The 60,948-nt window shown below is 53.8% G+C and overlaps 2 protein-coding genes and 1 long non-coding RNA gene across 4 annotated transcripts; 2 read left to right on the top strand and 1 right to left on the bottom strand.

Annotated features, from left to right (window-relative positions):
* The first annotated feature begins 8,418 nt into the window (after nucleotides 1-8,418).
* CA14 (carbonic anhydrase 14) lies at nucleotides 8,419-30,846 on the top strand. 2 transcript variants are annotated; one of them, XM_054010919.1, is made up of 12 exons: nucleotides 8,419-8,599; nucleotides 13,789-13,809; nucleotides 17,104-17,283; nucleotides 20,110-20,252; nucleotides 22,315-22,410; nucleotides 23,407-23,473; nucleotides 26,538-26,695; nucleotides 27,033-27,159; nucleotides 27,282-27,383; nucleotides 27,814-27,834; nucleotides 28,323-28,407; nucleotides 29,106-30,846. In XM_054010919.1, exons 1-12 carry the CDS (start codon nucleotides 8,542-8,544, stop codon nucleotides 29,188-29,190), a joined length of 1,143 nt encoding a protein of 380 aa, XP_053866894.1. In that variant the 5' UTR covers nucleotides 8,419-8,541; the 3' UTR covers nucleotides 29,191-30,846. The 2 variants fall into 2 exon arrangements, with proteins under 2 accessions (XP_053866894.1, XP_053866895.1); XM_054010920.1 differs by lacking the exon at nucleotides 27,282-27,383.
* A 4,948-nt stretch (nucleotides 30,847-35,794) lies between these two features.
* On the bottom strand, nucleotides 35,795-43,137 carry APH1A (aph-1 homolog A, gamma-secretase subunit). Its single transcript, XM_054011120.1, has 7 exons — nucleotides 42,966-43,137; nucleotides 41,001-41,171; nucleotides 40,607-40,680; nucleotides 39,997-40,119; nucleotides 38,987-39,114; nucleotides 38,282-38,405; nucleotides 35,795-37,480 (listed from the first exon to the last, which is right to left on the bottom strand). Exons 1-7 carry the CDS (start codon nucleotides 43,076-43,078, stop codon nucleotides 37,416-37,418), a joined length of 798 nt encoding a protein of 265 aa, XP_053867095.1. The 5' UTR covers nucleotides 43,079-43,137; the 3' UTR covers nucleotides 35,795-37,415.
* Nucleotides 43,138-49,870: 6,733 nt separating this feature from the next.
* LOC128826814 (uncharacterized) lies at nucleotides 49,871-54,987 on the top strand. The gene is made up of 5 exons (XR_008442894.1): nucleotides 49,871-49,940; nucleotides 50,550-50,850; nucleotides 52,284-52,394; nucleotides 53,828-53,874; nucleotides 54,704-54,987. It is a non-coding gene; the product is annotated as an uncharacterized LOC128826814 (long non-coding RNA).
* Nucleotides 54,988-60,948: the final 5,961 nt, after the last annotated feature.

Genomic DNA, 60,948 nt, shown 5'->3' with positions numbered 1-60,948 from the left:
GCGACTGGGCTCGCCGCCCTCCCCGTGGCGCTCCGGCAGCCGGGGAGAGTGGAGCCGCAGCGGGCTCGCCGCCCTCCCCCCAGCACTCTGGCCACCGGGGGCTCTCCGCCCTCCCCCCGGCGCTCTGGCCGCCGGGGAGAGCGGAGAGCCCCGGCCGGGCTCTCCGCCCTGCTCCCAGCGCTTCGGCGCAGTCGGGGATTGCGGGCCTGCGGCTGGGCTCGGCACCCTCCCCTGCCGCGTGGGGGGTGTGTGTGTGTGTGTGTGTGTGTGCGGCGGGTGGTTTTTTTGCCTAGGGCGGCAAAAAAGCCAGAGCCGGCCCTGGGTGGAACCCAGGCAGTTGTTCAACCGCTCAGAGCAATGTCCCACAACAGTTTAGGACAGGAAGTGAAGAAGAATCCTGCATCTGATTGAAGGTGAAAAGGCAGCAGGATCTGCCCTACTGGAGCAGACCTTTGGTCCATTAAGCCCAACACCTTGGCTTTGACAGTGGTCAGTACCTGATACTTCCTTATTATGTGTATTACCAGAGCACCTAGGAGTCCCAGTTACGGACCAGAACCCCATGTGCTAGGCGCTGCACAAACACAGAGCAAAAAGATGGTGTCTGCCCCCAAAGAACATAGAATCCCACTCCCTCCAGCCATGGCGTGCCACAAGGAGAGGAGATTCCTTCCTGACCCCTTTAGGCCCTGAAGCATGGCATTGGCTTACCTGCAGTGTCTTCCAGGAGGCCCCCATCCCAGACACAGAGTAGTAGTGTCCCCATCCCTTGGCTGGAAGCTGCGGTACGCCCACTAGGGTGGAACATGGGGACTAGATGACTGGGGAGAGAGTGGACAGGTGGGCAGGAGACAGCATGGTCTAGTCACGTGGCTAGGACGCTGGACTAGGAGCTGGGAAACCTGGGTTCTGCTACTGACCCACTGGGGGACCTTGGGCACTTCCCCTCTGCCTCCCCTTCTTTGTCTATTTCAATTGTGAGCTCTCTGGGGGCAGGGCAGTCGCTTGCTATGTGGGGGCTCTGGGCCCAGCGCATTGTGGCCCCAGCCCTGGGTGAAGCCTCTGGTAGCTTTGGTGAATATAAACAAGACGGATGCCGGGTGCGCAGCTCACACCCAAGGTCCTGTCGGTAGCAGCGGGTTGGTGATCTGTCTGGAATGAGTTTAGTAGGTCTCGACCCAGTTCTTAATGATGCCACCACAATTAGCTCTAATTGGCAGCCTCAGAAAAGAGGCCGATGAGATAGAGCTCTCCTCCTCACCCCTAGAGGGCATCTCTCCAGAGGCGGGTTGAGTCCCATTGGGAAGGGGCAGTGGATAGGGGATTCTTGCCTGGCCACAGCTGCATCAGTACCTGCTGGCTGGCTAAGCTGTCAGGCACCGGGGATCTTAACCAGCGGCTTTCTCCAGCACTAAATTCACAGGGGTGGAAACCAAATTAAAAATCAGCATCTCTGAGCAGGCAGGAGACTGCGGCTTGTGCTAGTGAAAGTGCCACCTCTGCAGGAGGGAGGAGGGAATGCTCGGAGCATGAGCCAGGCGGTGGGGAATCTAGGTTTACATTTGGGCGTGTAATGACGTCAATGCAGGGCGGACAGGTGAGTAAATCCCGGAAGCTGAGGGAGGTGATGGCCCACTTTGTGCACATGTGTTGTAACGCCACCTCTTTGCATCAGCAGATCTCAAAGTGCTTGACAAAGGAGGTCAGTATCATCACCCCCATTTTGCAGATGGGGAAACTGAGGCAGAGGAAGTGACTTGCCCGACGTCACCTAGCAGGCTAGTGTCAGAGCTGGAGATAGAACCTAAGTGTTCTGAGGCCCATTCCAGCGCTCTAAACACTAGGCCCCATTGCTCCCTGAGGTAGTGCTAACTGGGGTTAGACCCACCCAGTGGGGGCTGGTAGAGAGTGGGAAGGAAGTCCCCTCCCCCAACAGGGAACCTACAGCTTCCCATTCTTTCCAGAGAAGGGATTTGTCACGACTCAAAAAGCAAAGCGGGGTTGAGCCTGGCCAGCGCTAGCAGGAGATGGCCTATTAATGCTCTTATAATGATTGTGCTGACCCTTCAAAGCCCCGACTGAGACTGGTTCTGCCAGGCGCCGCACAGTCACGGAGTGCGAGACAGGCCCTGCCCCAGAGTGCTGCCAGCCTGAATAGACAGGACAGGCAAAGAGTGGGAGGGGAAACTGGAACATGGAGAGGAAGTGACGTGCCCAAGTCGCTCAGCAGGTCAGTGGCAGAGCTGGAGTCGACTCATAGATTCCAAGGCCAGAGGATTGCTCCAAAGGAATTCCTAGAGCAGATCTTGTAGAAAAACATCCAGTCTTGATTTAAAAATGGCCCGGGATGGAGAAACCGCTGGGACTCTTCGGAAATTGTTCCAGTGTCAATTACCCTGTGTGTGAAAAACGTGCGCCTCATTTCCAGCCTGAGTTTGTCAAGCGTCAGCGTCTGGCCACTGGTTCGTGTCAGACCTTTCTCTGCTAGATTGAAGAGCCATTACTAAATATCTGGTCCTCATGTGGATTCTTCTGACTGTGATCAACTCGCCCCTTAACGGTCTCTTTGTTAAGGTTGATAGATTGAGCTCTTTAAGGCAGGATTTCTAATGCTGTAATCAGTCTCATGGGTCTTTTCTGACCCCTCTCCAATTTATCAGCATTCTCCTTGAACTGCGGGCGCCAGAACTGGACACAGGATCCCAGCTGCGGTCGCACCAGTGCCCAATACAGCGGTAAAATAACCTCTCTGCTCCTACTCAAGATTCCGCCGTTTATACATCCCAGGATTGCATTAGTCCTTTGGCCACAGTGTCTCACTGGGAGCTCATGGTCAGCTGATTATCCCCCACAACCCCTAAATCCTTTTCAGAGTCCTGGCTACCCAGGACAGAGTCCCCCAGCCTCTAAGTATGGGGTGCATTCTTTGTTCCCACATGCACACGTTGACACTTAGCTGAATTCAAATGCGTATTGTTTACTTGCGCCCAGTTTACCAAGCAATCCCGATCGCTCTGAATCAATGACCTGTCCTATCCTCCTCATTATACCCCGCTCCTCAATTTTGGTGTCATTTGCAAACTTTATAAGGGAGGATTTTATGTTTCCGTCTATGTCAATAATAAAAATGTGAAGTAGCGGCGGGCCAAGAACCCCAGGGACCGGTCCCTGGGGGACCCCACTAGACACACACCCATTCAATGGCAATGTCACGTTTACAAGCAGTACCCAGGTGGCCTGGTGTATGACTAGTCATGCTTTATGGCACCTCTAGCCCCTTCCAAATGGAGAGCTCAGTGCACTTTGCAAGCAACTGAGCAGGGCAGTGGGTATTACCCCGCCCCCCTTCTGCAGCAGGGGCAACTGGGGAGCAACGCCTGCCCTGCAGGGAAGCTAAGCAATCACAGTTCTGTTGATCTCACAGCTCCTTGGAAGTGCAGGCCAGCATGGCCTCATCCACATTGTGCCCGTGGTCGAACTTCCAGGCCCGCTCTTCTGCCTCCTCCGCCTGTAGTTTGGCCACAAGACCGTATTCTCCCCCCTTAATAAGCCATGGAAAGGAATTTGGTCCCTGTTGTTTTTAGACTCCAAATCCCATTTCTCCCCCTACATCTTTTATTATTTCGACGTCCAGTCCGCTGACCAACAGGGGGCAGTACAACCCAATTGAAATCAAAACACAGCTGTTGCAATCAACGTGGGATTGGGAAAGTTCCTTCCCTAAGACACAGTTGGTGAGGAGAGCCAGGGTGACTCCTTGGCTATTTTACATATAATTTAAAAATGGTTCCCCGTGATTTCATGACATATCAGTAGCCATCGTGCCGATTATCCACCACGGCTACCCACGTGTTCTTTTCTACTCTATTATTATTATTTTAAATCCTTAAGGGCAACTGCTCCTTAGCACTGATTGAAACATCTGATCTTCTTTTCTAGATGGAAAGTGCCTCCTATGTGTTGGAATGAAACAGGCTGAGGAGGGTCCACGTGGCAGTGAATAGAATCGGAGACAGGTTCTCGGAAAGGAAGGATGGTCCAGTGGTTAGAGCACTAGGCATGGCTATGGGAGTTGGAGACGCTGGTTCAGCTCCTGCTTCTCTCCCCCCACCCCCACCCCGCCAAAAGATCCCATGTGACCTTGGGGCACTAGCTGCCGGACTACGTGCCCAGGGGGTTGGGCAGGGGTTGAACGTGGCCCATGATGCCGTGGCAACGCCGCTATTTTTAGGCACGTAGCCATCTACCCGTGCTGGGAATTACACTCCCGTGCAGGGTCTCTCCGGGGCTTTGTTGCCTGTCTGTACAGTGGGGATAACAACCCTGCCCCGCCTCCCAGAGGGGTTGTGACGATAAATGCATTATGAGGGGCTCAGGTGGGGCCCAAATGAGTGTCTAAAAAAAGACCAATGGGGTGGAAAGTGGAGTCATGTGATGGCCAGTGGGAAGGCTCACCCCATCAGGGTGCCTTCCTGTGACTGATCATAGCAGTCCATTCAAGTTCTGCCTCAGTTTCCCCTACATCCCCTCTAGGCCGAGTTGCCCACCTTCTCCACCGCAGATCAGACCAACGGTCATCCCCATCCCCCGCCCTCGCAGAGTCTAATTCAAGCCCTTCCAGGCATAATTACTGCAGTTTTGACCTTCAGGAAGCCAATTCTCCAACCCCTCAGGAATAAGGCAGGTTAGGATGGAGCAGTCCTCCAGGGCCTATCTCCAGGCTGCCCACCCGAGAGTCCATAATCCCTCTTCTCCCGCTCCGGTGCCCCTACTCCAAGGTCTCCACGCCTCTGGCAATTCTCCGGGATTCTTGCCCTCTGCCTGCAGGTCACGGGAACCTCTCTCTAGAGTCAACCCTCTTGTTCGTGAGCTCAGCCTGCGCTGGTTCCCCCTTTGCACCAGCCATCTCCTTGCCAGGGCTGCCTTGCTCTGGACAGCTCTCCAGAAACTCTCTTCTGGTGCCACAGCACTCTCTCATCAGCTGTCTGGGCTAGGTCTCTTCTCCAGCAGCTCCTAGCTCTCTCTCGGGACTCCGGCAGCCCTCATCAACTCCTGGTTGCTCCTTCCTGCTCCCATTCTCATCTACTGCCCGGGTCTTACCGGGTGCCTTCTCTCAGACTCCAACAAGAGGCAACTAACTAGTCCCAGGTGAATTGGTCCCCTTCCTTCTCGAAGGGGTCTGTCTCCTGGTGGCAGATGGCCAGCGAGAGTGCCCAACAGATAATCTTGCTATTCAAATATGGTCCATGTTATGAAAAGGTTTGAAAACCCTACGTCTGTTGTATCCACCCATCCGCTCTCCTGAGCGCCAGTCACCGTGGCTTAGAGTGACCAGATGTCCCGATTTTATACGGACAGTCCCGATTTTTGGGTCCTTTTCTTATATAGGCTCCTATTACCCCCCCACCCCCTGTCCTGATTTTTCACACTTGCTGTCTGGTCACCCTACCGTGGCTCCTAGGGGCTGGATGGCTGTGTCCGCACATTCCAGCGCTAAATCGTTCAGAGGACTGCACGTACCCAAGCCAGTTTTACCTGGCGAACTCTTTACTGGTCTGCTTAGCGAGGCAGCACTCCCCCTGCTGCCCAGCGAGTGGGGCCCAATGGCTCCCCAAGGAACCGCACAGTCGATCTGAAGCCAAGTTGGCACGGTGCTCCAGGAGCAAGCACTGCGCCAGCATTACGCATGAGCATGACGCCCTCGCTTCTGTCGTCTTGCAACGGCCTGAGAAAATATCAGCTACCCAGCAGCTTCTGCAGGCCGGAGTTTCTATGAGCTGCAGCCATGCCGAGCGCTCAGCAGGAAGGGAACAGGAGCATAAAGCCGGGCAGTAATAGCACGCGCTGTGTCCTTTGCTTTGGGTCTAGGGACGTCATCTTGATTCCCTGGAGCGAAGGGTTTAGTTACTAAAATAGCCTCACCTTACCCGGAAGCTGCAGTTACCCACGGCTGTAATAGCGGTTGGCAAAGGTGAATTCATTGAGATGCCCTGCAGTCCTAGTATTGTGAGTGGACCCATTCAGCAGATCAGTCCACTGAGGCACAGAAAAGTGAGGCTGCCATGGGGTTACCCTGGGAAGAGACCCCAGCAGTCCTGGCTCCCAGTTTCCTTCTCTGACCCCTGACAGCAGTTGGTGAGAGGCGGGTCCCAATCCAGCAGGAAACTGGAGTGGGCCCAATGAACCATTTCCGGTGAGCCACATAACAGAGATCAGACAATATCGACTTTCTGTCACTCACAGGCAGAATTGGTTTCAGTGAACAAGCTTCAATCCCGCTAGCCAGCCAGCTCCTTCCTTTATCCTGACTTGCAGCGCCCCCTGCTGGTCTGCCTGGGCAGTGGCTGGGGATAGAACCAACACTTCTGTGTGCTCGCCTTATTTTTTTTAGTGTGAATCCACTGGGGACCAGAGTCAGAAGTGAAAGGCTGGGCCCTTGCCTTAGCCCCCTGACCTATTGCTCAGTAACAGGCATGTTCCAGGGCATCAGTGGCTGGGCTCCCTTCTATCGTCCTCTCCTGTCCCCTCTTCCTCACTGCAGATCTGAGTGCGGAAGGAGAACTCAAAATTCACTGCCAAAAGGAGTCATTAATGCAGAGTTAAGGCTGCCCCTTGCTGCACTGTGTCCTTCTAGCATGCCGAGTTCACCTACCACTCAAACCTCTGAAATCAGGAAATTCAGAAGTAAGGTTCACCTCACCCCACGCCCTTAACTCTGCCCCTCTTTGAGCACTGTCACAACCCACCCCCCACAGCCATCACAGCACCCTCCCCTTCCAGATGATACTGAGCCCCACAGGAGTGTGCAGCTTCCCACACAGACAGTCCAACCTGCTCAGTCTGCATTGATTTAAACGACCTAGAATTTTGTCCTAGTCTAACTCCGGTCATTCCACCCTGCCCACTTGAAACTCCCCTCAGGCAACTTCTTACAGATAATCTTTACCTCCTGAGCTGCTGTGTCCTGTTGCTGTGTCCTGTTAAACTATAACACTCCACCCCAGAGGAGGCTGCATTTCAGTGATGGGTAAAGTAAATGATCTGTCTGTTTGGTACTTTATATGGTCCTGCATTGAGTGTACTCACTACTAGTGCACCCCCTTGTGGTTGGGCATCACATGGCAGGCTCTCCGCACCTAGCACCCCCCAGCCAGTCCAGGCCTGTGGTGTTCTGCCTCTTCTTGCGACTCTGCCCTCCAGCCCGGTCTCTCTAAAGTCTCACCCCTTGCAGAGTGTTGATGTCTCGTACAAACAGTGTCCCACACAACTCCAGTTATCAACACTGCACCTTCCCAGCCTCAGCTCCTCTGCAGTTCCACCCTTCTCTCAGAGCAGCGGGTTCCCCACGTCAAAACCCCAAACAAAACAAACCAACCTCCGACCATCCAGGCTTGAGCACTGGGTCCTGCTGGGCTCTCCTCAGCTCCCTGCTCCGGTTACAGGATAACGGCCTTGGAGCCTGGGCCCTTTCCCAGGGCCTGTCTTCTCTCATCCAGCTACCCTATTGTCCCTTTCCCAGAGCGAGGGAACCCTAATCCCTTCGGAGTCCTGGCTCCTTCCTCTGTAGCTTTCACTCTCTTCCATCCTGAAGAAGGCCCAGCTGGCTGCAATAACAAATTCAGCCTTACCACACACCCTCCCGGGATAGCCAGGTGGGCTAACGGAGCTTGAAGACTCTTGTTAACCCTTTGTTTACACGGGTGGGGCTTACACCCCATCACTGTAAGATCTGAGCCCATCACAGTCTTTATAAGGCTGTTAGCCACCTGGGAGGCAGGGCAGGGCTGCTACCCCCCTTGTACAGGTGGGGAAACCGAGGCACAGCATGACTCTGTGACTTGCTCTAGGTCACCCAGGGAGAATGCAGCGGACTAGGGAATTGGGCCTGGGTTTTCCAAGTCCCTAAACTAGCATCCTAATCACCGCTCCAGCTTTCCTTTCTAGAGAGGAGCACATTCTTGTCCCTATGTGACCACTGACACTAGGACGCTGGGTGCTGTAGAATGGACAACTGAGCCCGTTGGCTGCGGGATGCTCTGTAAAGATCCTTCCTAGCTGGGATCTTTTACGTAGGAGCCACTTGTATCCAAACGCTGCATGTGCCCTTCCTGCCTTGATAAATCTGCCTCTGAATTCTTGGGGGGGGGGGTTGTTTTGTTTTGTTTTTAATCCAGCTGAAAGAAAACAAATTCGCAAAGCGATTTGACTGGCCTGGGCTCGGAGCCTGGCCAGATTCCTCGTGTGAAGTCCCACAACACAAACATTGTTGGGACAAAGTATTTAAGGAGCTGAGAACATCATCCAGGGCTGGACTGGAGCCGCCTCCCGGAGCCACCTTAAAAACTGCTCGCCCCTGTCGCACTGGCAATCGTGAGTGGCATGAGGTCTGTGTTCTGAAGTCAAGTGGAAAGTCTGCGCCTTTCCCCTCCAGCTGAGGAAGAGAAGGGTGGGAACCTCTCTGGGGCATATTTATTATCCCCCCCCAAATCAACTTTTTTCCTCCCCCTCAAAATCACCTGCCACAACTCTGTGCTTTGGAAGATGCTTCTCGCTTTAATCCTCCTGCAGGGTTTTTCCCATGCCCTGGCTGCAAATCATGGTAAGTTGCATTGCTTATAAAGACATGGATGTCGGGCTCAACTCAGCCTTGCCACAGCTCTGGGTGCTACTGGCTGGCTCTGGGTGCTACAGCGGAGGGTGTGTGTGTGTGGGGGGGGGGTGGCTGGATTTTTTTTGTGGAACCCCCCAAGAGTGCAGCACTCTGTTCCTTTCTTGTGTCCATAATGGAGCTACTGTTCCAACTCCCATGGGCCACTCAGCCTTTTCTTTTGTCTGCTTTAGAAACCAATTTCCTAAACAAATGGCACACCAAATGCTTTGTGATGCTTTCCAGCCAGTCACAGACGTGAACAAACTCCGCTTACAAGTACCCCGTAGAATTTCTGCAAAGAGCCTGGGTTACTAGTTATTCCCTCCAGGCCTGATCCTGCATCATCAACATCAGTGGGTGCAGGATCGAGCCCTCAGGTCCCTGCTCCAAAGACATTACGCTGGGATCAGGGGCGCTGGAGCAATTTTTATAGTAGGGGTGCTGAGAGCCCTTGAACCAAACTGTAAATCCTGCATATATTGGAAACCCCTGCAAGCCAGGGGGTGCGACAGCACCCCTAGTTTCAGCACCTATGCTGGGATCCCCGACTGAGCTGTGTGCTAAATTGAAGCGCGTATCCTTCAGAGCAGGGGTTAAAGCCGAGAAGGTGTTGAGAGAAAGTGTTCAACAAGCAGGCTAACCGTTGGCATGCCAAAGCTCTCTTTAAAGGCAGAATTTGAGGCCTCCCCTTAATCCTAATGCATTTCGCAGGGGCATTTCTTCCGAGGTTATTTATTACGGATTTCTTCGCTGGCTGTCGACAGCTCTGAATCTCCTTCAGTATTTGTGCCCGACTCCTGTTGACTTACACGGACACTGCAGGAGCCGGTTGATTTATCCCCGGTGATTGTGCTTTAAAAATATAACCCAGACTCGGTGAGCTGTCAAATGCCACCAAAAATGTCAATATCGGCCACAGGTTTATCTCTACACCCCATGGCCCTTTAGGAAATCGCAGTCCCTTATTCCAGCAGCCATATCCCCATCATGCTAAGAGCTGAGCCTTCTGGACACAGCACTTTCCAGGATTGGGGCCGGTGGCCGATACCAAGACCTAAATGTCATGGAGGTTGCTGCGTGGGCTTGCGTGACTGAAGTTCTGCATGATCAAGGGGATGTTCGCTGTAATGAATATGCATCCAGGGCTGTGACCCTTTTTGGTGTCAGTGAGGTTGAGTGTGTCCTGTATGTGTAATTCACCCGGATTTATGGGCTTTCGGGGGCTGCTCTATGATGCTTGAAACGTTGGAGTCATTAGAAAACTGACCCTAAAGGGAAGTTGTGCGAATCCAAAATTGCTGTGATATGGTCATTTCCTGGGCTCCGCAATTCACCTTTCAATCCGCAATCCGGATGATTCATTTATTGAGCAAAGCGGGCCGTAAAGAAAGGTAACCGGACATTGTGCAGATGTCCTGACTCAGGCAAAGCTCCACGGGCTGCGTAAAGATTTTAAGATATTATTTCAAAACATAAGGCCGTTGGGGGTGTCAATGCTGAAATCTCTTTGTATCAATGGATTAAGATCCTGAGGGTTTTTCGCTGCTGGGTGGAGCTAACCCTGGGATTATGTCATAGAGAGTAGACGTGATATGTCGGGTAGATGAATTCTATTCTTTGCTCAACAGTGATCAGTAGCTAAAACAGTGCCAGGGCAGATGCAGCAAGCGGGCAGAAGAGTAGACTTTATGAAAACAGGTAATAAGGACAGCTGGACAGAAAATGCTTGGGATTTTCCCATGGAAAGTTTTGACTTTTCGTTGAAAAATTGCAGCTGAAAATTGCCCCCAAAGTAAGTGTGTGTGTGTTGTGTGGGGGGAGTGTTGAGGAAAAAAAACCCCCAACAGGTTTTGGCCAAATATTTTCAGTTTTCTGAAGAAAAATAAAAAAAATGTCAAGGGAAAGCAGACATGCGCGACAATCATTTTCATTGATTCAAACCCCAATTTTCAGCCAGACCTTTAAATAAACCTGATTTTAGCATGAAAAGGAACTCGCCAAGTCCCAGAGGACGGGACTGTTCCCAGCGACTGTGGCCTGGGACTCTCTGGTTTTCATTTGCACAGTTTCCCCTGGAATCTTTTCATCGAGAGCCTGATCCAAAACTTGCTGCAAGCCAATGGAAAGATTTCCATGGGCTTCGGATGAGGCCCCAGATCCGTTTCATTAGCCCAAGCCTGGGAATCCCTTTTCCTAATGGCCTGACTTTTCACAAGCCTTGGAGCGTTGGGTTTGTGCAGGGGAACGCTCCTGACAGGTCTGTAGCAAAACAGTACTAAGGCAAATAAATGCCACATATCGAGCCACATAGGGCCCGAGCCTGCTCTCACTGACGTTACAGGCAAAACACCTAACAGAGCAGAGATGTATTGTTTGTTTCATTTGACTGCTTTAAAACTTAGGCCAGATTCTGCTCTAAATTACCCCCGGTTAAATCTGGAGTTGCTCCACCATCTTCAGTAGCATTACTCTGGATTTACACCTGTGTAAACAGGAGCAGAATTTAACCCATCATGCACAAAAGGAGACGCAACAAACAAAAGTAATAGACTTGCGAAGCATTCCCACCTCTCGTCCCAGAGCTGGGCTCTGCAAACTCTGCAAACAAGCCGTTCTACTACTGAGCACTGCTGGAGACGCACATGAACATCAACACTGTACCGTCACGGCTGGGCCCGAAAGGGCTGCGACGCGCTAATTTCTGCGAAGAAATGTCATCTCATCAGCTCGCATGCTAGTACCAGGCCAGCCGGTGCCCCTCTTACCCCGCAAGCGAGCCCACTGAAATCAGCCAGGCTGCTTGGGGTGTAAGGCAGTAGGCAATGTTAGTCACGATGGGAGAAGGAGAGGGGATTGTACTGCTTTACGCCGCCCTGGTGAGACCGACGCTGGAACGCTGCGTCCAGTTCTGGGGTCTGCACTTTCGAAAGGATGTTGAAACATTGGAGCAGGGGCAGAGAAGAGCAACACACAAAAAAAAATCGAGGGCTGGAAAAAAATGTCTGACAGTGAGAGACTCCAGCAGCTCAATCGGTTGAGTGTCTCAGAAAGGAAATCGAGAGGTGACTTGATGATGGTGTAGAAGTACTTTCACGGGGAGAAAACACTGGATACTCTTAATGTAGCTGAGAAACGCAGCTCAAGAACCAATGGCGGGAAGCCAAAGTCAGACCAATTCCCATTCGAAGCAGGGCAGACTTATTTTTTACCAGAGAGGGGGATTAACAAACCCCCCGGGGAAGTGGTGGATTCTCCAGGTCTTGAGGTCTTTATAGCACAACGGGAGGCCTCTCTGGAAGACCTTGAGTCAAACACAAGTTACTGGGCTCCACACAGGGGAACTGGGAGGAATTCTCCTGCCTGGCTTACACAGGACGTCAGACCAGGTGATCTAATGGGCCTTTCTGCCTTCACAGTTTCTGACTCTGATCCTTATAATTTACGTGGGTATTTCTGGGGGAGGCCTCTGTCTGGGAGGTGAAGATTCACCCCAACGAGAAGACACGCGTGTGGTTTGACTGGGCGGCAAAGGGGTCCAGCTGTCCCTGGTTAGCATTAAGAGAGGATTAGGAATTGAATCAGCCCCATAAAGTTTGTTTCCAACAGCGGCCAGTACAAGCAGCTTAGAGAGCGGAGCGCAGACGCTGAGCCTGGTTCTCTACTGCCCTGCCCCTCGTGGTGGCCTTTGCACCAGTGCAAAGCGCTAGTGAATTAGAATGAGCAGCTGGGGGTTGCTGGCAGAGACTGTCCCAAGGTGCAGGGCAGGCAGAGAATGGGTCCCTTTGAATCTTTGGCCCTGGGGTGGGAAAGCACAAAGGAGCCCATGGTTCTCTCTGCCCCCAAATGTCTCTTCAAATGTGTTTGCCAAGCTGGGGGTTTAATTTTAGCTCAAGTCTCTGCCACCGGGACCTGCTGCCCTTTTAACAAGACAGCCGCTAATCTCGCCCAGCCCCTGGTTCCGCTTCAGCTTCAGTTTCTCCTTTTCTGCCCATGTCCTTTTTGTTTGGGCGCAAGAGTTTTAAGGGTAGTGGGAGAAAGCGGCTCAGGGATGGGGCTGAAGGCAAGTGCCACCCCCAGGTGAATGTGTCTTACGAAAGCCCGGAATTATAGCCCCAGCTAGGAAAGGTTGGGGTTTTGCGCTCATGCTTGTAGCTCCAGAGGTGCCCCGTTCCAGGGGCGCCGACTTCCCCTCTGCCCGGTGGGTGCTCGATCCCCTCCTGCCCCTGGCCCCGCCCCGGCATCACCCTCGCCCCGCCCCCATTCCACCCCTTCCTCAAAGTCCCCGCCCCCATTCCACCCCCTTCCCCCAAGTCCCCGCCCCTGCCCTGCCTCTTCTCCGACCCTCTTCTGAGTGCGCCGCGTCCCCGATCCTCCCCTTCCCTCCTGGGAAGTCCTAAGCGCCACCAAGCAGCTGCTAGGCAGCAGGGGGCGGGAAGCGCTGGGAGGAGCAGGGATGCGGCGCGCTGCAGGGGGCAAGGAGGCGAGGATGGGGAGAGCTTGGCTGCCGGTGGGTGCGGAGCACCTGCTGATTTTTCCCCATGGGTGCTCCAGGGCTGCACCCACAGAGTCGGCGCCTATGCCCCGTTCGATCCCTAGCGTGTTGGCCAAAAAGAGCAGCCGTCACAGGAGCAGGGCCGAACGTGCTAGCCAGGGTTTGACTGTTTGCTCATCCTGCACCGGGAGCAGGGTGACCTCTTCCCAGCCTGCTGTTAGAGGAGCAGTTAAGCAAGGCAGGGCACTTCAAAGAGAAAAGGAGAACAAAACCTGGGCAACAATAGGGTCTGGTCCATCGCCCCATTGAAAGCCACCCTCTTTTGACTTCAATGGATGTTGGCGCAACACGTTTGATCCCAAAGCTCTATGGGGGAATTATTTCCCCACACGGAAAGGCAGCCACTTCTGGGGTGGAACCTGGCAGTTCTTTAACAGCCGCATGGAATCTCATTCAGAAGAGGGAGTGAAGGAGGATACTCACTGAGACCGCACGGGTGGCAGGATGTAAAGGCAAGGGGTTGGATTTGTCCTGGACCCTGGGGGAAATGCTCAGGGGTCTTTAAGGCTTACAGGTGGGAGGGGATATTGAGGCAGACTCAGTGTTAGTTATGCTGACGAAGCGCTTTTGTTTGCTTGCTTTGCAGGGTCCCACTGGACATATAAAGGTAAGGTTGGAAGAGGATTTTATTCTGGGCTTTCTCCCATTCAGTTCCTCCTCTTCCAGGCCCCAGTTCCCTTCTGCTAGCTCAGCGAGGCAGGCTGCAACGCCTTCCTGCCAACACCATGCCCACGCTGGCTAGCAGGTGGCAATGGATGGTGATTGATGTTGCCCCTCTTCCTACTGGGGGTTGAGTGCACTATTTGTGCTGCCAGCCTGGCAGAGAGCTGGGGTCTCCCCACAGACGCCGCCTGCTCATGAGATGCTCAGAGCAAGGAGGCCTGGCCAATCAGGGGGCACTGCAGAGCGTCTCTTGGCCTGTCCCTGGTCCTTTCCAGCCAAGGAGCTTCGAGTGCTTTGCAAAGCCTCAGTGATTAAACCCAGCACCCCATGCGGGGGGGTGGGGGGGACACACATTACTTCCATTTACACAGGGGGAAAGGGAATGACTTAGCGGTAGACCCAGGAATAGAACCCAGAGATCCTTGCTCCCAGCCTCCTCCTCTAACCACTGTACACCACCCTCTTCCAGAGCGGAGACGAAAACTCAGGAGTCCTGGCTCACTGTGTGCTCTAACCACGAGACCCCACCCCCCTTCCACAGCTGAGAAAAGAACTCAGGAGTCCTGGCTCACTGTGTGCTCTAACCACGAGATCCCACCCCCCTTCCACAGCTGAGAAAAGAACTCAGGAGTCCTGGCTCCTAGATCCTGCTCTAACCAATAGGCATCACCATTTCCCAGACCCAGGAACAGAACTCAGCGGTCTGATGCCTACTGGCCTCTGTGGGTGTTGTGCGTATCCTGCAGAGGGAGAACTGGATGCCTGGTTCTGTCCCCCGTTCTGAGAGCACAATGTGGTCTAGTGGTTAGAGCAGGGTGGCTGGGAGTCAAGATTCCTTGTTTTTTTTTCTCAGCATTGGGAAGGGGAGGGTTGGAGCAGGGAGGCCTGGGGCTTCAGGACTCCGGGGTTCTGTCCCCAGCTCTGGGAGGACTATGTGGTCTAGTGGTTAGAGCAGGCGCACAATGACTCAGAACTCCTGGACTCTATCCCAGGCTTTAGAAGGAAACATGGCCTTGTAGTTACAGCAGGGGAGTGATTCATCTCTTCCACAGCAGGACAGGTCTCCAGGGGTTCTGACTCCCAGTCCCCTGCTCTAACCACTGTACCCCAAACCCCAGTCCTTACCCAGTGCTTTAGCCCTTGGCTTTGTTGGAGTGTTAGGCCTCCTAGATTCTCCCCCAACTAGTTCCTATGCTAGAATGGCCCCATTGTGTTCCCGGGGCCCTTATGTAACAGTGCTAGATCCACCATCCAGATCGCCAGCTAACTGCCTACAAGCCTAACAAATCCAATTAGCACAGAGCCAGCACCTATCTGAAAGTGCAGCCCAGAGCCAGCTGGGCACGGCTGATCCCATCGTACGTAATCCCCACCTAAGCTCGGGCCCTGAAAGCACAGCTTTGTGCAGGAACCTGGAAAGGGCAGCAGCAGGAACTCGTTTGAACCCACGCTCGGAGGCCTGCCTGTTACCCGGCGGTGGAGGGGAGGGGGGCAGGGAGGGGACTTTGGCTGAGCCAGCAAGCCCATTTGCCCCAGCAGACCCAAGCCACGTATGAGACGCCTGTGCGTTTTTTACGTGGCAGGCATGGATGTCGAGCGCCCTAGGCCCAGAGGCTTCTGGGAGCTCCTAGCAACAGCCAGACGGGGCACCGAGAATGCCTGTATTTTGTGGGTATAGCTGATTTGGAGGTTCTTTGTTTTCTGGGTAACTTCAGGTCCAGGGCCAGTGGAAGAACAATGGCGCAGTGGCAGGAAAAGCAAACAGCTTTATCTGTGCTTCCCCGGTTGGAAAATGTTTCCAGCAAACTAATTACCATAGCAGAGATTACATTCAGATGCAAATAACTGTGGGGCTCTGGCCTCCCTTCCCAAGCTGGGTCCTTCATACAAAAGCCTCCTCATTCAGCCAGTGCTGGAGAAAACCCGATTTGCCTTGTAGTGGCCTGGGTGAGGCAGAGCCGCCTTTTAAAAGCGGCATAATTAGGCTGGGTCCAGCCCTGCCAGATCGGGACACTCAGGGGAAAAGTGAAACAGGCATAGCCTAGACAGTGACGTGCGTTATTATAATCACTTATTCACGGTTATTTTGATTTTTGGCATTTTCCTGAACAGAAAGGGAACTTCTAACCAGGGCTCTCGCGTCCAGCTCCTCAAAGGTCTTTAGGCACCTAATTCCCCTGGTAGATAGCGGAGTCCAGGTGACTTTGCCACACAGGCCAGAATTTGTAAGTGCTCTGCACCCATAATGAGACCAGATTTTCCTAAGCGATCAGGGTGCTTATCAGCTGTTGAGGTCTTTGAAAACCCAGCTGGGCATGTCACGGTGGGAGCTGAAAGCTCCTGGATATCCGTCTCCAACGGAGGGTGCTGAGCGGTTCTGAACTTCTGCTCCAGAGCGCCTAGGGAAATCTGGCCCGTCGGGAAAAACACAGCCGTACAAAGCAGATTATTGTGACTGATGCAGGCACTGGAAATGGTCTTGGTGCCAAACCAAAGAGAGGCACCAAAGAGCTTCACGTCTAAATCCAAACTGCCTATAGAAACCCTGGCTAGAGCTTGTCTCTACTGAGCGTTTTATCGGTCTCCTGTCCGAGCATCTGCCAAGCACCTCATGGCCCCGCCCTTTGGAAAGCATCATTCTCCCCATGTTACGCTCTGTGGTAGTCAGGACTGAACCCCGTTGCCCGCGTCCCTGTGCCTAGCCGCAAAGCCAGCCTTTCTCCTGACATAGGACTGGTCCTTGCATGAGTGAAGTGAGGCATAGCTGTAAAGAGCTTGGTGCTACGCAGGGGAGATTGCGCGATCCAGGGGTTACGGCAGGAAAATGGGAGCCAGGACTCAAGGCCCAGCTCAGGGGCGGGGGCGGGAAAGCAATCTGGTGATTAGAGTAGGGGACTGGGCGTCAGGCCTGCTGGGGTGTCCAACTTACTGCTGCTGCGTGACCCAAGGAGCAAGTCACGTCCCCTCTCCGCGCCCTCATTCTTCCCCCATGGAACGGGGATTGTCCCTTCCAGCTGCAGCTTCTGGGGGGCTTTGAGATTCCCCAGACGGGAGGCGCTGCTGAAATGCTGAGCGTTGTCACGGCCACAGCTGTGTATGGCGCGTCGTACCGAGGGCGGGGGTGTGAAATCGCGCTGCCGGGGCCAGAACTGGCCCACGCACAAATCTAGCTGGTAGAGACACCTCCCCTCCCCCTCCCCAAGGGGCTTGACCCCCCCCCTGCACTCTCTGTTTTCAGGCCCCCACGGCCAGGCGCACTGGTCAAATGACTACCCGGACTGCGGGGGGCAGGCCCAGTCCCCCATTGATATCCAGACCAAGTCTGTGCAGCACGACCCGGCCCTGCCGCCTATCGAGCCCCAGGGATACCGGAGCCCTGGGGACGGGGCCTTCACCCTCCTCAACAACGGGCACACAGGTGAGGCTGCAGTCGGGGCGGGCGGGTGTTACCCCAGGAATGGAGGGGCATCACCAGGTGGGCTGGGACCCTCCTGTTTCTCCCTAGGAGCCTCGAGAGCACTCTCCGTGCCTTCTCCGTGCCCCTCCGCACAATCTCACTGCTCAGAGCAACAGTCTCCTCCTCCGCACCCCCAGGCCTGCCTGCGCCCTCCCCTCGCCAGCCTTTTCCATCCCCCTCCCCGCTGCTGGCACAAGAGCCCCCTCCTCTGCCACTCCCCTGCTGCGGCAGCCTCTCCATATCCCCCTCTCTCGGCAGCTACTCATCCAGTTAAACCTCACTAGGAAATGCAGGCAATGCCCCAATGCTGACTCTGGCCCCCCACAGCCTCCTGCATGGCACCGGGAAGCTGCCCCGTTACTATGGCACTGAGGAGCTGTCAGCCATTGCCCCGTTGCTATGGCACTGCAGACTGGTCAGCCATTGCCCCGTTGCTATGGCACCGGGTGGGGAGCTGCCAACGATTGTCCCATTGCTATGGCACCGCAGACTGGTCAGCCATTGCCATGGCACCGGGAAGCTGTCAGACATTGCCCCATTGCTATGGCACCGCAGACTGGTCAGCCATTGCCCCGTTGCTATGGCACCGGGAAGCTGTCAGACATTGCCCCATTGCTATGGCACCGCAGACTGGTCAGCCATTGCCCCATTGCCATGGCACCGGGAAGCTGTCAGACATTGCCCCGTTGCTATGGCACTGCAGACTGGTCAACCATTGCCCCGTTGCTATGGCACTGGGTGGGGAGCTGCCAACGATTGTCCCATTGCTATGGCACCGCAGACTGGTCAGCCATTGCCCCATTGCTATGGCACCGGGAAGCTGTCAGACATTGCCCCATTGCTATGGCACCGCAGACTGGTCAGCCATTGCCCCGTTGCTATGGCACCGGGAAGCTGTCAGACATTGCCCCATTGCTATGGCACCGCAGACTGGTCAGCCATTGCCCCATTGCCATGGCACCGGGAAGCTGTCAGACATTGCCCCGTTGCTATGGCACTGCAGACTGGTCAACCATTGCCCCGTTGCTATGGCACCGGGAAGCTGTCAGACATTGCCCCATTGCTATGGCACCGCAGACTGGTCAGCCATTGCCCCCTTGCTATGGCACCGGGAAGCTGTCAGACATTGCCCCATTGCTATGGCACCGCAGACTGGTCAGCCATTGCCCCATTGCCATGGCACCGGGAAGCTGTCAGACATTGCCCCATTGCTATGGCACTGCAGACTGGTCAACCATTGCCCCCATTGCTATGGCACCAGGGAGTTGTCAGCCATTGGCCCGTTACTATGGCACTGCAGACTGGTCAACCGTTGCCCTGTTGCTATGGCACCACAGACTGGTCAGCTATTGCCCCATTGCTGACCCCTGTCTCTCAGCCTTGTTGGGGTCCCAGGGACACGCCATGTGGGGAGAAGTCATGGATAGCTCCTTCCCCAGGAGTTTCCCTTGGGAATTATAATCAGATCCAGCCGGTCCCACCCCCTGGGAAGGTCTCTCACTGGGGCTCCCTAGGAGGGGCTGAGGCCTGGGAGTGCCGGGTGAGGGTCATGCACTGCAGACCAGCCGGCCCCAGTCCCAAAGTGGGGCAAACTCGCCCGCCAGGCACTAGACTTCACAGAGCCCAGTGCAGTGAGCCCCCTTGGCAGAGCTTCCCCTGCCCCTCCAGGATGGGCAGTGGGGAGGGACAGCCCTCTGGAGAAAGAGGAACCCAAATCAGTGCACACGGGGCATGGCAGGGTCTCCCAGCCCCATTGCTCAGCCCCTCGCAGCCCAGTGCATCACCCCCAGCCTGGAGCAGGGGCGAGTGAGAGAGGTGGTGTGTTGGAGGGGGGTGTTGGCATGTAGTTGTGATTGGGGGTGTATGTGGAAAGGGGAGCATGTGTGTGGGGGGGGTATGACAGGATGTTTGTGTGATGTGTGTGTAGGGAGGGGAGTGTGTATGACAGAGTGTGTGCACAGAGAAGTGTGTGTGTGGAGATTGTGTGTTTGACAGGGTGTTGATGTAGAGAGGGCAGTGTGTGCGTAGGTATGTGTTTGTGTGGAGTGGGCCCATGGAAGGGCGTGTACTTGTGTGACAGGGCATTTGTGTGGAGGGGTGTGTGTTGGTGACAGGGTGGTGTGTGCTTGGCGTGCGAGTGTGGGGAGGTGCATGTGTTTGTGTGGAGTGTTGAGGAAAGTGGAGTGTGTTTGTATGTGAGTAAGGAGGTGTTCGTGTGTATCTCTGGGGCGTAGCGGTGCAGGGGTCAGGGAGGGCGGAAGGGGTGTCACAGTGTTGCCAGCACTTGTACCTGTCTGGCAAGTATTGGGATATTCAGCATTGGAGGCAGGGCGAGATGCGAGACTCTCAGCTTTGGTGAATAGTTTCTAGCCCACCTGGTTCTGGAGACCAGCTTGAGAAGCTGACCCCAGTGCTCCCAGGGATCAGAAGGCAGGAAAAGACCCTGCCCCTGATTCTTTGGGTCACATCTCCTGCTGTCGTGGGGCCGGCTTTGGCATTCTAAGGCCAGGACTCGTCCTGTTTGAACACAAGGGGTTGGCGATGTGGGATGCATGGGGGGGGCCTCTCCTGCAGATCCCAAAGGTCTGCACTGGTGATAAGGACGCCTTTCCCTGCACCGCACGCCCTAGCGTTCCTAGTGGGAGGGAGACGGCCCAGCACGGCCTCATCTCTGCTCCCCGCCGGCCAGAGCCTCCCAGCGGGCATCGGCAGCAAGGGCCCTAGGATGTACAGGGTTGGGAGACTCCGTGCCGTGCACTAACATCCCCTGGGCGTCTGTCCCCGCAGTGGAGATGTCCCTGCCCCCGTCCATGTTCCTCCGGGGGCTTCCGCAGACCTATGCGGCCGTCCAGCTGCACTTCCACTGGGGCAGCAGGGGGCAGGCCGGCGGGTCAGAGCATCAGGTGAACGGGGAGGCTTTCCCTGCCGAGGTGAGTGTGCTCCTGCCCCAGGGTTGGGGGGCCAGAGGGCAGTTTTCTCAGTGCCCCATTATCCTCTCCCTTCTTAGCCAGAGCAGCCGGGCAATTGGGGACAAAGCTACCCCGGGTGCAGGTCCACTGAAATCTATGGGGTTACCAGGTCCCACCCTCCCCGCAGGCTGCGAGACCTCCCCTAAAGCCAAAGGGTTTTAATTGGGGATGGAGGAGGAACCAGTTACTCCCTTTGTGCTGGTACCATCTGGTGGATAATCCCCACCCAGCCAGGTCTCCCGTTGGAGCCGTGGCAGGGGAGATTGTACCTGGAACTGCCGCACTGGGGCTGGGCGATTAGAGGGGCCGGTGGAGGCGGGAGGGATTAGGAGGAGAAGAAAGGTCCTGTTCTACCTTCCGGAAGCCACCAGTGCTTAGCACTAAACTGCTTAACGCTTGGGGAGAGTCTGAACCCAGCCTCCAGCCGCCAATACGATCAGCCCTAGTGGGGCTATGTAGTAGGTCCTAGCCGGGGCTCGACCCTTCCGGGCAGGAGGGGAGCCACACCGACTCACTACTCTGGGAATAAGCAGTCAGTTAGTCCTGAAACTCCGGCTCTTTGGTGCAGAGTCGGAGCAACCACAGTTAAAGCTCAGGAGCCCAGGCCCTGGATCAGGGCGGGGCAAACACAGTTAGCTCAGACCCTTGCTTGCTGGGCTGAGCGGGCAAATAGTTCAGAGCCCAGGCCCTGGATCAGGGCGGGGCAAACACAGTTAGGCTCAGGTCCTTATGGCAGGGGCTGAGCGGGTAAATAGTTCAAAGCCCAGGCCCTGGATCAGGGCGGGGCGAACACAGTTAGGCTCAGGCCCTTGTTGCAGGGGCTGAGCGAGCAAACAGTTCAAAGCCCAGGCCCTGGATCAGGGCGGGGCAAACACAGTTAAGCTCAGGCCCTTGACTGCAGGGAGCTGAGCGAGCAAATAGTTCAGAGGCCAGGCCCTGGATCAGGGCGGGGCAAACACAGTTAAAGCTCAGGCCCTTGACTGCAGGGGCTGAGCGAGCAAATAGTTCAGAGCCCAGGCCCTGGAGCAGGGCGGGGCAAACACAGTTAGGCTCAGGCCCTTGTTGCAGGGGCTGAGCGAGCAAATAGTTCAAAGGTACGCCTAGGCTTGCTGTAGCCGAGCGTTGGGTGAGGGGGAAGCCTGCCACCCGTACGGAGGGTGGCAGGGGGGAACGCAGGCCCACCCACTCCACTGCGTTCCAGCCCGGGGCCCTAACAGCGGTTGCTGCCGCTGCTGGTCAGTGGGGTATCCAGACCGCAACACACTGACATAGGCTCACACTCAGTTGCAGCCGGACCGGGGTCGGCTACCCCCGGGCTACTTCCGTGATCCCCCTCACAGCCTACCTCGGTCGTTGCGCCGGGATCGGGCCAGTCCACCTGCATGGGCTCCTCTCTGCCCGGGCTCGGCGGCAAGTCTGGTAGCTCTGCCGGGAAGTCCGGCCAATGGTCCTCAGGCGGCTCCTCTGGATAGCAGCAGGGGCTGAGGGGTTCGGGTCCAGTCTCACCCTCAGGGTTAGCGGGGTTCGGTTCCCAGGGGTTCTCCCAGTGGCGGGCGTGAACGGGCTCCGGCGGCTCCTCCTCGTAGCGGGCCCGGGGTAGCTCAGGCCAGCTAGGGTCTTCGACGGGCTCCCGGCCGGGAGCTCCCGGCCGCACGTCTGCTCCCTGTGGTGGCTGGCCGCCAACTGAGCTCTGGCGGCCGGCCTTTATACTTCCTGTCCCGCCCCTTGACTTCCGGGGGGCGGGGACAGGCGGTGGTGGTCCCACCCACTCTGGTGCCGGCACGTGGGCTCCCTCTTCTGGGCAGGAGGGGAGCCACACCGACTCACTACAGGCTAGCACAGTGCATTTACCCCCTCTCCCACTGAGCCCCCCGGGACGACTGTAGGCAAGTCCCTTCCCTTCCCGGTGCCTCTGTTCACCCCGGGAGTGGATGGTGCGTGGATACATTTGCTAATGGCTGTGAGAGGGAAGGGGGCCCCCAGAGACTGCGCCTTTAAGAATCTGCCCCCCCTCTCCCCGCAGCTGCACATTGTGCATTACAACTCGGAGAGCTACGCCAACATCAGCGAGGCCAAGCAGCGGGCGGACAGCCTGGCCGTGCTGGGCATCCTCATCGAGGTGAGCTCCCTGCCCGTGACCCACTGAGGCGGGGCAGCCCTGGTGGGTCCTACAATGCAGCCAGCCTGCGGGGAACGGGGTAAAGCTTGTATAGGCGACAGACAAGCTTTCTCAGGGGCCGGACCCCTGGAGACTACAGACCATCACCAACTTCCCCCGTCCCGGCTCCAAGTGCAAGGTGCGCTCCTCCTACCTGATGTAATGTAGGCACCCAGCAGCCAGCGCTGGGTCATTTAAAAAAGCAACCCTACCAACTCAAACCATTCCACCGCACATACACCTCTTCCCCTGGACAGAGCGTGCAAGAGAAAGAACCCCATGGGACAAATGCGAGTCACGCGGCTCAGTCCAGGACTGGCAGGGCTGGTGCAAGAAAGTTTTGCGCCCTAGGCAAAACTTCCACCTTGTGCCGCCCCCCCAGCCCTGCGGCAGCTCTCCGCCCCCTGCCCCTGCCCTCAGGCGCCCCCCCCCACGGCAGCTCCCTCCCCCCAGGGAGCCCTGCGGCAGCTCCCCACCTCAGCTCACCTCTGCTTCACCTCCTCCCCGAGCATGCCGCCCCTGCTCTAATTCTCCTCCCCTCCCAGGCTTGCGGTGCCAAACAGCTGATTGGCGCTGCAAACCTGGGAGGCGGGAGAAGTGGAGCGGCTGCTGCGCTGGGAGAGGAAGTCTGAGCCGCACATGTCAGCGCGCTGCCGGCAGCTCAGCCCAGGAAAGCTGTAAAAAAAATCGGGGGCACTGCTTTTTGGTGCCCCCAAATCTTGGCGCCCTAGGCAACCACCTAGTTTGCCTTAATGGTAGCACCGGCCCTGAGGACTGGCAGATGCTCAGAGACTGCCGTGCCGAGGTGGTTCTAAGACCCCAAATAGAACAGAACGGGGCAGGCCCCCACTCAACCAGCCATATAACTGGGCCATCCAGCCTTGGCATCGATTGTGAGCTTCCCTCCAGGGGCTCAGTGCTAACCTACAGCCTCTTGTTCTCCATTCCTTCCATCAGGTCGGCGACGTGGCCAACCCTGCCTATGACAACATCTTCGATCGGCTGAAGAACATCCAGTATGTAGGTGAGGCCATCAGTCCCCAGGCGGGGTGTGGGGCCTGGCTGTGGTACCAGGAAAGGAACTGTTTGGGGCGGCGGGGGTGAAGCTAAGCGGATGGGATGAGACTGAGCAGAGGACAGTACAGGGTAGATGTCAGGGCACATTTCCTAGCAGCGAGAGTCATTAGATCCTGGCACAGACTCCTAGATTTTATGACCAGAAGGGCCCATTAGACCATCCAGGCTGAGTTCCTGTATCACACAGGCCAGCGAATCTCCTCCGTTATCCCGGATACTGGGCTAAACACACTTCTGGTCTGCTCCACAGGGGCATTTAGTCTTCCGCTGCAGCCGTCAAGAGATGGAGAATTCCCCGCTTCCCTGGGCAGTTTGTTCCAACGGTTAACCCCCCGCACTAATAAAGATTTGTGCCTTGTTTCGGCTTTGAATTTGTCCAGTGTCAGTTTCCAGCCAAGGAAGCCTCGCTCTGCTAGATTAAAGAGCCCTCTGGTGCCTGGTATTTTCTCCCCGCAAAGGCACCTGTAAGTTGTAATAATTCACCTCGCCAGCTTGTTTTTGACAAGCGGATAGCCTCCCCTGGGACAGGGCGTGAGATCCGTGGCTAGGTTGGGACGAGAGCTGGGTGTCTCCTCCTCTAAGCGCCTTTGATAATGCCAGCCCTGGTCTTTCGGCTAGACTGGACAGAGCCTAGATTGTGTATGTGACGGGTTGGATCACAGAAACCCCCTTGGGAGCTGCCACCAGATGTGCAAAGACTACCCCTGCTCCCGTTTTCCCTGCCAGCTCAGGACTCCAGCACCCTGTCTTGCTGAGCCAGACACTCCCGTCTGGCTCCAGACACAGACCCAGGGTCCGAATCACTTGTCCCAAAGCTGCAAGTTTACCTGAAAACAGCTCGCAGTAGCGTGCTTGTCTTTAGCACTCAGATGCCCAACTCCCAATGGGGTCTAAACCCAGATAAATCCGTTTTACCCTGTATAAAGCTTATGCAGGGCAAACTCATAAATTGTTCGCCCTCTATAACACTGATAGAGAGATATGCACAGTTGTTTGCTCCCCCAGGTATTAATACATACTCTGAGTAAATTACTAAATAGAAAGCAATTTTATTAAATACAGACAGTAGGATTTAAGTGGTTCAAAGTAGTAACAGACAGAACAAAGTAAGTCACCAAGCAAAATAAAATAAAATGCGCAAATCTATGCCTAATCAAACTAAATACAGATAATCTCACCCTCAGAGAGGCTTCAGTAAGTTTTTCTCAGACTGGACATCTTCCAGGCCTGGGCACAATCCTTTCCCCTGGTACAGCTCTTGTTGCAGCTCAGGTGGTAGCTAGGGGATTCTTCACGATGGCTCCTCTCCCTCTCTCTTCTCTTCCCCCCTTTATATATCTTTTGCATAAGGCGGGAACTCTTTGTCTCTCTGGGTTTCCACCCCCCCTCACTGGAAAAGCACCAGGTTAAAGATGGATTCCAGTTCAGGTGACATGATCACATGTCACTGCAAGACTTCATTACTCACTTGCCAGCACACACATATACAGGAAGACTCACAGGTAAATACAGCCATCTGCAGACAATGGGAGTCATCAAGATTCCAAACCATCATTAATGGTCCACACTTTACACAATTACAATAGGCCCTCAGAGTTATGTTTTATATTTCTAGTTTTAGATACAAGAGTGGTACATTTATACAAATCAGATGATCATACTCAGTAGATTATAAGCTTTGTAATGATACCTTACAAGAGACCTTTTGCATGAAGCATATCCCAGTTACGTTACATTCACTTATTACCCTATTTTTTCTAAAACCAGCTCAGTTACATTATATTGACTTATTATCAAGTTTTTATAAAACCATATAGACTGCACAACGTCACAGTGTAGAAGGGTAACTCACTGCCAGCGCGCCCCCTCACAGGTGGGCATGACATCGCAGAGTGTTTCCCCAGCTGATACCATCCCAACCCTGCAGTGGCCACCATCCCCTGACTCGGCCCTCTGGCCAGGTCACACATGGTCCCAGCCTTTCCAGGGTGAGCTGATTCCCAGCTGCTGTGTTGGGTCTTCAGACTTAACAGTCCTTTGCACCCCTTCCCACCAGTGCCTCCCTGCCACCTTCCTTGGAAACCCAGGCCCTCCTTCTCCATCTGGTTCCCTTCCCACCCAGAGACCCTGTAATAAACAGCTATGTCTGTCTGCTCAGATCCTTGGCTTCCTCCCTGGCCTACGTCCTAGCCCAGCCTGCCTCTCGGCCTTTCCACCAGCCCCTCTCCAGGCACGCCCCTCCGCAGACCCCAAAAGGAAAACGCAGCAGTCCCAGGGAACAAAGCACCCTGGCAGTCCCGTGCCAGGCCTACCTGCCTAAGGAAGGCTCTGCTGGTGTCTAGCAACCTCTGGGTAGCTCCAGGTCTTCTCTCAAGGGACTAGCACAAGAGACACTGCTCCAGTCAGCCATTCCTGGGCTGGGCTTTTCCTCTTCCAACCCCTCCCTCCAGGCTTGACACCTCGCCCAGGTGTAACAGGTGGGGCTGACTAAGCTCACAGTTTCTCATTAACCCTTCTCCAGCCAGCATGGGGGTCTGTATATTCCCGTCCCCATCAGGAACAATCCAGCAAGCCTACACAGGACGTTCTCCACACTGAAACATGTCTCCTGCTTTAACCAGCCGCCTGGCTCTAAGGGTAATATCACTGGGCTACTGCTGCAGAGAAGGAGCTGGGGCTGAAAGCAGCATGTGCAATTGGGTGGGATTTAACACCCCTCCTTATTCGCTCTTCACGCTGGGTGCGGTGCTGATCAGGGGATGGAGGGTGAGCAAGGGATCTGCATCAAAAACCACCCAATGTTCTAGGCACTCACTCAGGCAGCAGACGCAACCCCCTTGGGACTTTGGTGGCCAGGAGAAGAGACCCCACCCTCCCTGAGCCTCGTGGGGCCGTTGGCACCTGTGCCAAGTGCGTGTGGAAGAAAGGGGGAAGAAGGGAGGAGAACAAAGCTCCAAATGTTGGCCCCCAAATTTGCGTCCCTAACACGGTCCCCTCCGGCACCCCTGCAGGTCAGAAAGTCTCCATCCCGCCCTTCAACGTTCATGAGCTGCTGCCCGGGCAGCTAGGTCACTATTTCCGCTATAACGGCTCCCTGACCACACCGCCCTGTTCCCAGAACGTGCTCTGGACCGTCTTCCACCAGCGGGTGCGGATTTCCGCCTCCCAGGTACTCGCTGTTGTTTGGGGCTCAGGGGTTCTAAAACAGCTGCCCCATTAGCATTCAAATTGCGCCAATGCCATGAGTCACGTACAGCTGGGGGGTGGGGGGAGGAGAGACACCCCAGAGTCTAGACTAGAGCTAAGGGGATCAGGATCGTCTCTTCACTGAGCTGTGGAGAGTGTGAAAGGTGGTCCCAGGGCGGGAGAGGGCATCTCCTCACCATGCTGTGTGTAGGGGGCAATCCAGGACTTTGGGGGGGCATCTCTTCCCCATACTGTGCATGTGTGGGGACACCCCAGGACTTTGAGGGGGGCAATCTCCTCACAGCTCCATTCTCTTCCAGCTGGAGAGGCTGCAGGTGGGGCTGTACTCTACCAAAGCTGCCAACTCTTTGCCTGTGCCTCTGGTGGACAATTACCGAGCCCCTCAGCCGCTGAACCAGAGGGTGGTGTTCTCCTCCTTCCCCGTGGGTGAGTGCAGCGGGCCCAGCTGGCACAGGTGGGGGGTAGTTGCAGGGCATGGTGGGGGAAGAACAGGGCCCCCCTTAGATTTCAGCTGGTCTGGGGGATCTGACTCCTGTTTCTCTCCACAGGACGTCACCCTCTCATTAAGACTTCGGCTGCTACCTACCCCCCCAGACCCCAGCCCAATTGCAGCAACCAGTTTATGGAGCGATGCCCCAAGCTATATCCAGGTAGAAGCCAGCTCCAAACACACTGGGCTCTAACCCCAGAGCCAAAGGGCTGGTGGTAGCATTAGGGCTTCTATCTTCCTGGCTGGAGTCATTCGACTAGACTATGCCACACGAGAGAATACGCTAATGAACGGGCCGTGTGGCACCGCTGCCCTCTGCTGGAGGGAATTAGAACTGCTCACCTGCATGTCATGAGCCCTGTACTGCACCCAGCGAGTGGGGACCCTCCGATAGAGACAGTGGGCTAGGATTTTGGATCAGGAGGGTCTGAGTTCTAGCCCCATTGTCACCATGCTGTGGCAGCAGGACGACAACTGGGAGGTGACAGGAAGCCACGTGTTTGTCAGAATCTACCACAGGGCCTGAGCCTGGCCTGGGCCCACATGGGGCGTTAGAGATCATCAACATCTGCCTCTCTCTTCTCTTGCAGGTCCCTCAGCCTACTCTGCAGGTATGGCCCTCTCTGTTATGCATAGTGGGGCTAGGAGGGGCCCATGGTGTATGGTCACGGCAGACGCACAGAGACTTTGGATAACACGCAAGATCCCCAAAACAGAGAGAGAGAAAACAGGCTGCTCCTTGAGGCACAACGACCCCCCCAGCTGGCTCTGTCCAGACTGACTCCAATTGCTGCTACTGCCAGCAGGAATGCCCCCCTCCCCTACACCCCTCTTTCTTAAAGGGATAGCATGCAATTCCAACAGTCCTCAGCAGAGCACATCTGCCACTCATCGGCAATGGGGAACAGTGACTCTCAGCTGGGCAAAAGCCTCGGGACCCAGGAAAGAGCAGCTGAGAGCCACTGGAACGTGCTGTCACCGGGAATGACTGGGACCCTCCCTCCCCCCCCGGGTCACTCCATCCCCCGCTCGCACTCTTGCCTCAGAGAGCCCCCTCCCCAAGCACAGCCCTTACCCTCCCCTTTCCTTCCTCGGGCAGGTGAAATCGTTGCCATCGTTTTTGGGACCCTCTTCGGCTGTCTCAGCATCTTTCTCACCATCCACTTTGTGGTGAAGAGAATACAGTGAGTGTGTGTGTGTGTGGGGGGGGGGGGGGGCGCGGACCACGGGCCTGAGCCCAGTTATAGCCCTGTCCCTGATTGTGCTGTCTCAGCTCCCCTGCCCCATGTGGGTGGGTGGGTGGGTGTGTGTCAGGCTGAGGGGAGAGGAGGGGACTGGAGCTGCCAAAGGGCAGAGACCCTTAAACACCTGTAGCTTCCAGATCCCAGCCAGGCTCCAGCAGCCTCTGTCAGCAGAGCAGGGCAGTGCCTGGCAAAGACCCCCGGCCAGAGCCCCAGCTAGTGTAAATGGGTGTCACTCCCTTGGCGCCAATAGGGGAGAATCAGGTGTAGCTCCACTGGAGCCAATGAAGTGATGCTGATTTACACTAGTGGGGTCCCCGGCCCCCCATGTCCCCAGGCTGTGCAGACATCCCACAACTCAGATCCCCTGAATTAGGGTGTCCCGCCCTCCCGCCCAGCTCCCCAGTTATTAACCAGAGCTGATCGCAGCAAGGCCGCAGCCTAGGTGACCAGCTGCAAGAACAGGGTAGCCGCAGGGGGAGCGGGCACATAGTCCCTGGGGAACTGGGGTCACTATGGGGGGAGTAGGTGCATAGCCCCTATAAGATTTGGGGTTGCTATGGGGGTGGAACGGGCACACAGCCCCTATAGGGTTTGGGGGTTACCTTACCATTTCTGCTTGTCTCTTCTTCCTGAGCCAGAACGAAGAGGATCCGGGAGCAAAAGGACGTTGTGTTCAAATCCTCTTCCAGCCGCGCAGTGTCAGGCGACAGCCACCGCCCCTGAACCCCACAACTTGCCCCGACTCCTCTGCCTCGGCCCCCGTGGGGCAGCGACACAGACACCCCCGGGGCCGGCAGGCCTGGAGACGCGCTAGGCAGTCTAGCTGTAGGAGTAACGCCCATGCAGCCTCAGGAGGTTTCCCTTAGGGGGTTACCTCCCACCCAGTCTGGGGAGGGCACACACAGCCGCCCCCCCAGGCACCGGGGCCCATCCTGCCTGGGGCTGGGAGTGACTCACAGCTGTTCCCATTGGCTGCCTGCTGGGTGGCATCTGTGAGACGAGTCGGTGGGTCTCAGCCCAGTCCCCGTCACACAGCACAACACAAGCCCCCGTCACACCAACCCACCAGCAGGGCTGGTACTAACCGGACCCCTTGCCAGCAGCCCAGAGGTCTTGCATACTAACCCCTCCACCCCAGTGTACCTCTGCCTCAAGGCCAGGGCCCCTGAGCAGGGCAGTGGGGGCTGGGGAGGGGAAGTTTGCTGTGCTGCTTACCTGGGCTGTACCTGCTCTGTGGTTTAATTGGGTGTCAACCATACATCTCTTGCCCGCAATGAACCCCCCAGCGCAGCCTGGCAAAGCAGCAATGCGGCGTGAGGGCACCGTGCGTGACACACTGCCATTCTCCCTGATGCTGGCGTGTTGCAATGCAGAGCGGGTGTGGTGCATGGCACAAGGATGCTGTCTTCCCTGACACTGCAGCTCGCGGATCTAACCTCCCCAGGCTGAGCGAATCCAGCAGCCCTCGCCCTGTGCCAGTCCCATCTATGTCCCTGCCCCCGGGCTGTCAATGCACCAGGGAGAGGTAGCATCTCTGGTGCTTTGCAGCCTGCTAGCAAACGCAGCAGTTCGGGGCAGACAGGGTTGTTCCCCCGATGCTGGTCTGGACACAGTGGTTCTAACTGGAAATAAAACGCCTTCTCAGGCCTACCACAGAAGAGCCCCGATTCGCTTTGCTCTGCTGGGATTCAGGGCCAGCTCCTCAGCGGGACCAGCATAGCTCCGGGGCTCCCTGTTCTCCACCACTGCACACCGCAGTGTGAACTCAGGCCCCGATCCTCAAATTGAGGCTCCTAAATTCTACTGATTTCAAAGGCTGTTGGGAGCCTAATTTACTTTGAGGACCTAGGCCAGGAAAGGTCACACAGGGCCAGTGGGAGAACCAGGAATTAGCCTAGGAGATCTGGGTTTATCTCCCTAACCACTGGACCATCCTTCCTGGAGGCTGTCCCTAACCAGCCATTTGGAAGGTGCCAGCATTTCTAGGAGTTGGATGCAAGCCTCTCTGAGCATCAGGGCTTGTCTACACACAAAAGCTAATCCGGAATGAGGGCGGGTCTGAATTGAAAGCGGATTAACTATTCCTGGTTAACTCCATGTGAGGACGCCCTTAAACCAGAATAAGAGTGCCTTATTCTGAATTGGCTTAATCCAAAATGGATTCTGTTCTGGAATTACTCACCCCACAGACAAGCCCTCGCAGAGACCTGAACTTTTACCAAGAAATTTGGCAGCAATGTTTGCAGCCCCGGTTGTTCTTCACGCAGGCCCAGAATGAGTCTGTTTCCCCTCCGGCAGGGAAGAGATTCATCAAAGGCAAATGGATCCTGAAAAAAACACTCCTGGATGAAAACCCTTGTTAAAAAATAAAAGCAAGCGACCGTGTTCCTTGAAATCCCAGCACAATCTTCTCCGAGGAAAGGATCCGGAACAGTGCGCGCAGCTCTGGTCTCCCCTGTTTAAGACAGATGACTTCAAACTGGAACAGGTGTTGAGAAGGGTGACTAGGATGATCCCAGGAATAGAAAACCTACCTTAGGAGCGGAGTAGCAGCGACTGGTTAGAACAGAATTCAGGGAATCGAACCAGGACGCCAGGGTTCAACCTGTGGCGTACGGATTGCTGGTTAGAAGAGGGTGTCAGGACTCCTGGGTTCTAGTCATGGCTCCTCCATGGACTTGCTTGGTGAACCTGGCCAAGTCGCTCCAGCTGTTGCTGTCAGAGCTTCCCCCTCTCCAAGAAAGGGTTAAAACTAACCTACATCCCACTGTTCATCCCCTAAAGCTGCAAGGTGCTTAGAGATCCTCAGGGAGGGAGGAGGAATTACTCCCTTTTCAGCATACGGGGCAGTCTCTCCTCTCCCTGCCCCAGCCTCCCAGCCGCTCCACAGCCAGGCCTGCCTATTTACCCATTGTCCCTAAGTGCTGCCCTGTCCAGCAGCACAGGGTGGTTGGCCAGGGGGTCCCTGCAGCCCCCTTTCCCTGCCTGGGGCACAACCTACTCTCCATCACCCCTCTCTGAGCCATCCTTTGCTGTGCAGCTGGGGTGGTTGGAGCCTAGGAGGATCACACCAGCCTGAACCAGGGGCTGGTCTGATCCCCTGAAGAGAGAAGCTCCTGGGTAACCAGGATTTGGTATCCAAACATGAGGCTGAGGGGAGGGGGTGGAGGGATAGATCAGTGAACCTTGCACAAGCCCTGTTGGCAGCTCCTCAAATGCCCCCCGCACCCGCCAGGGTGGGCACTGCAGAACTCCTGGGCTGCTTTGTAACCAAGGCCCCCAGCCTCTCCAAAGCGCTGTGCCAACAGTAGCCTGGGTTACCGGCTGCTAGCACCACAGCCAGTGCTGGCGCCAATGCCCATGGCAAGGCGCACGTGGGGCAGAGCGAACAGGGTCCCTGGGAGAAACTTACCAGCCTGTGCTAGGCAGGGGGGCGGCCGAGAGGATCTAATGGCCCCTTAAGCTGTAAGGCACGTGATGCCAAATAGGAAAGGGATGAGTCCCCCTAGGGGGAGAGCCGGGCTGCTCCAGTGGCTTGGGGTCTCCAGCTGGCCCCACTCTTCCTACTGGCAATCAAGGGAGGATTTTTTTAGCCACCCCCAAAAAATCAAGACACTCACGCAGAGCAATCATAGAATATCAGTCATGTGAGTTATCCCACCAAGTCTGTGTTGTTCCAATCCCATCATAATTCCTTGACTGTGCCAGGACTTCCAGTTCTCCCCGCTTGTTTCCCAGGCTTCTTGCATTTGTGTATAGGCACTTCAGATAACTCAATGATCTTCCCGCTTTCTCAGTGTGAGGCAGGAGTCCTCCTCTCTTGCGCTCTCCTGCTCGTGCTTCCTCCCTGTATCCCACTTCCCTCAGGGCTTTGGTCTCCTGCCCCCGGTGAACCTAGTTTAAAGCCCTCCTCACTAGGTCAGCCAGCCTGCTGGCGAAGATGCTCTTCCCTCTCTTCGTTAGGTGGAGCCCGTCTCTGCCTAGCACTCCTCGGACCACCATCCCATGGTCGAAGAATCCAAAGCCTTCTCTCCGACACCACCTGCGTAGCCATTCGTTGACTTCCACAATTTGACGGTCCTGTCTCCTGCTGCTCTCCACAGGCCAGCCTTCCTAGCGGTCTTCCACCCCACCCACCCCTTGCCTGGCAGCTAGGGAGAGGGGCTCCATGTCCAGCGTCTTCTCCACCTGCTCTCTAGCAATCCCCAGGGCTTCCTACCTGCCATTTCCCTTCTTTCCTCCCAGGCTCCTGTTTTACCTCCTCACAGCCTGAGCTCGCCTCACCACCCACCTGGCAGGGTGCTCATTTTGTGCACATGGGGAGGAGGTGGGGCTGGATCCATCTCCCCTTAAAGGGCCAGTCCCCCAGTGGCAGAACCCCCCCACCCGCACCCCACACACTCATCCTGGGAAACATCACTCAGCAGCCTTTCGTCCCAGCCTGGCATCACTAGATAGAACTGCAGCAGCTCGGAGCCTGCCACTGACCGGAGCGATGGAGTGGGGCTTGGCCCAGCAGGGGGAGAGGGAAGATCACTGGGTGGTAGCACAGCTGCAAGTGAATGTCAAAAAAAAAAAAAAAAAGGCACATTGCAATCAACAAAGCAACAGAAACACCAGCCAGGTAGCAACCAGGGGCTCTCACCAGGCCCCCATAGGCCCAATTTGCCACCCTCCTCCTCTTCCTGGCAAATCCATTTCAGAGGCCAGAGCACCCCCTGGTGGCCAGCAAGATCGAAATCAAAAGCCCATCCCTGCACCAGCACGGAGCTTAACACAGGCCTGTGTTTTGGGCTGCGTCTTGTCCTAGCATTTAAAATTACCAGCATAGACATAGTCCCACTGCGCCATCTCTGCTGCTGCTCTGTGGATAATTGAGGATGGCGGAGCTGGCACCAGTGCCCCAGCTGGTTTTGAACCAAATAGGTTGCCAGGATTGAGAGTGATGGTGGGAGAAACAGGAGCCCGGACTCTTAAGGTAGGAGTGACTGGAAGCCAGGACTCCTGGGTTCTCTTCCCTCCTCTGTCACTGACTTACTGTGGGGTTTTAAGGCAAGTCTCTTTGCTTCTCTGTCCCTCAGTTTCCCCATCTGTTAAAGAGAAGGATCGCTCTTCCCACAAAGGCTGGGGAGATAGAGATTCCCATGAAAGGTGCCTTAGAAATATAGAGTATTAGGAAGGAGGCTGGGGAGACAGCCGCTCTAAAGCGAAAACAAAATAGAGTTGGGGCTTTTGTTCACTCTGGGACCTTCAGGTGCAGCCTGGACTTACCCCACAGCCCTGGGGAGGGAGGTTTTTGGGTACAGCTGAGCTGTCAGGGGTGCAGACCTACAGAGCTCACCCTAGAACCCCCAGTCCTGATTTCTCACTCGCTAAGCTGCTAGGACCCAGCTAAGCCAGTGAAACAGGGTTAAACAGAGCTAGTTGGAGAAACTTTGACAAACCATCCTGCGGTGGGGGATGCAATTCTATCAAAACCTGAACCCTTTGCAAAAATCCGGCCATTCTGCCAGAATTGTGTTTCAGACAAAGCAAGTAGGACCAACGGTGGTGAAGTGGCCCAGTGTGACATTTTTGGAACAAAACGTTTAATTTTGTTTTGGGAAACAACTTGCCATAGTTTTTTAAAATGTTGCCTTATATTCTCTAACCCAACACAAAATCAAGAAGTCAAAATCAAGAGGTTTTGAGCACCGAAGTTCCCAGAGTTTCCCTGCGTGGAGAATTTGGAAGTTTTCAGTTTTTGTTCCAACGTGGCACAAAGCCAGATTTAGAAATCTCAAAAATCCTTTGTGAAACGGAACTTGCAGCCCCCCCGCAGCTCCAGCTAGGACTGCTTCGCATCTCTCTGGATTTGTCTATATGGTACATTAACCCACCCCAGCTGGGGTGTAAATTCCAACGTACACCAGCATTTCACACCCTAAACCGGGCCGCCGTGCACTAAAAGTTCCCTAGTGCACGTTAAGGTAGGACTGTTTGAAAGGGGGCTACATTAGCGCGTTCTAGGGAATGTTTAGCGCATGCCAGCAGGGTCCACACTGGACAAGCTGGTGCACACTAGAATTTACGCCGCACCTGGTTTCATGAACACACTGCAGACGAGCCCTCTCATTCATTGCCTTGCTGTTTTTCTAGCACCCTCAGTCCCCAGATCTGAACCCCCACCGACCCTGCCAGTGTGATGAGTCTCTATTTCGGTGAAGGGGAAACCGAGGCACGGAAACGTCACCCATTAGTTCTTGCTAACAGCTGCCGACAACCCAGAACGCACTTAGAGGCAGATGCCCAAAACCCAGTCACCATGGCAGAAACATTGCTGCATAGACAAACCACAGCCTGTTACTTAGGAGAGGCATCTGTCTCCTGCATTGTAGGACTGGCGTGAACTTGCCAAAGCCCCGTGCGCCCCCTGCTGGTGGCTGGGCACTACCAAACCCTGCTTCTCGGCTATCTGATGAGTAAGTTCTGCATCACAGGAAGCTGGGAAAGCAGAAAGAGAGAATAAAGAGCAAGTCTGTGCCACAGAAAGCCAGTTAAAGAGAGAGTTCTACTCCCGCCCCTATCGCCAACAGGGCTGCCCACTTAGCAGCACCGACACTTGGAGTAATATTTTCTGCCCAGGGATGGTGCAAGGGTTAAGGAGTTTAACACGTAAGGCTTAGCTGGAAGAGGCGAGAGAAGGAACTTGGTAAGAATCACAAGTAGCCCGGTTCCAAGACACTGCACTGAGGACGTAGCCAGGCTGATGGGAGAGATTTCACAATCTGAGATGAAAGTGCGTTTTCGCAACGCTCCGAGGCTCGGCCGAGCGTGTCGCAAGGGGTCTCTCAGCACGTGCAGCATGGCTTAGGGGTAGGGCACTAGACAGGGATGCAGGAGAGTTGGGTTCTATTCCCAACTCTGCCACCGACCTGCCACATGATCTTGGGCAAATCACTTCAACTCTGTGCCTCAGTTTCCTCTCCTCCCCCAATTTATTTAGACTGGGAGCTCTTCAGGGCAGGGCCTATCTCACTAGGGTGACCAGATGAGAGGAAGAAAATATCGGGACACATGGGGGGGGGGGGGGAAAGGGGGGCGTCGCCGGCGGAGCCAAAAAAAAAAAAAAGGCGGAGTGCCGCAAAGTATCGGGACAAACGCCTAAATATCGAGACACCCTATATCTCACAGAGTGGCTGTGCAGGGCCCTGATCCCAACTGCTATGACAGTGGGTGGCCCTTAGTGGAGATTCCCTAGGGAGGGATACAATCTCCCCCACACCCCCCTAAAATAAGTGGATTTACCCCAGACGTGGCCAGAAGGAACCACCAGGTCTCACTCCCGTCCCATTACAAAAGAAGGCTTTATTAGTCATCATAGCGTCTCTATTAAAAGGATTTTACTCTGAATCAAAAAAATAATTTTAAAAAATCCCCATTTTACAGACATGTAGTGAATCTTCTCCCAAACTTAGGGGAAAAAACAAACACACACACTGAGATTTTCAACTTCTTGTAGCAGACAGCGGCCGGCCGGTCGCTGCTCTCCACCCTCAGGGAGTCTCCGGGGTGAGGTTTGCGAGGCAACCCTTTTAGTCCCTGAACAAAGCAGCACCGTCCGGCTCTCTTCCACAGCACCAGAAGCATCTGGTTCTCTGGAGATGAGCTGCCGCATGGTATTGCCAATAGCCGGGTAGTGCCTGCTACAGCAGATTAACCCTTGCAGAGCCAGCAATACTGGCAAGCCGTTCTGCAGCAGCGCCCCCGAAATCAGAACCTTCCCCTCCATTCTGGGGCATGACTTGCACGCTGCACCCCCCCGCGTGGCTGCTGCATGACCTCCCAGTAGGGGGTGCCTGGGAGCGACACAGGATGCACGCCTACCTTTTCCCCAGATGCTTCCCACGCGTAGCTAGGAGCACAGCTCTCTCGTGGGGGGGCAGCCCCGTTAACGCTCAGCCCCCCTGCCAGGCTACGCTGCAATGGGTCAGGTCTCTAAGGCGGAGACACATGCGTGCCTTGCTGGGGAGGAGCCCAAGGACAGAATGCTGAAGAGTTTCTAGACCATCACCCAGGGATCTTGGGCTCACTAACCCTGCAGGGGGCGCCCTCACCCAGCTGTCACTTGACGGAAGTTAGCAGGGTTGGTTGCACCTCAAGGGGGGAGCGCACCCCATCCTTTTAGCGTTCCGTTCCAGCTGAGCCTTCCCCAAAACAGGCCAACCTTTGCCGGCAGGCGAGTTCCCAGCTGAGCCGGTCACACTGGCGCCGCGGCAAACACAGAAAAGCCACAGGTGTCCTCACTACCACAAACCCTGGGGCACGGCTCAGAGGGCCCTTCGTGGCCCCGGGGCAGGGGGTGGGCAGCCAGATGGGCTCGCTGCTCCACCAACCGAAGCGCGAACCCAGACCTACGGTATCAATAGAGATCCAGAGATATAGATGCCAATAAAGGACCATTTCAAAAGGGACGGGCGTCAGTGCTACCGGACAGGCCTTTCCAGCCCCTCTGCTGCAGCCCCAGTCAGACAGAGGAGCCGCGGGACAATTCGCCTCCAAAGTGGGCAGCGCGTTCGTACAGGGAGGGGGTGGCAGAGTTTGCAAGACCCGCCATGAGCCCGATTCTGGGCAGGTTCGAGTCCGAGAGGCCCGGTCAGAGCTTCAGTCCTTTGCAGCTGACAGGAGGGAAAAAGTCCGGCGGTGCCCCTGGCCCCTGAATCTACAGCACAGAGACCGCCAGGGCCCCACAGGACTCAGCCTCGCAATCCCAGCCACGCCTCCACCAGCGCAGCGGTCCAGCCCCATGAGCAGGGTGAGTGCTCTGACAGGCGCCGAGTCCCGTGCCCCAGCTCCTGCCATGGGGGAGGGGGTGGCCCAGGCTGCTCCCAGCTGCAGAGAACAGGGCACTTGGGGTATTGGTTTTCCCTGGATGTCTCTGGCAGGCAGGTGCTGGCCTGAGGAGGGGCTCAGTCCTCGACGGGGACCTGCAGCGCAGAGTACACCATCACTCGGTTGTCTTCCTCCTGTTTACCTGCAAGGGAAGGGCAAAGGTCAGTAACTCAGGCAGTCCCCGGCAGCGGGGGGCCTGGCTGAGCCAGACAGCAATGGAGAACACATGAAGCAGCTTGGGTGGCTTAAAGGTTTCATACCCGTCTACCTCTGGCTCACAGGTTCGAATCCAGCTTCCGCAGGAGGCTTGCGATCAGCTGCAGTCTGTGCCCTAGCAGGGGAGGTTGCTCCATGGTGGACGTCCGTGGCCCACACCAGTCTCTTTGCTGGGGGGTCTCAGCTGCGAGAGCAAGGACTGAGCAGCCAACCGAGAGCGAATGTCTCGCAGGGCCAGGGCTGCGGCTGCGTGTTCTCTATTGGCTCGTGGGGCTGGGGGATGACTTGGACCTACCAGGGCTGTTTCCCCATCACTGGGTTTAGACTGTTAAGTGATGGAGCAGCGCCTGGCTGGGAGTCTCCACCACAAGAGAGCCTGCGCTCCGGGGGGAATAGCCCTCCCCCACCAGACATCAGGGGTGGAGCAGTCCCAGATCTAGTGGAAATCCCTGGCTAATCCCATCCCACTCGCTTCCCCCTCCCCCTGCAGGCCAAGCAGGATCAGGGTCATAGAGGCTTGCATCATTTCGAGCCAATTGTTCTGGAGCGGGTCATTAGGTGGGCGTTGTGTGCACCCAGCCAGCTGGGAGTAGCTGCTATCCATGTGCCACTGCCCCCCACAGCACCCTTAGGCCAAGGGAGTCTCCTGAGTGGATTAGTGCCACCATCCAGCACTTTCAGTGAATGTGGTCTTGCTGCCCCCGCCCCCTCCCGGCTAGATCCTTACAGGAAAGGCAGGCGAGGACGTTGTGCAAGGAGCCGCCGGCCGTGAAGAAGGCCCAGACGCCCATGGAGATGGTGATGATGTAAATGGGGATGAGGCTGGCTTGGTACCAGGGATTCAGGAACGTCTAGGAGAGATGGAGGGAGAGCGAGGTCAGAAGTGCCACCGCCTTCCGTCTGCCTGCAGAGCCCTGGCACCCGGTCCCAGCGACTGCCCCCGGTCCAGGCACTCTGCTCCACGCCGTCACATCTAAGTCTTTGGGGGCGGGGGAGATGGGCAGCACCCGCTCCCCCGAGCGGAGCGATGCTGATCCCTGCTGCAACTTCTGCCCAGCAGTTTCATCATGCGAAGCTTAGTGGATAATACAGAGCCCCTTGCAAGGGGCTTTCGGGATCCCTAAGTCCTTTATTAACACTGCTTAAGCCCCCTCCAGCCCCATCTCCTCACAAGCACGTCAGGATCAGCTGCAGCAGGGGGAGGGTCAGAACAGGGAGCGACTAGCCCTGAATGAGCTTTTGTGACATTTCAGAAGACAAGTGTACTCTGTAGCACCTGCTGCAACCCGGACTATCCCATTTCCCACTCCCCCCGGCTCCCATCCTCCCCCCAAAGCCCAGGGCAGTGCCAGCCAGCCATCCCCACACTGCCGGCCACCCCTGTCGGATCCGATCACCTCTCTCTATCCAGCACGACTTCAGCCCCACTCACCAACCCGGACGTGATGAGGTGACTGGCCACCACCAGCGCCAGGGACCAATACCGCCGCCTCTCGCAGGCGTCAAAGAAGATCACCCCCCAGAACGTGTGTAGGAAGACGACGGCCATGGTCAGGAATGCTAGGAGGCGGGAGAGAGGTGGGGGTCAGACCAGTGTGGTGTCAGCACCCTAAACCTTCACAACAGCAACATGTTACCACAATCTCCCCACTTCTATAACACCTTTCCACGTGGAGGATCCCGAAGCATTTTGCAGACCGGTTTGTGCATGGCTACTGAAATGCAGCCACCTCTGGAGTGGAGCCCCGCAGCCATCCCACACAAACTTTTATAGGAGGAGGTGGGAATCGTTTCTCCCGTGGAATGTGAAGTTGGGAAAGGGGATAAATTTGAGGCGAACATCCCAGTCTTTATGGGGATCATTAGCGACCCTAAACAATGAGGGCCTAGGTGTCACATCTCATTTGGAAGAAGGATTCACAGCTGTAGCCACAAGCAGTTCCTCCAGGCTACGTAATGATAACCCTCTTCTAGTCCCTTTCATCCAGGGCTCTCAAGACACTTGCTAGATTCAGAGTCCCACCAGCAGGGAGCCACATTTTTAGTAAGGGCCTAAGGTCACACAATGATCAGTGGCAGAGCCATGTCTAGAACCCCACTGAAGTCAAAAGGAGGTTTACCGTTTACTTCAACGGGGCCAGGATTAACAATGGCGCTCTAGCCTCCCAGTTTCCTGCTCTACCCAGTAGACAGCACTGCCGCCCAAGATGGATGCTGCTGTGGTGATCTATTTAGCTCTTGGCGGACAGGAAGGGACGGGGCAGCCTTGCATCACGCCCCAACAGTCTCCTCTGGTTCTGGGTGCATCTGATCTTCTACAGCTGGAGGGAAAGCTGGTTCCTCCCGCTGCGTTTGACCTGGGCTCTGAGCCCAACCCAATAAACGGCATCAGGACAGGAGCGGGCCCCATCATTCCCAAGCGCACAGGGGCTCCTGCCTTACCTGACGTGATGAAGTAATAAGGCGAATCCCCGTGGATCCCCACGATGCCCGGGCCTATGGAGTCCGCCAGGATGTTAATGACTGAGAAGACCCCGCTGATGATCCCGAAGGACAGCCCCGATACTAGGAGGAGGAAGAGGATATTGACCAACAGCGCTGAAGTTACCAGTGGCTGCGCGAAGCACCACAATGAGCTTTGGACTCCTTTGACAAGCGCGGGGGAGTTCCCCGGTATCTTGCACGTTACCCCTGCTCTCCCAGGAGGCGAGGAGACAGACTTAGCATCCGGACATGCCTGGAGAATTCAGCGCATCGCAGGGCTGTGCCCAATGCATTCTGGGGCAGGGAGGGGAGGAAGATGCATCTTAAGTGTGCGCCAAGGCTCCTGGCAAGTGGCAGAAGTTAACAGAGGGAAGCGTGACTGCCAGCCAGCGACTGCAACACAGAGTCAGCAGCGCCCGGCTGTTCTGTTCCAATTCTTATATCACCCCCATCACCGTGGTATCTGGGCACCCTAGAACTGCTGCAGGGCCCGGCTGAAACGGGGCGTGGAGTGGTCATTTACGCGGGGGGAGGGGAAGCACATGGTCTTGCCCAGCAGTTTACTCACCATAGGCCATCTGCTTGAGGGAGATGGGAGACTGCCCATCCTCACTGAGCGTCGCCAAGCCTTCGTCAGCTTTCCTGGGGGGCAGAGGAAGAAGAGAACGGCCCATGGGTTTGAAGCAGGAGATGCACTGGAAGGGGGGCTGGCGGCATACCGGGGGAGGTGGTATTGATCAAGCAAGTGGCAGAGACAAAGGGCAACTAATTGATCGTATCTACAAGAGACGGGGCAACACACTTGGGAGCGGGTTCGACGATCAGGTGCTCCCACGGTTTCTAATAATAATGCCTAGTTCTTATCTAGTGCTTTTCATCAGCAGATCTCACCCAGGAGGGCAGCCTCCTGGGCCCCATTTCACACAGGGGGAGACAGTCTGCTCCTAGAGGGGTGCTCTTACTTGAGTAGCTTGAAGTAGGCAAATCGAAACGCCTCCTGCAGCAGCACCGACACCGCGGCCCCAAAGACCAGGAGGCCATATTGCAGCCTGGAGTCCTCCCGATTGCTGAGGTGCACGGAAATGAACCAGACCAAAGAGGCCAGCAGCAGGGACACTAGCCAGAAAAACGCCCTGTCCGAGAGAAAGAGAGAAATGGGAAACAAGCGAAGACGTGTGTTGTCACTGCAGCAGTCTCCCTGTGGGTCATGCGCTCAGTAAGGGAAGTTTTTATCATCTCAGACCACACTTGATCATGCTTGTGTGAGACATGCTTCTCCCAGGCAGGGGGTAAGAAGGAAGTGTTTGGCCTAGGTTCTACTCCTGGAGCTGACACTGACTCACTCAGCAACTCTGGGCAAAGCACTTCCTCTCTGTAAAATGGGGAAGGTTCAAGAACATGAGTCTAGGCCCATCCCTGTGATGAGAAATGGACCTCTACAACCATCGATCTGGGCTGCTCCAACTCCCTTCCATCAGCAGCAAACACCTCACGCTGCTTCTGACTCATGGGCATCACCAGGTGTTGTTACTGATTGACTGGTAGCTGCAACCCTGCAACAGTCAACACAGAGGAGCAAATACGGGGGGGGGGGTCTTAAGGAAGGTTTCAATATAGTTTTTTGCAAATAATAAATGTTCGTTTGTCACGAGGCGCCCGTAACCCCCACCCACTTGGTGGGGCGCTCTATCACCCCCTCGTGAGCCTGCTCCAATGTGGGTCTTTTAATTCAGGCAGTAGAGCCTCATGGTTTTCTACCCAGAGGTCCAATGTTCAATCCCAGCTGTCAGAGACTCACCATGGGACATTGTATTACAGGGTCAGCCTGCAGCCAAGAGACGCACGTAACCGGCTCTTTAAGAGCACAACATACAACACCGCACAGCAGCCAAAGCAGCCAAGCAATGCGAACCCCCACCCCAAAGAGATCCTGCACAGTAGTACAGTGCAAACACTGAGCACTGCATGGACTTTAGAGCCGCAAAGATTTGAGCAAAGGTGGATTAAATCCGGACCACGCTTGCTCCGTAGCTCAGGAGCTGCTGTTTGGCACCAATTGGAGATGTCTCACCCAGCCTGTACGGTTGGTACACAGATTACATGGCTAAGGTGCAGATAAGGTTGCAGCCGTGTGGCCATTGTGTCCCGTCTGGAACACGAGAGTTGAAGTCCGGGAACTCAAATTGCTGGGAAACCCGGAGACGTGGGGGGGCAACTTAATCCTCCCAAGAATGTTCAGAGTTACGTCCGAAAGGCAGAAAAGAAAAGGTGAGAAGCCAGGAAATGCAGGGTTAGTTTTCCACTTTCCAAAAGGTGCTAGAAAGTTAAAGTCTCACTCTGCCTGGAATGGGGGAGACTCAGCCTAGCGCAGGTCTGTCACCCAGAGACAATACAAACAAGACTTCCCAAGGGCCCGCAGGCAAACCCCAGGCTAACCCAGAGAGAGAGGCAACCTTCATCTCGCCCCCGACCTCCCACATGTGATCACCCCTACAAGTTCTCCACCCCGCAGGACGATCAACCTGATGGGGTCCCTAGCAACCCCCTATCCCAATGAGTCCCCACCCCCAGCTGCCAGTATGATCACCCAAGGGGTCCCCCCCAGCTCCTGGGGACCCAGATCCCCCACAGGGGTCTCTAGCACCTCCACCTCAACACACACCCTGACTGGGACCCCAGACAAGTCCAGCCCCTACCCCAAAGGGGATGCCCAGTATGGACCCATCCCACCACCAGGTGGATCATGTGGGGGGGGGGTTCCCTGCACCTCCTCACCAAGGGTCCCCCCTTGATTCACCCAGCCCTAGCATCTTCCATGGGGGAGCCCCCTCAGCCCCCGGTACTCGGCCCCCACACGAGAAGTCCCTATTACCGCCCCCCAGGCAGCTCTCCCCCGGGGGGGAGGCTGTCCCCAGCCCCAGACTCACCCCGCCACCAGGATGATGACCCGGAGCGGGTCCCCGGCCACAGTGAGCAGGAAGAGGGAGAAGGCCGGGCCGAAGGCCACGAACGTACAGCCGAAGAACACGGTGGCTCCCATGGCTGCGGGGGGTGGGGAGGGGGCGTCAGGTTCTGGGGCCCAGGACTGGGTCGGGAGGGGGGGGGGTCAAGATCTGGGGCTAGAGGGGGGCGGGACGGGCAGGCTCTGGGGGGCCAGGGCTGGGGGGGAGGGGCTGGAGGGGGTCAGGCTCTGGGTCCCGGGAGGGGGGAGGGGCTGGAGGGGGGGTCAGGCTCGGGGGCCCAGGAGAGGGGAGGGGCTGGGGTGTGTGTGGGGGGGTCAGGCTCTGGGTCCCGGGAGGGGGGAGGGGCTGGAGGGGGGGGTCAGGCTCGGGGGCCCAGGAGAGGGGAGGGGCTGGGGTGTGTGTGGGGGGGTCAGGCTCTGGGTCCCGGGAGGGGGGAGGGGCTGGGGGGGTCAGGCTCTGGGTCCCGGGAGGGGGGAGGGGCTGGAGGGGGGGGGTCAGGCTCGGGGGCCCAGGAGAGGGGAGGGGCTGGGGGGGCAGGCTCTGGGGCCCGGGAGGGGGGAGGGGCTGGAGGGGCTGGGGGGGGGTCAGGCTCTGGGGCCCGGGAGGGGGGAGGGGCTGGGGGGGGTCAGGCTCTGGGGCCCGGGAGGGGGGAGGGGCTGGGGGGGACAGGCTCTGGGGCCCGGGAGGGGGGAGGGGCTGGGGGGGCAGGCTCTGGGGCCCGGGAGAGTTGGGATCAGGCCGCCCCACAGCTACCCCTGGCTAGGAGCCGCCGGCGGCTGCACCTGCGTTCCCTCCCGCTACGGAAGCCGAGCAGGGGACGACAAAGCCCGGCAGTGGGCCCCGCCTCCAGCGGATTGACGTGGCCTGGCTGACCAATGGGCGAGGCGGGGCGCGTGCCCCCCGGGCTAGGTTGTCGCCGGCACCGCTCAACCGCCCCGCCCCACGGCATGGCGGGAGTTGTAGTTTTATATGGGCGTGGCCACAGGCGCAAGAGGCCGCGTGGGCGCGCGGATGCTCAGAGCGGAGCATGCCCAGAATGCTGCGTCCTGCGAGCAGGGCAGGGCTGGGCTTGGGCTAGACAGGGCAGGGCTGGATTGGCAGGGCTGGACTGGACAGGACAGGGCAGGGCAGGGCTGGGCAGGGGTTTTGCTAATGTCTTAGTGAAAAATGCACAGAAAACTCAAGTTGCAAAGTTTGGGTCTGGGGCTGAACGCCCCCCAAGTCCAGGGTTTTGGGGAGAGTCATTCCTCCCCCCCAAAAAATCCACACACCCTTAAACAGTATCCACCGGCTCGAGGCACAGCATGGAGACAAATGGGCGTGAGACAAAATCCTTCTAATGAGCTTGCTGGGGTGCTTTTTTTTGGGTTCTGTGTTTGTACAGCACCTAGCACAGTGGAGTCCTGACCCCAGATGGGAGCCCCTAGGTGCTGCCACTACACAAATAATAATAACTAAGAATGTGTGATTATTTATTATATTTCTTGCAGAGCCTAATGGGTGCTTTTCTTAAAGCCCCAGCTCCTAGAATCAAGTTACTATGTGAGAATTTCAGCTTTCATTTTTTTTTTTTACAAAAATAAGTTTCTCACCCTCGTGTCTGAAATGTGAAAATATGAACCCTAAAGGCTACGACACCAGAAAGCAAATGAAAAGAACCCCACAGTGGTTCTTGTTTAAATCTCATGATTTTTAAGCCAATGTGTGATTTTGAGGAGCTTGACCTGACATGATTTTTGAATGCTTGGGATTGGCAATATTTTTAATGGGGTCTGTATGGCTCCCTGGATTTTTCGTTAGCAGTTGCCCGGCTTAAATTTCCATTCAGCCACAAGGTGTCACTGTGGTAGAATCACATTTCATTGCAGCGCCCAGCATTGGCAATCCAATTAACCCTCTGAATAAAAAATAACTAACCCACCAATGATCGCAGCTTGTGGTTGAAACGAACAAACATTTCAGGGCGCTGAGCTCCAGCCTTGCTTAAACACCAGATGAGCCAGCAACCTGCCTACTGCATTTAAAAACAACACATATGTAAAAGGCAGGGGGCAAAAAGTGAAACAGTCTAATAGAAGATGAAAGGGAATGCACTTTAAAGATGAAAGCCCCAGGAGAAGGGAAGTATTAGTTCTTTCTGGTTTTAAACTCCTTAGGACCTGTTTTTCAGCGCATCCACGTCTCCAAATGAAGTGAACATGAGCTGAAAAGCATTTCTAAAAATCAGCCTTCATTCATATTCACGGCCTGGTTTATTAATTCATCATTATATGTTCGTAGGCCCAGCTCCTCTAAAGGGTTTTGGGTGTCTAACACTATTGAGTTCAATGGAATACCTTTGCCCTAGTGTCTGTAGGATCAAATACCTGTATTTATATAACTCAGATCTCATTCATGTCCGAGGGAGTTTCATGCACAGAGCTGAGGCTGTCTATGCCATTAATGTGCCCCGACTCTATACCAGGATGGATCAATGGGGCTGCAGGAGACCTTTGCATTGCAGTTGCCAGCACCCTCTGAGCTGTCGGTGCATTGCAGCTTTTAGAATTAAATTCAAGATGCATTTACTCTCTGCTGCTTTCCATTTTTAAGTTAAAAAGTGACTTTAGTGCCGCTAAGAAGAGAGAATTTGACAGCCTTGGAGATTGGAGTCTTCTGATTGTCAGTCCATACAACAGCATGGCAAACTTCCCCCACTCAGTCTCAACCCTGAGCTGCAGGGCCCATAGCTGGAGGGAGATGGGAGTTCTGTTTCCATGTCTTGGTTTCATTGCCCTGACTACAAACAAGTAAATGCCAAGTGGACAGGTGCAGGCTCTGAGCAGTTTTAGTTTGAGTCCTACAATGTTTTGCGTAGGCCATCAAAATGACAACTGGATTTGAACCTCTGACGTAGGCCTGGTCTACATTTAAAAGTTACTCTGGTATAAATATGTTGGTTAGCAGTGTGATTTCTTACCAGAATAGTTAGGGCAGTACAGCCCACAACCGGTACAGTTATACCGGTATAAAGACGCCTTATATCAAGATAGCTAATTTCCCTTTCCATATGGAAAGGAGCTGTAGTGTGATCAGCAGTTTTATATCAGTATAACTACATCAAGACAAGGGGAGTTGTACTGATCTAACTATACTGGTATAGTTAAAGCAACACAGCTTTGGTTTGTAGACAAGGTTAGAACTTGGTGGGAAATGTTTTTCCCATTCTGTGAGAGTTTTCAAGATTTTTGACATTTTTTTCCCCACCCGGAATTGGGATGAAAACTTGAAATCTCAAAAAAAAAAAATTGCAAACTAATATCTGAATTTTTTTTCATATTGGGTCAATAGAAATTTCAATTTTGTCCTCCCCTCCCCCCCGCTTTGACCTTTTTTCTCGTATAAATCAACTGAAATTTTGAAACAAAAAGTGACTTTGAACTGAAAAATGAAACACTTCATTTAGAAAACGTCAAAATGTTCGGACAGTTTCAAAACTGTTCTTTCCTCCCACGTTTCTAACTGGGAGATTCGGTGAAACCAAACTTTTCCCGTGAACAGCTTCGGTTTGGACAAATCAGCATTTTCCACAGAAAAATCTTTTCGTTGGAACATCCCCAGCTCTAGACAAGGCCTTCGAAGGGAAAGACTCCGGAGCCTGTCCCTGCCCTCTGAGACCGTACACTCCCTGTTGGCTCTCATTTGCAGTGGAGAGATCATTTTGCAAAGCCCTCTGAGACCACGCTGAGGGATGCTATACAAACGCATCCTGTCGTATAGGTGACATCAGCCCAGCTCTGCAGCGCTCACTCTTACCCTTGCATTTCCTTTAAGTTCCCCCGTCAGCGCAGACCCAGCCTGCGGTATTTCAAAAACTCCCCCAACGTTGGGCATCCTATTTTGAGTTCTCATTGAAGGCGAGACCAGGAAGGAAATGAGACAGAACTGTCCGCATCTTTTTTTCCATTCAGCGTGCGGAGACATCGGCTCTTTGAATTCTCACCTTGACCGTCTCTGACTCACCCTTTTGTCCAAGACCACAGACTCTGTGATGTGGCTTCGCTTGTTGCATTTCTATTGAAATGAGGCCAGTAAAAAGCACCACTGCACCGTCAGGGCTTTTTATAGCCTGCATCGTCAAATCCTTCCGAAATCCAATTCAAGACAATACACATTCTTTCCATTTTCATTTCTGAAATAATGCAGCCTGTGGAACTGGGGGCATAAAATCCCAGATGATGCAAACGAACCAGATAAGGATGGCTATGCTTCCTTGGTCCCGCTGTTCCTTCAGAAAGCGTCACATGGAGCAGCAGCATTATCTAGTAGGCCAGGCACTGTATAAGGACTCAGGAGACCTGGGATCTATTCCAAGCTCTGCTACTGAGCTGCTGGGTGTCTTTGGAAAAATCGCTTAGTCATGCGATACCTCAGTTTCCCCATCTGTACAATGGGGATAATAGCACTGCCCTCCCCCACAAGTGGGTTGTAAAGATCCCTACATGAAGAACTGTGAGATGCTCAGATACTATGGTAATTGGGGCCAGACGAGTATCTAAGACAGGGACTGTTTCATTGTGTGTCTGTGCTGCGCCTGGCACGATGGAATCTCAGCTGGAACCCCTGTGTGTTACTACAATAGTCACTGCTGTATTTCTTTGTTTATTACAGGCTGGCAAAATTCCACCTGCTTTTCACCAGAAGCCAGTCATTATTTTTTGATGGATGAGTAAAATGTCATTCCTTTTTTCATCTACATCATAGTCAAAGCAACCCAAGCATTTCTGGGCCTGAGCTAGGCAATTTTGCAAAGCCGGTTCATTTTCAGCTGTTTGCTTGGTGGAATAGGCTCAGAACTAGAGCGGGAAGTCTAACAGATTTCCCAGTTCACTGGCAAATATGGGGAAAAAAATTGTTTCAAGCCAAACTAAACACAAAATGTTTCAAAATTTTCTGCAAATCCAAAAGTTAAAAAAAAAATCATTGTGGGTGTAATGAAATATTTTGTTTCCGACCACTTTTATACATTTTTGATTTTTTTTTAAATAAAATTCACGCAAAAAGGGACAAAGTCGTTTTTGAACCGAAAAAGCAAAACGTTTTGAGTTTTTCTGAATGTCTTTGTGTTTTCAATCAAAACTATTTGGCAAAACAGGCACAAATTTGCCGAACGTTCGGTGTCACTGAATCAGCATTGTTCACCAGCCAGAAGTTTTGGATGAAAAATGTCACCCAGCCTCACTCACGACACCCGCCTCTTGGGCCTCACTCCCCAGCACGTGCAGTCCTTTGCCCCCAGGCGACATGGGTGCAGAACCCTACCATTCCAGTCAAATAAAGCGGGGCAACCATTTTGCATTGGCATAAGTGATGGCACTAGGAGCAGATCAATCAGGGTGGTGATGGACATTCAGCGCCCCTGTGCTGTTTCCATGAGTCTGAAGGAACCAGGATCCTCTGACCTTACGTCAGCATAACACAAGCAATAACTTCATGCTGGACACACAAACTAAGGCCCTGATCCTGCCCTGAAAACCGCCTGGTCAGACTCCTGCACCCAGGTGGACTCCCATGATTTTAATGGGGTTCTGTGCAAACAGAGATTTACCCAGGCAACTCTCAGTACAGGTTCAGGGCCTAAAACGAGCAGACAGCAGCGTGGGGCCATCATGGCTTCTGCTCATTTAACACCAATGAGAACCAGACAAGGTGGGTGATGGTTCCAATGGGATAGCCCGTCTCTTTGGGTCCTCAGCCCCCACCGTCTGCCTCCTCCCAGAGCCGGTTTCAGTTCTAGGCACTTCAAAGTTATGGATCTGATGTGAGCAAAAGACATATTTGTAACGGGTGGTGTGTGTGTGTGTGTATGTGTGTGTCTGGGAGAATCAACATGCTGCAGTGTTAGAAAGACATCGTGTGCTAGGTCTAGGGTGACCAGATGTCCCTATTTTATAGGGACAGTCCCAATATTTGGGGCTTTTTTTTTTAATATGGGCTCCTATTTCCCCCCACCCCCTGTCCCGATTTTTCACACTTGCTGTCTGGTCACCCTGGCTAGGTCCCAGTTGCTGCTGATCGTTATTAAAAACCAGGAGGGCAATTTGGAGCTAGCAGAAATTATCTAGCACCTTCAAATAATGGGGCGATCTACTCTTGGAAATACCAGACATGCCCCATCCAGCGTGATTTCTGTGCAAATACTTGCAAGTGGTACCTATCACCACCACAGCCCATCCCCCAGGGAGGCGTTCACTGCCCATGTTATTGGACTCTTTTGAAGTCTGGTAGACAGCAGCCCTTGAGCTGGGGTTGCAGGATGGTAATTATTTACTCCTACAGACATGCCGCTTGTCAGATACCTGCTCTTGTCTTCCATGGGTAAAATCCTTCAGCATTTCTTAGAGCATTTACCTTTAGAATTGAGAAAACGGAACATCTCCTATTATAGACGCAGAGAACTTAAGAGATCCCCATGCTCTGATATAGTCTTAGCATGATCTCTAACAAGGCACCGTTACAGAGCATGAACCTTATGAAGATTAATTCATTTGAATTCTAAGTGTCCAGTTTATTTTGTAGCCGAGGACGAATGGAGGTTAATCAGTATATCCTGTTTTATCTCTGCAGTGTTGGGAGCACAGTTATCTCTGTACCCGACTCAGCAATTCCTGTTTGTCGGAATTAGTGCTACGGCAAAGATCCCCTGTTCTTCCAAAGAAAAACTGGAAGGAGGTGGCATTTCGGTTTATTGGTACAGGAGAAGAGAAGGCGAGGGGCCCACCTGCATCAAGAAATGCTTAAATGATCAAAATGTAAGTAAGTTTGCCTGCAAACCCGAGACACAGGGCATGACACTGGAAATCTACAACGTCCAGCAGAACGAGTCTGGTGACTATTACTGTGCTGTTAAAACCAGCAGCTATCTGATTTTCGGCAATGGATCCACACTGATTGTTGGAGGTAAGGAAAGATAATGGTGTAACGCAAGGGGAAAAGTGATCGGCAATGCTGAGATGTTAAAAAAAAACCCTGGAAAATGGAACACCATAATACCATTTTCAAAGCTGAAATGGCTGAAAAGGGGAAACTAAGCTGAAAAATGACAACTAAACAGAGCTGCTAAGAAGCCGATTTTGCAGTTTTGGGGGATTCAATTAAAAATGTTCAGTGGTCAAAGATGACAGGGTTTATTTTAAAGAATAATCAACCCACCTAGCACATACCTAGTGCTTTCCACCAGTAGATCTCAAAGCATTTTAGTTTTACTCTCATCACTATTTATAGCTGCCAGACTGGGGATGCTTTTGACCTAACAGTCATGAATGCATTTAGCCAAATTTATCCTTTTCTTTTTGCAGAATGTTTTACTTTGAATCAATCCCCATCTCATGAGATGAACATTCCTAAAATCCGGTCAGTTACACCCGTGTAATTGTATTGATTTCAGTGGAAGTGTACAATTGTAACAAAGTAAAATCGGTGCCCTTAATTAGATAATAAACAGCCGGCGGGTCTGTTGTGAGTCAGACACAGGATGGAACAATAAATTCTCTGCTCTATTCTGCTCAGACAGCTACACCACCAGCAGCTGGGTTTTGCTTCTTGCTCCATCTCTCCCTGGTCTCATCTCCACTGGGACGGTTGATCTGGCTTGCATTGTCCATGGAGTTTCCAACCCAGTCCAAATTTCCTGGAATATTTCTGGGGATTGGCAGGAACAGGCACTAATGCGATCACTGAAAGCAAAGGATGGATCCTTAATGCTCATAAGTCACATTAGCATCCCGAAGGACGCCTGGATCAGTGCGAAAATTCTCACCTGTGAAGTCAAATTCAACTCTTCTGGCAACAGCGTGAAGAAAAGTGCCAGGTATATTGAACGTGAGTGATTTGATATTTGCTTCTGGAGTTAGAGGGGAGTAAGATCTAAGCTATAGCCATGGGACGCGCTCTCAGTCAAAGCTGCTTTGAAATGATAAATTAAAAAAATAAATATTTTGTCATCACGGAAAGCTGGAATGTATGAACCTTTCAGTTAATTAGGTGCCGAGAGACTTGCAAGGAACTTTGAGAAGGGAAAGAAGAGGCAGGGAAAGTAAACGCCACTCTTCTTTCTGAGGCCATGTCTACACTAGGAGTGCTTTACTGGTGTCGAAATAGCAGTTTGCTATACGGGATAGCTCAGTGGTTTGAGCATTGGCCTGCTAAACCCAGGGTTGTGAGTTCAATCCTTGGGGGGGGGGGCACTTAGGGATCTGGGGCAAAATCAGTACTGGGTCCTGCTAGTGAAGGCAGGGGACTGGACTCGATGACTTTTCAAGGTCCCTTTGAGTTCTAGGAGATAGGATACTGGCAAAGTGCTTCCGATGTGGGTGCAGCTACACCAGGAAAGCTGTGCTTTGTACTGGTCTAGCAAAGCCACTCCCACAAGGGAAACAGGCGGCACTGGTAAAAGCCTACAGTAGGAACACCTGTCAGTGAGGGATCACACCTCGTCACATCTCGACGGGAGTAGTTAGGTCGGCAAAAGTCTGTAGTGGCCTGAACCAATGTGCACAAAAAGCCCATGTGTGAAGTATGTTCCATGGTGAAATAGTACCAAATATCCCTGGGAGAGGTGCTCTCATGGGGCACAGAAGGGAGAGGAGTGGCAGAAGCTGCAGAGTAGGTTCTGGGAACAGGCTAAATCACTGACCCAAGGGAATATTATTCATTGGCCTAATGAAAAGGGAGAGTGAAATGGATCGAAGGCTCCTGCTGGCTTGTTCTGCAGAGCTAAAAACTCAGGGTGAAACGTTACACGGTAGAGCTGGTGGGGAATTTTTCAATTAATCTGCTTGTGCCAAGAAGTGTCAGTTTGTCAAAACCAAAACAGTTCAGGAGAGAGGGACGGTTTGGACAAACCTCTCGTCTTGACAAACTTTTGGAGGAAAGCTTCAAAATCGTGGAAATGTCCCTTTCTACGTTGCTGAACCGGAAAGTTTCAGTTTTTCAGGTGAAACCTTTTTGTGGAGACGTTTTAGTAAATTCAGACTAAAAATAGGTTAAGAAGAAAAGGTCAAAATTGAAACAAAATATTCTCAAGGACCCAAACCCAGTGTTCGTTCCTTTGTTGGTTTTGGATTTTTGGGTCACAGAACTTTGAGATATCGACTTTTTCTCCCGATTTGGGACGGGAACATTTTTCAATGTCTGGAGAATATTCAGGGGACTGGCAAACCGTGTCCTGCCCAGCTCCGTACACGCTGTGCAGTCATGACCGTCTCTACTCAAGTGAGTCAGTTGTGTCTGCTTCCTCCCCAGGCTTTGACGATGGATGCTGTCAGTACGCCGTTCCCCTGGCAGTAGGGGGAGCCCTGGTGCTGTTGATGGTGTCTCTGAGCCTTGTTTGGATTTGCTGCCCTTCCACTCGAGGTAATGGCCACAGCTCATCCCAGAAACTCCTGCAGAGCGAAGTCTCATTCCCATGCTTCACCCCAGGGCATTATTCGCTCCTGGGATGACTGAACACACTGTATATTAGACAAACACCTGTCAGGGATGGTCTAGATAATACTTACTCCTGCCACGAGTGCAGGGGACTGGACTAGATGACCTCTCGAGGTCCCTTCCAGGCCTATAGTTCTATGATTCTATTTGTCACGCTGCCTGATCTCAGTAGCTTTGTTTTCCGAGGGTCTGATTCTCCACTGCCCTGCAGCTTGTCTGATTCTCCGCTCACTCCCCTGCTGTGAATCCGGTCAACCCCGCTAAAGTCACTGAAATTACATGCGTGCCAAACGGGTGTAAAGGCGGGGGGATTTGGGCCCCTGGGATGGTCATGTAACGCTGTGCAAGGCGGGTTTGAAACGCTACCGGATCAAAGCAGTGCTGATCGACTCCGATCGGTGCCGCTGACTGGACGGGGTGCAGGGCAGACCGAATCAGGCCCGACCTTTGGAACTTGTTTCCCGCCTCTGGAGAAAGGTTTGATTTTGGCGATGAAGGGAGGCGATGGACCCACGGAGCTGCTGTGGGTGGAGGGGAATGTTTTCAAAAGTGACCGAGGGCCAGATTTTCAACGGTCTTTAGGCACCTAGAGACACAGAGAGGCACCTCGTGGGATTTGCAAACGCACCCAGGCACCTAAATCCCATTGACCCCCATGGGAGTTTGGCACCTCACCTGCTGCGGTGCTTTCAGAAATCCCAATAGGCGCCTATCTGCATAAACACCTTTGAAAATCTAGCCCTTGTGAGCATTGAGACTTAGTCCAGCTCTCCACTTGGAAGGCTTTACTGGTGCAGTCACATCCCTATGGCAAAGCGTCCCTAGTGGAGACACAGCTGATACCAGCAAAGCTGTGCTTTTACCAGGACCGATTATTCCAGCTCCCCCACGCAAGAAAAGCTACACCGGGAAAAGTGCAGTTTTGTTGATACAACTGAGTCTACACTGGGCCGTCTGCCAGCACAGCTCTTTGTACCCCTGCCCGACAGCGAGGCTGGCAGAAGTCTGTAGTGTAGACCTGGCCCAAGTCCCAATGACTTTCAATGAGACCAGTTGCCCCAGGGCAACGTTTTCAAAAGCACCTAAAGGACGTAGGTCCCAATGGGAGTTAAGCACCTAAATCTTTCTGAGGATCCGGTCCTTGGTCCCTTAGGTGCTTTTGATCAAGTTATTCCTGGTCCATAGTTTGTCAAGTTTATCGGTGCTAAATCTCTGAATATAACCATCTGTCTGTTTGCCCTGTGCTGGGCGCGGCGGAGCGATGCCCACACACTGCGCGGGGGCCCCATGAGTCTGTATGCTCCTTTTGGGGAAATGCCAATGGAACAGGACCTTACAAATGTCTCTGTCTGTCTCAGGATTCCAGGCCTGCCGCTCAGCACCGCCAGCCCCAGAGGAGCACCAGGTACGGCGCGTTACCAACTGTCTCTGTCGCTGCCCGTCTCAGTCATTTCAAATGCTCCCATTCACTTAGGGGCCTAGATGGATTGATCCATAAAGTGGGTTTAATGGCAAAAGTAGCAGAATGGGGGTGGGGGAGGGAACTGGGTTCTATCTCAACTGTGTGTGTGATGTTGGGCAAGTCCCCAAATGGCTCTGTGCCTCAGTTTCCCCATCTGCAAAATAGGGAGAAGCAGGGGAATTCTGGGAGGTTTCATTCATTGGTTCCAGTTATAAGATCTTCAGGGCAGAGTCTGTCTCATGATATGAGCAGGTCATTAGCCCTTAACAGAGAGAGGAAAGATGGCCCAATGGTTAGGGTACTAACCTGGGACTTGGAAGAGCTACTGTCAATTCCGCTACAGATTCCCCATGTGACATTGGGCAAGTCACTTAGCCTCGGTGTGGCTCAGTTCCCCTCTGTAAAATGGGGAAAATAACCCTGCCCCACAAGGGGGCGGGAATAAAGACATTAATAATCGAGGTGCTCAGATATTAGAATAATGGGGGGCCAGATAAGGACCATAAAGAGAGAGAAATAATATTTTAAAGCTCTTTGAAATTTGCACAGGAAAGGCCCTGTAAGAGCAAAGTTTGTCACTAACCAACTTCTTAAAGTTAGACTCCAGGGACGGTTTCCAATTTGACAAAACACCATCGATAGGGAAGGCAGAGGTGGAAGAGGGAGTTTTTAATAAGGCCTGGGGAGGGTAAGCTCATTTTGATGGTCAGTCCTGTCACAGTTGATACCAATACAGGACGGGGGGTTAATTTTCCTGACTGTCACCTTGCAGGATGGGCTCGTGTACTGTCAGCTGGATTTTGATTCGAGGCAGCGTGGCCGGAGCACGATGGAACGACCGGCGAGAGGGAAGAGTGAAAAATCCTGACCTACCTGGTACAGGGGGATCTGAACTGGCAAACTGACTGCTGATCCGAATGGGATGAGTTGAATCCTTCCTGGCTCCCAGGTCTCATGTGGGCTCAATCTCTGCACCGATCGAGCAAAACCAAGTTAGTTACGTTAGTGTAAACCCCGTGTAGGGACGCGGCTTTACGGCTAATTAAAAGGTATTGGGGTTAGTTATATTGTTCCTGTACAAGCAATGCCAATAAACACCATTTGTAACTGTGTACACACTGGGGCTTGCATAGATTTAACACAGTCGTTTCCCCTGATTTAGTTAAACTGGTTCAGAAATGGGATGGTTAGATACCCAGCTGGTATAAGCTGTCATAGCTCCATTGCTGTCAGTTCACACCAGCTGGGGATCCGGCCCTGCCTGTAAATTATCCTCTTTTTCTTTCAGTCTTGAACTACTGCTGGGAACTCAGCCAGCCGGCCTTTACCCTCCTGCTGTACCACTAGTAATTCCCATGGGTTTGCTATGTGGTTGTGTGTCATATGCAACACGTGCCTGCAAAGCCACAGAACTACTGGCGTGGGGTCTCTATGTGTCGTGTATCATTGTGACCTTGCGTTTTAGCCACGCTTGCTTCAAAAGCCTGGCTGGGATTTGGCCACACATCTTTAATTAAGATAATCTCATAATTAAGGCTCAGATTTGGTCGCAGATAGTTTTAGTAAATTCACGGAAGTCTCTGACCTGTCCGTGATTTTTACTAAAAATATCCCTGACAAAATGGGGGGGGAGGAGGGTCCAGCACTTGCAGCCTCTGGAACCCCTGCCACCCACTGCATCTGAGCCGCTGTGGGGTCCCCTTCCCGTCTGTGACGGCTGGGCCACTGCAGAGAGCCCCGCTGTCCATGGCGACTGGGAGCTCCGGGGTCCCCCTGCCGTCCACTGGCTAGGAGCTGCTGACAGCTCCAGCCCCGGGGCAGAAAATGTCACTCTTGGAGGTCTCTGGAAGTCATGGATTCCGTGACCTCCGTGACATAATAGTAGCCTTAAGCATAATTACTGGGATTAGATTAATTTTAAAGCCGTGCTGCAAAGTCTCAGCCTTGTTGTAAAGGATCCAAGCCAGGGGAAGCCAAAACAAACACGCCCCCTTTAAGAAGGTCTCAGGGAAGGAGCAGCCTGAATACATTTCACAAGGCCCTGGTTCACAGCTTCTAAACTTAAGAGTCAGCAAACAAAGTCTCTGGGCCCAACCAGGCTAGTCCCCAACCAGGCTAGTCCCCAGGACCTAGGAGAAGCTACAGCCTGCATAACTTCTAGTCCCCTCCTTCCTGCTCAATTTCCTCTTCCTGTGTAAATAGCCCACCCCCAGGGCAAGGTAGGGTAGGGGGATCCTTGTACCCAGCCTGACTTCAGCAGTCCTCTCCAGACAGTTCCTTCAATGGGTAGTGCACCCCGCCTTGCCTGTCTTCACTGCAAAGTTCACTTGTGTTATAACTCGATTGTTAACTCAACCCCCGTCCACACACAAAGAACCCTTTCTCCCGTGTGGCGATGCTAGTGACATGCGCTGGCTGGCCCAGCTGGGAGTACGGGCTAATGCCCAACTGAGCACAACCTTGTCATCTGCTAACATGACCACTCTGTAGTGTGGACACAGGCTAGGGCAGCAACTCAACTCCTGAGTGCCCCTAGTCCTCCAATGTCTTCCCACAATTCCCCTTTGGCTGCTTGTCCTTGCCATCTACCTGTTCCCTGACTGGAAATCACCTATCAGTTCGTACGGGCCCCACTTACAATGAGAGAACGCTGAACTCCTATTAAATGTTAATCCATTTTATGGGCTGTCCAGGGAAGTGTGAATATTTAAACCCAGACTGGACTCACCCTTGGAGTAGAGGGGAAAATAATACAGCCCAGGCTTCTCAACTCAGACAGCTGGAGGACAGCCCTCTTGCACCAACTGACCAGCTTTCCCCAGTAAGGATCCAATGTACGGTTGCCCTGCCCCTTGTGCAATCAGATACCCCAGTGCAAAGTGAGCGCGATCAAAGAGTTTTCACACACTCTGATGGCACAAGCTGCAGGATGATGGTGACACAGGCCCCAGGAGAAGAAGCTGTTGGGGGAGAGAAACATTCTGGAAAGACTTGACACGAAATGAAACACCAGATTGAACAAAAATGCTATTCCCGGCACTTGGTCTTTCTTCTTATTCTTTATATCTTTGTCTGTGTTACATCACTGGAATTTAGAACTGGCCTCTCTAGCTAACTTGAGTAATGGTCTCAAGTTGCAGTGGGGGAGGTTTAGGTTGGATATTAGGAAAAATTTATCACTAGGAGGGTGGTGAGGCACTGGAATGGGTTACCTAGGGAGGTGGTGGACTCTCCTTCCTTAGAGGTTTTTAAGGTCAGGCTTGACAAAGCCCTGGCTGGGATGATTTAGTTGGCGATTGGTCCTGCTTTGAGCAGGGGGTTGGACTAGATGACCTCCTGAGGTCCCTTCCAACCCTGATATTCTATGATTCTAACTGCATGCCCAGTAAGCGGAAATGTTGCCATGTCAGCACCTGATGTTGCATTTGCTATCACGATGCTACACTGGTCCAGTTAAAGGACATCCTAATTTAGGGGAATGTATTGGACTATACAATACTATACGTTGAAATGAGGCCGACTATAAGTGCGCTCTTCCGCCCTCTAGTGGTGGTTGGGCCACACATAGAGGTTGATGGCCCTACTTCAACTTTCGGAAATAAAACTGTATCTTTTAGCTCCTACAGTAGATGCTCATGATTTTAGTGCCAGAGGTTCCGAGGTTTGATTCTTGCTGCTTGCAACCCACTCGGGTGGGGGCAGCATCACGCAAGCCAGGATCTAAATCAGAACTTCCTCAATACACTGCTCACAGAGCTTCAGAGCTAAGGTTTTAGATCAGGCCTAACACTAAATTCAAGTTAATTTTTAACTCTTCAGGGGGCTACAGCATTTGTGAAAATAGATGGCAGAATCCCCCCTCCCCCACACAAGATTTAAATTCTCAGATGAATGATCGAAAAGACTAAACCACGCTGCAGAGCTCTCTCTGCAAAGCATGAGAAAGCAGTAGTGGTCAAAAAGGTCAAAGCAGCCAGAAGTTTGTTGTTTACTGAGACTTTGGCTGTAACGTATTTGTGGTTTGTTTAACCCACAGACTCACAGCTTCCGAGTGTAGATTTTCCAACTAGCAAAATACATTTGGTTTGCTGCAGTTTTTCACTAATGTACTTGGTCAAGAATAAAGACTGGAACGGATCCTTAGCTGGTGAAAATCAGCCAGAGCTCCTTTGGAGTCAATGGGCCAGATCCCCAGCAGGTGTAAATCAGCATTGCTCCACTGAAATCAATGGGGCTAGATCCCCAGTTGTTGAAAATCGGTGCCGCTCCACTGTAGTCAAGGGACCAAATTCCCAGCTGGTGCAAATTGCCATTGTTCCATTGGAGTCAAGGGGCCAGATCCCCAGCTGGTGTAAATCAGCATAGCTCTATGGAAGTCAATGGAGCAATGAGAATTTACACCAGCTGGGGGCCTGGCCCCTTAGCTCCATTTTCCTTGCAGTTAGTTGGCAAATCATGCATGGGGGTAAGTATCCCCTGGACCAGTCTGTTTGGGCATCACACACGCAGGTGACATTCATAGCTGGAGCTCCTCTACATACTGAATTCTGCTCCGGGGTCTGCCTGTCTCCTGCTCATCCATGGATGCAGCCCCTGCCTGCTACCCGTGGGGAGGGGAGCGGCCGTCCGAGAGCGCTTACTGCATGTGCTGGTCATGCAGAATGACTATGCAGCACTCACATAGTGACAAGCTTAACGACTAGCACAGCCATAGGGCACTTGGAGGGGCCTCTCTCTCCTCACGCACGTTGAATCACTGACGTGGACAGGACAATCCACTTCTTTACCAGATATCGCCTTTCACAACAGACATTCTGATCGACGACGGAGGGTCAGAGCCTGGCCTAACTCCACCGGTTGACAGCCGCTGGAGATCTGGCTCGGTGCGTGGTCAATCCACACATGAAAACTGTAGCTTATCCCTGTCACCATACCTGATCATTCGGCTATCAGTGCAGAAAATATTCTCACTGGCATGGTTATAAGATTGTGCTGGGCTCTCCACAGTGGGCTTAAGGAACCAAGTTAGAACATGGATTCATAGATCATTAGGCCAGGAGGGACCACTGACATCATCTGGCCAGAAGATGTCCCTGAATTAATTCCTGCTTGCTCTAAAACATGGGTGGGTGCAGGTTTGCCCCTCCCCATGCGAGAAATCCATGCTGGGCCACTTGTAGGGGTCGATCGCCATTTACAACAAGGTCCTTTTGCATCACTCGGACCGTGTAAAGGGGCCTTAAAATGCGGGTTAATTAGATATACGCTCATTTCAGGCTCCTTTGCGCCACCAGCGCGGCACAGAGGGACGTAGTGACAATGCGGAGGCCTCTTGCACGGACTGGCGGCGGTATGGTGGCGTGAGCATATCTCGTTTATATTTTTAGATACGCGTTATATATATTTTGTTTTTCAAAGGTGTAAACAAGTTGCCTGAGCTCACTGCCTGCGTCTGTGCGGTTTCCTACCTCACCCCGCTGTAAGAGCAACAGCGCGTTTCCCATGAAATGGACCTCGCTCTTTGAACAAAACAAAACTCGTCGAAAGGCGGGCGCTGCACACTCTGTGTCACAGACGCCCGGCCTAGGTGACATTTCAGCACTGGCTCTCGCAGCCCAGCCTGGACCCCCCCGGGCTGTACATCCTCTGTACGCACACCAAACCTGCCGCTGGCTGAAAGCAGCCAGGGTTACTTAGCTGCTGCTGCCTGTGATAATGATAACATCTCTGTGATACTGTACTCTGCTTCTGATATTAAACCCGCAGTTCCTTTAGGGGCATTCCTTGGCTGGTTGTGCTTTAGATCACGCCTTCAAAACCAGACCAGGGGCCGCGAGATCGTTGGGCAAAATCCTACATCCCGGCAAAATTCAGCATCAGCAGGAGTTTTTCCTGAGTCAGGACAGCAGGCTGGGTCTATATCTCGTACGATTAGTCTCCGTTACATTTGGGTCCCTTTACACAGTTCTGGCAGTGAATGAGTTAGACCCACTTATGGGCCCCTTGACACTACCAGGGCAGCGCTTCATTCGTAATGAAAGAGGTGCCGGGGATCAAGCCATTCGGTGCCGGGACTCAAGTCATTTTTTTACATTCAGAACGGATGCAGCGAGCTCAGAGATGCCGGGGCGACGCACTGCCAGGCCTAGAGGAGACGGGACTCAGCCCTGGCAGAAATTAAGCACTGGTAAAGGGGTTTAGTGCAAATGAGAATCAGTCCCCCCAGACTCATTGTAAGAGGCTCCTGTTGTAGTGCAGATAAGCCCATAGAAATCATAAAGCTATATAAGCACCGGGGCCCAGATCCGCAAAGGTCTGTAGGTACCTAACGCCCATTGATTTCAATGGAAGTTAGGAGCTTAAACACCTTTGAGGATGTGGGTCAGTGTCTCCCCAGCATGGCCCCGCCTACAGAAAGGACCAATCATAACCCTCCCGCAACACTAACTTCCCGTTGTACGGTGCTTTCAGGATTCCGAAGCACTCTGGACTCGGGCTGTGGTCCTGCAAGCTGGTGAGTATCCTCACCTACGTTTGACCTCAGCACATCACAGCAGGGGCCTCAGCACCCAACAGAACCAGGCCTTTAAATTGTCTATAGGAATTTTGCCATCCACCAGCAAAACGGCTTGGAAGAGGGTAGCTGGTTAACAGCCCCACAGCGACCCTGCACTAAAGCTCAGGACGGGAACTGAAGCTGCATCACGTATCCAGTTGCAACAGCAACCGGAGTCGGCTGCTGTATACCCACGCGGGAAGCTGGCCAAGGCACTGGAGATAACTCCTCTCCACTTGCTGACAGTGTACTGGGCACCCTCTGCCGCTGTTCAAGACCCCAGTTTTAAGTCTCATCAGACAGAGGGCCCCCTCCTGCTGCCTTGTGAGTAAAATATGCTCAGGTCGAGGCCCTTCATCATTCATTTTTTTATTGGCACTTGTGACGTGCAGCAAGTTTAGTCCAGCTATTAAATGAAATGTACAGGGCCCGATTCTGCTGCCCGGGACACCATTGTGAAG

The sequence above is a fragment of the Malaclemys terrapin genome, chromosome 21 (assembly GCF_027887155.1).
Source record: "Malaclemys terrapin pileata isolate rMalTer1 chromosome 21, rMalTer1.hap1, whole genome shotgun sequence".
Lineage (NCBI taxonomy): Eukaryota > Metazoa > Chordata > Testudines > Emydidae > Malaclemys > Malaclemys terrapin.
This window is presented reverse-complemented; position numbering and strand designations above follow the sequence as displayed.

Coding starts and splice junctions, on each gene's coding strand:
- APH1A (XM_054011120.1), bottom strand. CDS start 43,078: ATGGGAGCCACCGTGTTCTTCGGCTGTACGTTCGTGGCCTTCGGCCCG. Junction 41,172..42,965: donor GTCATCATCCTGGTGGCGGG/GTGAGTCTGGGG, acceptor TCTCTCGGACAG/GGCGTTTTTCTGGCTAGTGT. Junction 38,406..38,986: donor ACCTCATCACGTCCGGGTTG/GTGAGTGGGGCT, acceptor CATCTCTCCTAG/ACGTTCCTGAATCCCTGGTA.
- CA14 (XM_054010919.1), top strand. CDS start 8,542: ATGCTTCTCGCTTTAATCCTCCTGCAGGGTTTTTCCCATGCCCTGGCT. Junction 20,253..22,314: donor GGGAGGCTTTCCCTGCCGAG/GTGAGTGTGCTC, acceptor CTCTCCCCGCAG/CTGCACATTGTGCATTACAA. Junction 27,384..27,813: donor ATGCCCCAAGCTATATCCAG/GTAGAAGCCAGC, acceptor CTTCTCTTGCAG/GTCCCTCAGCCTACTCTGCA.